Source organism: Pristiophorus japonicus, chromosome 12, assembly GCF_044704955.1.
Source record: "Pristiophorus japonicus isolate sPriJap1 chromosome 12, sPriJap1.hap1, whole genome shotgun sequence".
NCBI classification, from domain to species: Eukaryota; Metazoa; Chordata; class Chondrichthyes; family Pristiophoridae; genus Pristiophorus; species Pristiophorus japonicus.
Window position 1 is genome coordinate 188928218 of NC_091988.1, and position 72089 is coordinate 189000306.

At 44.5% G+C, this 72089-nt stretch overlaps 1 protein-coding gene across 2 annotated transcripts; it reads right to left on the bottom strand.

The window, feature by feature from the left end:
• Positions 1-11030: 11030 nt before the first annotated feature.
• On the bottom strand, positions 11031-47022 carry pigu (phosphatidylinositol glycan anchor biosynthesis, class U). Of its 2 annotated transcripts, none has more exons than XM_070896297.1 (12): positions 46842-47021; positions 36672-36736; positions 33785-33844; positions 33630-33692; positions 32359-32468; positions 29456-29556; positions 27928-28025; positions 25548-25702; positions 23955-24098; positions 22014-22138; positions 18851-18993; positions 11031-16280 (listed from the first exon to the last, which is right to left on the bottom strand). In XM_070896297.1, exons 1-12 carry the CDS (start codon positions 46969-46971, stop codon positions 16167-16169), a joined length of 1308 nt encoding a protein of 435 aa, XP_070752398.1. In that variant the 5' UTR covers positions 46972-47021; the 3' UTR covers positions 11031-16166. The 2 variants fall into 2 exon arrangements, 1 of the variants encoding a protein (XP_070752398.1); XR_011596119.1 differs by lacking the exon at positions 11031-16280 and adding an exon at positions 20943-21930 and having other exon boundaries at positions 18921-18993; positions 46842-47022.
• Between the last annotated feature and the right edge of the window lie 25067 nt (positions 47023-72089).

The following is a 72089-nucleotide window of genomic DNA, read 5'->3' on the forward strand; positions in this document are numbered from 1 at the left end:
GGTAAGGGTGGTGCGTAGCTGATCCCCACCATCCAGTAAGGTCCCCAGTCCATCTTCAGGCACTGCCCAGGGAGATGATCCCTGGCAGGGTTTGGTTTCAAAAGCAAAATACTGCGGATGCTGGAATCTGACATTAAAACAGAAAATGTTGGAAATACTCAGCAGGTCAAACAACATCTGTGGAGAGCGAAACAGAGTTAACGTTTCAGGTGATGAGCTTTCGTTGGAAGGCGAGGCATTGGTTCCAGTTGGTCAAGGAGGGGAGGATCAATGAAGGTTTCATTCTCCTGATTACTATTGGGTGATCCCCTCCTGAAATAGCTCTGGAGAGGGTGAATTTTGCTCAATTCCATATGCCCCAGATACTCAAAGATCCCCTCAGCATTTACAATTGAGCCTCTATCATGAACAATGGATCTTCAGCCAAGACACTTGAGGACAGTTGATGTCCCTCGAACTTGGAGGATCTTCAGGAGGAGGGGGAGGTCGCGGGAGGAGCAAATTAACAGAACAATTAAAATTAAAAGTTTTAGTAACAAGACAAGCCTGCTTGATACAAAAGCATCTTGTGTACATACAATAATCAACCCACCTACCTGCTTTCTCACTGTAGGCTCATGTGGCATGCATCTCTGGCGTGTGATGTCTGTGAGCACCTCGCCCCACTTGAAATGCTGGATTGTGGAATCATTCTATCGATCTCCAATCACTGCTCGATTCAGAACTGGACCGAATTGGCTTTTTGAGTCTATTTACTGCATCCATTTCAATGCCCTTTCCTGGTGATTTATTGCCAGTGTCTTACGCAGTGTCTGATGAAATTATTCCACCAGACTTCGCTTCTTGCGTTCAACGCGACCTAATTTATAACTTCACCACAGTGGAAACAATTTTCCAGTTTGCTTCGTGATCTTAAAAACCCTCAAATAGGATGCCTGCCTCAAGAATTTCTGTTCCAAAAGAAGCAAACTCAAATTTCTTAAGCTTTCCAAATATTTTAAATTCCCGATGCCTGGAGAATTACCTTTGTTGCTCATCTGCGTACACTCTCCAGGTTGAAATCCGGCTTTGTAAATGGGAACAGAAGCAATGCTAGCCTTGTGCACAGAGCAGAGAGACATTGGTGAGCTTAATAGGCGCTGCTCTGTTAGCCTCTGGGTTAGAAGTGTTACTGACCTTAAGCTGTTGACAGATTCTAGTGCACTGCTGTTACCTCTGCTCATCCTTTGCTTTTACTTTACAAAGAAAATGATTGTGGTTGCCAGTTCGAGCTGATCAATTTAAGGAAGGTGGGTGAGGTGGCGGGGAGGCAGAGGGATTCATGTTGCAATATTTTTAGTTAAGTTCTACAGCTCCTGGGTTTGTGCAAGGCACACTCCTTCCTTTGCCCCGCAACCTTTTTAGGTGACAATAGCAAAATGCCGGGGATGCTGAGATAAAGAGAGAAAATGCAGGAAAATACCCAGCAGGTCAGGCAGCATCTGTGAAGAGAGAGAAACAGAGTTAACGTTTCAGGTCGATGACATTTCGTCAGAACTGGCAGAAATTAAGGGATCGAACAGTTCGTAAGCGAGTACAGAGCCACGGTGGGGGGGGGGGGGGGGGGGGGAAAGGTTGGGGAGGAAAGAACAAAAGGGAAGTCCTTTAGGTTGATTGTCAGCCGATGAAAGTATTGTCTGATATCGACAAGTTGCAAAAAAGAAATAAACAATAATGTTTAACTGCTGGTAAAAAAGATAGAACGACTTGCATTTATATAGCGCCTTTCACAACCATCGGACATCTCAAAGCGCTTCACAGCCAATGAAGTACTTTTTAAAAAGTGCAGTCACTGTATGTAGGAAACACGGCAGCCAATTTGCGCACAGCAAGATCCCACAAACAGCAATGTGATAATGACCAGGTAATCTGTTTTTAGTGATGTTGATTGAGGGATAAAAATGGTCAGGACACCAGGGAGATCGCCCCTGCTCTTCTTCGAAGTAGTGTCATGGGATCTTTTACATCCATCTGAGAGAGCAGACGGGGCCTCGGTTTAACATCTCATCCGAAAGACGGCACCTCTGACAGTGCAGCACTCCCTCAGCACTGCACTGGAGTGTCAGGCTAGATTTTTGTGCTCAAGTCTCTGGTGTGGGACTTGAACCCACAACCTTCTGACTCAGAGGTGAGGGTGCTAGCCACTGAGCCACAGCTGAAAAAAGTTTTTTTTCAAGTGTTGATGCAGTCTCTCCATTAAAACTCCCAGCCACAGTTTAATCACTGCTTTCCGATCCGTTTATACGATTGGTTTCAATTGGATGAAGTTTATCACATTGAGCAGTTTTTTTGCTAGTCTGTTCATTACAACCTGCTGAGCAGCGTAGCCTGTCCAGGGTATGGCATCTCAGCTGCTTTAAAGAAGTAACCTACACTGGAATGTGCTTGACATCTAATTAGATACTTTTGAAGTATAGTCACTGCCGTGCAGATAGACACATCAGTCAAATTTGCACACAGCTAGAACCCATGAACATTTGAGGTGAATAGCCAGTTGTTGATCCGTTGGTGGTGGTCTGCAGGAGGCACAGTGCGCAGGAATTTATTTTTGTTTTTCTTTGCATAGTGATCACAGAGGATCTTTTATATCAACCTGAACTAGTTTCACAGCCTGTCTGAAAAGGAGCGTGCTCTCCAAATTACACTGCAGTTTCAGTCTGGCATTGTACTTGAACCAACGACCACACTCCGAAGCAAGTGTGCCACCAACTGAGCCAAGCCCAGCGTGATTTGACACTTTGACATTTTCGCCTTCCAAAGCACCAAGGGCGCTAATTGCTCACGTCAGCATTGGCCCGGATTTTGTGGTGGGTAATGACGGAGAACAAACAGCGTTTGCCATCATTACCCCTCAGAAACTGACTGCAGCTTCAGGATGTAGCATGTGCGCATCTAAACGCGGAAATCCTGAAGTTGCGGTCAGTCATTCGCTGCTCCAACACTGGCTATGCTGTGATCGCCCCCCGCCCCCCCGCAACTGACAATCAGTGGAACTGACGAAATTTTGGGCTTTTCTGCGGTAATATCACTGTTAAATACCCCATTAAATGTTGAGCCTTGTTGGAATAGATGTAACTGGGGTTTTAACAGAGTATTGGATGCCAAACAAATGTTCTGGACCTGAAAAAGTACTTTTTATGTTTGTGAAGTGTCAAATTTCTCCATTATGATAAAAAATGAAAATTTTTTAAAAAAGTATCACTTTTTTTTTAAGTTTGTAGATCAGCTCCTACCTCATCCCCATGAGTGTCCCAATCTTTATTTCTCTCTCTAACATTTTTAAAAGTCCGGATAAAAGCAGCTTCTCCTTTCCTGTCTGAAAATTGTGCAATGTGATTGGCTACATGGACAGCTTGTTGACGCCACTGCATCGTCACACTCGGGAATTCCCACTACAGAGTGCTGAAATCACTTGAAAGTCGAAAAAGGCAAACTTCTCACCACAGAGATTACGAGGACTCTGTGGGCAGCTTTCTTCGAGGTCAGCGGCGAGCGCCTTTGTATTGCCGCTGACTGCAAATAACGGGCCATTTTAGTTTTTGTTTCTCTCAGTTGTACTGTGCTACACACAAAGCTATTTGCTTTGGTAGCAATTCAATTAAAACTACCATACAACCTCCTAGATAGATGGAGAATGTAGACAGAGGAATAGGGAAAGAATCACAAATACATACAAAGAGAGTGATAGAGAGAGAGACAGACAGAGAGAGATAATCAGAGATATACAGGACAGAGAGAAAGAAGACACACAGGGACAAGAGGGATAGAAAATAGGAATATGGCCAACCAGAGTTGGTAATCCTACCCTGCGTAGGTCCTTTACACCTAACAGTGAGGAAAATCCTTAATTCCATTGGCCTGGTTGGATTCAAATCCAGGTCCCTGAGGTAAAAGAAGTTGCTTATTTACTGCATCAGTTTTTTTTCTCCCAGTATCAGGATTACCAGTCAGAGAAGGCTGAGGGGTGACCTAATAGAGGTCTTTAAAATTATGAAAGGTTTTGAGAGGTACAGGGAGAATGTTTCCACTTGTGGGAAAGAGCAAAACTCAAGGCCATCAAAATAAGATAGTCACTAGGGAATTCAGAAGGAACTTCTTTACCCAGAGAGTGGTGAGAATGTGGAACTCGCTACCACAGGGAGTGGTTGAAGCAAATAGTGTAGATGCATTTAAGGAGAGGCTGGACAAACATATGAGGGAGAAGGGAATAGAGGGTTCTGCTGATAGAGTTAGATGAGGAAAGACGGGAGGAGGCTCGAGTGGTGCATGGGCTGAAATGAAAACAGAAAATGCTGGGAATCTCAGCAGGTCAGGCAGCATCTATGGAGAGAAACAGAGTTCACGTTTCGGGTCGATGACCCTTCATCAGAACTGGAAAAGTTTGAGATGTAACAGATTCTTAAGGAAATGCAGGGGCAGTGAAAGGGGGACGGGAGGGAAGAGCAAAAGGGAAGGTCTGTGATAGGGTGGAAGGCAGGAGAGATTAGAGAGACAAAAGGGCAAAAATGAGATGGTAATGGGACAAGTTAAGAAACAAAAGATGAGTCTAGATAGGGTGTGAATGGAGGATTCATCACCAGCTGCCGTGGGAAAGAGAAAAAAAAGTGTGGATGGGGGAGGGGTTAAAAAAGAAAGGAGGAAAGGGAAAAGAAAAAAAAATGGGCAGTGGTTAGGGTCTGAAATTGTTGAACTCGATGCTGAGTCCAGAAGGCTGTAAAGTGCCTAAACGAAAGATGAGGTGCTGTTCCTCGAGCTTGTGTTGAGCTTCATTGGAACAGTGTAAGAGGACGGAGAGATCAGAGTGGGAGCGGAGCAGAGAATTAAAGTGACAGGCGACCGGAAGCTCAGGGTCACACTTACGGACTGAACAAAGGTGTTCTGCAAAGCGGTCACCCAATCTGCGATTGGTCTCCCCAATGTAGAGGAGACAACATCGTGAGCAGTGACTACAGTATACTAACTTGAAAGAAGTTACAAGTAAATTGCTGTTTCACCTGGAAGGAGTGTTAGGGACCCTGGACAGTGGGAAGGGAGGAGGTAAAAGGGCAGGTGTTGCATCTCTTGCATTTGCATGGGAAGGTGCTGTGGGAAGGGGAAGGGGTGCTGGGGGTGACTGCGGAATGGACCAGGGTGTCACGGAGGGAGTGGTCCCTTTGGAATGCTGAGAGGGGAGGGGAGGAGACGATGTGATTTGTGGTGGGATCATGCTGGAGGTGGTGGAAATGACGGAGGATGATCTGTTAAATGTGGAGGTTTGTGGAGTGAAAGGTGAGAACAAGGGGAACCCTGTCGTGGTTCTGGGAGGGAGGGGAAGGGGTGAGAGCAGAAGTGCAGGAAATAGAATGGACACGGTCAAGGGCCATGTTAACCATGGTGGAGGGGAATCCTTGGTTGAGGAAAAATGGAAACATATCAGAGGTGGAAGGTGGCATTGTCAGAACAGATTCGATGGAGATAGAGAAATTTGGAGAATGGAATGGAGTCCTTACAGGATGCGGGGTGGGAGGAAGTGTAGTCCAGGTAGCTGTGTGAGTCAGTAGGTTTATAGTGAATGTTTATCAATAGACTATCCCCAGAAATGGAGAGACAGAAGTCGAGAAGGGGAAGGAAAGAGTCAGAGATGGACTGCTAGGGCTGAATAGCCTGTTTCTGTGCAATCCTATGTAATCCTGTGTAGCTCCAGACTCCACTATTCCAACACTCTCCTAGCCAACCTCACATCTTACATCCTCCATAAACCTCTGCTGCGCGTGTCCTAACTCGCACCAAGTCCTGTTCACCCAACATTCCTGTGTACGCTGATCTACATTGGCTCCTGGTCCCCGAGTGCCTAGATCTTAAAATTCTCATCCTCGTGTTCAAATCCCTCCATGGTCTCGCCCCTTGCTATCTCTGTAATCTCCGCCAGCCCCACAACCTATTGAGATGTCTGTGTTGCTCCAATTCTGGCCTCTTATGCATCTCTGGTTTCTTTCATTCCACCATTGACGGCCATGCCTTCAGCCGTCTAGACTCTAAGTTCTGTAATCCCTTCCCTAAAACTCTCCGCCTCACTTTCCTCCTTAAAACTTATCTCTTTGACCAAACTTTTGATCACCTGTTCTAATATCTCTCTGTGGCTCTGTGTCAAAATTTGTCTGATAACACTCTTGTGAACCGCCTTGGAGCGTTTTACTACATTAAAAGCGCTTTATAAATGCAAGTTGTTTTGAAGTTCAGTCACTGTTATATGGCAGCTAATTTGTTCTCAGTAAGATCCTCTCAATCATCTTCATCATAGGCAGTCCCTTGGAATCGAGGAAGACTTGCTTCCACTCTTAACATGAGTTCTTAGGTGGCTGTACAGTTCAATAAGAGAAACACTGGGCTGGACTTTCCACTTCACATCACCCATCTAAGGCCCATCTATCGCCCATTTTGAGCAAAAAGTGGAAACGGCCCAAAACATAGCCGGAAAAATAGGCCCCTAAGTTTCCACTTTGATCGCCCAAATGATCGCCCACACAAGGCCCATCCCAAGTTTCGGCACCTAACATGCACTTCGCTGGGCCGATGCAAGGCCCAAAAGAGTGCTCAAAAATAGTTGCTTTTTCAGCGCCTTAGAGAGGGAAATGGGCACTACGGATGCCATTTTTAGCTTCTGAGGAAGGGTAGAGAATTAGTTCTGAGTTATTTAGAGAGTAAAATTGAAGCAAATTGTACTCAGAAATTTGGGACAGGGAATATAAATAGGTATTATCAACTTATTTATGCTAAATAGATCTCATATATTGGAATTATTTAGTAAATAGCTTTTACATAGTGAAGTCATTTAATGATATTGTTGGAATAGGCAGGGGAGGACACGGGCGAGGACATAGGGGAGCTTAATCAGCATGGCGATCTAGCACCGGTACCACCACACCCTTCCCGAAGACCAGTAGCCAGTGGCAGTTACACGGCCGCTAAACTTTTGCGTCAGCAGCTCATTACTGAACACTTCGCATGAACTATTATTGTTGATATTCAAACGTTCAAATACAGTTACGTTTAAACAAAAGTTTCATTTCCGTGGGGAAACAGAATAAATAAACAAATATACATAAAAAACTATATGTTGTAAAACTTATGTAAGTAAGAGAGAAGGTACAAAAGTTGTAGAAATTTTTTTTTATTAAGAAACAAATTTTTTTTAAGAACTAATGGACAACACCCTCCCTCCAACCCCCCACACCAACCCACCCTTCCCTCAAAATCCCCAAAACGTTAGAAGAAGAAATTGAACATTTTAAAGAACAAGTGGCCATTTAAGTAATGATAACAAGTGACCATTTTAGTCATTATAACAAGTGACCATTTCAGAAAGAATGGAAAGTGAACAGTTAAGTAATGATAACAAGTGAACATTTAACTATTGAATACAAGTGGCCAATTTAGTCACAATAAAGAGAGAATAATAAAGTGATAGTAACCTGCGGCCACGTTTCCCTCCAGATCCTGTCCCACCCTGTATTCGCAGCCCACCCGCCTTTTTGGTCTCCGCAGACCGACACCAAGATGTCGTACCTGAAGGAAATTTTTTTGCAGGGCTACGGGGAAAGTGCGGGAGAGTGGAACTAGCTGAAGTGCTCTTACAGAGAGCCGACACGGGCTCAACGGGCCAAATAGCCTCCTTCTGTGCTGCAATTGTTCTATAATTCTACTGCTCAACCTGAGAAGGGGAACTGCCAGGAGGGGAGTTAATCAGCATCCCTCCCAGGCCTGCATAGTTATTCTAGCCCTTTTTCATATGATCCATCCAGCATCTCCCCTACACTTGCAAGCCTCTTCATCAGCCTTTGAAGCATGATTGTTTAGGAAGAGGCATCAAAGCAAATAGCAGTAATGCAGCATATTGCAAAACCTGACAACGTCAGCTCTCTGCTAGTAGAAGGCAGTAATGAAAGAAAGACTTGCATTTATGTAGCGCCTTTCACAACCGCCAGATGTCCAAAGCATTTTACGGCCAATGTAATACTTTTGAAGTATAGTCACTGTTGTAATGTAGGAAACATTGCAGCTAATTTGCACTCAGCAAGCTCCCACAAACAGCAATGTGCTATGACCAGATAATCTGTTTTTGTTATGTTGATTGAGGATTAAATATTGGCCTGGACACCAGGGAAAACTCCCATGTTCTTTCTCGAAATAGTGCCCTGGGATTTTTTGTGTCCACCTGAGAGGGCAGATGGGGCCTCAGTTTAACGTCTCAAACAAAAGGCAGCACCTCCGACAGTGCAGCACTCCCTCTGCACTGCAGTGTCAGCCTAAATTTTTTTTGCTCAAGTCCCTGGAGTGGGACTTGAACCTACAACCTTCTGGCTCAGAGGTGAGAGTGCTACCAACTGAGCCACAGCTGACACATAATGGTTGAAACCATTGCCCAATTTAGGAGATTCCTGATACATGATCCTTCTGTTCCTGCATGATCAACGTGGGGTGTCACTTCACAAGGCTATACTTTCCTAATTGCTCTGCTCACAATCCAGTCCATGATCCAGGGTATTTCAGAATTGGCTGCGTTCTCTGTGTCATTCCCATTTTAGAGTATATGCTGTCAAAGTGAGCACAACAGAGGTCAGCTTCATTGGGTGCAGTAACCCAAATTCAGTGTGGCTAGTCAGACACATTACTATCAATTTACCCCCAGTTATATACATGACCCAGAGATGATGGTGACTTGAGCCTTATGCCCAAACACCAAGGCAGTGCAAATCCTTGTGTAGCTGGTGCATCTTTGGAGGGTTACTTCTGCAAGCAATCCCTGTTTCTACCCAATTCCTCACCTAATCCACAGCTGGAAGAATGCTTCTTCGGCAACATGATACTTGGTGCCCTTAAGCCTGAGGAAATGAGTTTGTCCACTCTTGCGATGAGGATAGATTTTCACGGAAGAAGTGAGTTACAAGGAGCCTTCCTGTAATATTTCACTGCAATGTATCTATGACATTTGAGAAACATCTCAACACAGTAAACTTGTGTGAGAGATAGAAAGTACACTGCATGTTTAAAGACATTTAATGGAACTTGGATTTTAAATACATGGATCCTAATCTAGACTGATGAGGGAAAAAATGTGGCCAGATGGAGACTAGATTACATATACATTTTTCCAAAGGAAGGTCACTGGATGTGACTGAAGTTCTACAAAGGTCTGCAGTCCCAAGTGACTTACCCCCATAAATGGAAGATTGTCTTATTTGAATGTAGAAACATTTGGCAACTTTTTGAACCCAGTGTTAGCATTACATACACCCAGATCTAGTATACGCTAGAGGGATGTTCACTTAAAACTTAACTGTGCAAGAGTATGGTGTACTGCATTTCCATTATCCTTATTGCCTGAGTACACCAGACAATTTAGAGCCAATTAGCACTAATTGATAAAAAGAGAAAATGCTGGAATTACTCAGTAGGTCAGGCAGTACCTGTGGAGAGAGAAACAGAATTAACGTTTCACGTCGATGACCTTCCATCAGAACTGGACGAAGTTAAGAGATTTAACAGTTTATAAGCAAGTACACAGCCAGGGTGGAAAAAAGAGGGGAAGAAAGAACAAAATGCAAGCTTTGTGATAGGGTGGAATGATTAAATGACAAAAGGGATAAAGGTGCAATGCAAGAGGGTGGTAATGAGACAAGTAAAGAAACAAAGGATGGGTCTAGAGGAGCTGAGTATTGAAATCAATGTTCAGTCCAGAAGGTTGAAAAGTTGCTAATCGAAAGATGAGGTGCTCTTCCTCGAGCTTCCGTTGAACTTCATTGGAACAGTGTAGGAGGCTGAGGATAGAGAGGTTACAGTGGGACGGAGAATTAAAATAACAAGCGACCGGAAGCTCAGGGTCACGCTGAATGGAGATGTTCAGCGAAGAAATCACCCAATTTGCATTCGGTCTCTTCAATATAGAGACCGCATCATGAGCAGCAAACACTGCATTGAAAGTACAAGTAGATCACCTGATGGGAATGTTTGGGGCGCTGGATAGTGAGAAGGGAAGAGATGAAAAGGCAGATGTTGCATCTCCTTCACTTCCACAGGAAGGGGAGTGGGCGTTGGGGGTGATAGAAGAGTGGGCCAGGGTGTCACGGAAGGAATTATTTCTTTGGAATGCTGAAAGGGGAAGGGAAGGGAATAGGTGTTTGGTGGTGGCATCACGCTGGGGAGGGCCAAAATGGTGGAGGATGATCCACTGAAAATGGAGGATGGTGGGGTGGAAGGTGAGGATTGAGGGGGGGGGGCAGGGGGAAGTTATTATGTATCTGGCATGAAGAGGGAAGATGTGGGGGCAGAAGTGCAGGAAATGGGATGAATATAGTTGAGGGCCCTGTCAACCACAGTGGAGCAGAATCCTCGGTTGTGGAAAAAGAGATCGGAAGCATTGGTATGGAAGGCAGCATAGTCAGAACAGATGCAATGGAGATGGAGAAACTGGGAGAACAGAAGAGTCCCTACAGGAAGAGGGATGAGAAGATGTATAATCAAAATATTTGTGGGTGTCAGTGGGCTTATATAGATATTGGTTGACAGCCTGTCCCCAGAAATGGAGATAGAGGAGTTGAGGAAGGGAAGAGTCATAGATGGACCAGGGAGGAGTGGAAATTGGAAGCAAGTTTGATGCAATTTTATGGTTCGGGGTGAGAGCAAGATACAGTCCTCATTGTACCAGAAAGAGAGGTGATGGGGAGGACCTGAGTAAGACTGGAACAAGGAATGTTCCATGTATACCAAGCAAAGGCAGGTATAACTAGGACCCATATGGTTTCCCATAGCGACACCTTTATTTGGAGGAAGTGAATGAAGTCAAAGTTTGATTAAGGGCAGTTTTGAGCTATGAACTCAGAAAACTGCCTAAATTAATTCTATGTAGGACCATTACAACTGGCAGGAGACTTTAGTCCCAACTGTTTAGTCTGGAATTGAAAATGCACAATTAGAAGCCAAAATCCAACAGCCCAGTAAACAACACTCAGAGATCCCATTAACACAGCTTTATTTATACAACGGACAGATTATTTATTATCTGTGTAACTTCCAGTCGTGTTACCAAAAAAGTAACAATGTGCTCCAGTGCATTCAAACCTTTTCAACTGCTATATCCCTTTAAGAATGCCTGTTAAATCTTACCACTGGAATATTGCAGCCACTCCAAGAACTTGTGTCCCTAATGCATTGTTTAGGGAAGGGAGGAATTAGAAGGGGGAAATTCTTAAATTGAACAAAAAATAAATCTGATCCCTGTCTATTTTGGGGGGACAGGCCAACAAGTATCTATCTCTCACCCATATCCCTCCCCATCCAATAGCTGGCACTTTTACATCCCAACCCTGTAACTTAGTGTATTTTTGGTGTAGCAGTAAGTGCATATTCATTGAGAACAGTTTCCACTGGCAAGAGGGTCGGTAACCAGAGGACACAGGTTTAAGGTAAATTGGCAAAAGAGGCAGCGAGGGAGGAGGAGAATTTTTTTATGCCGTGTGTTATGATGATCTGGAATGCACTGCCTGAAAGGGCGGTGAAAGCAGATTCAACAGTAACATTCAAAAGGGAATTGGATAAATACTTGATGGGGTGAAAATTGCAGGGCTATGGGGGAAAAGAGCAAGGGAGTGGCACTAACTGGATAGCTCTTTCAAAGAGCCGGCACGGGCATGATTGGCCTCCTTCTGAGCTGTAAGATTCTGTGAATATTATTTTGTTTGTTATGTATTTTGAATTCTGAAAGTGGCTCAGCACTCAGTTAATTGTTTTGACGCCACCGTCACAGGCGGCTTTGACCATACAGATACAGAAAGAAAATCTGAAAGCTAGGCTGTATTTCCCCCCCCCCTCCCAAATATAAACTGAAACCATCAATTCAACCCAACACCTTTTGCATATCTACCATTGTACAGTGTATCACATCAAGATAACATGTTAGGATAAAGCATAAAAATCATTTTTGCTGTCATTTGAGCTCAATTTTCAGTAGTCATGAACTGCAGCAAATGTACTGCAGGGACTGAATTTACAAATTTCAGAAAGTATTTTAACATGTACACAAAGAACTTCACTTGACAAATAAAATGATCTGCAGACACAAAGTAGGTGATTTTTTGCACAATTATTTATGACACACTATTTTATCTCCTGCTCATGTAAAAATTACGATGAAACCTTAAAAGGACCCGCTCTCCTTAATATTAGTGTTGATGGCAGTATCACCAATGCTGTGATCACTGTATCAAATATGGGTGCAGGTGTCGGGGGTGGAGTCCAGAGGACGCAGACGCAGAAAAAACAGTGCAAATAGCCATAGTGACCAAGGATAGTTCTCTTTAAATAGTTTATTTTCAAGCCGAGCAGTATTCCTTTTTTGAATCTTGGCGGAATGAGCCGACTAAAGCTGTGCATTTGTAGAATAGCGGTTCACTAGCACAGTGGTCATTCCAGAGGGTCTAGAGGGAGCAACAGGATCCAATACAAAAACAAATTACTCTGGTAGAACAACCGCACAATATTAAAAGTCACCATTCCTTTAAGTGGAGCTCAATCCGCTGAGTGCTCTACCTGCAACTAGAGGCTATCTTTATATTGCTGGAAGCACCATTGAGTAGCCCCATCTCGCCTCCCCTTTAAAAAAAAAAGATTGTACCTACATTCTCCCAGTCCCCATTGAAGGGCCAACAAAATATCCCACACTCTGCACTGCCTCCAAATGTCACTCTCAAGACCCAGGAGAAATCAGAGCCCCTACACACAATGAAAAGCAAGAACTCATTTCCTTTATGTTATAATGTGCAGCCAGCAGAGTACCAAAGCACCTGCTGGGCATAGAACACTTATCAAAATAAATGGCCTTGATCACCAGCGGCATAATTAAAGGCCCGTTATGGTTCCATCAACTGCAAATCACTAGCGCTCGAGTAACAGGCAGAAAGCCTCAGATTGCTTTCTCTCCAGAAAATAAGCCCCACCCCCCTCCAATTGGCTCTCCCTCTTTCCTAAAGGCACTGACCCCTGTAGAAGAGAGTCTCCTCTGGCAACATAAGCCTGTGGGTACCTTGTACAGGTGGCCATCATGTGAGCATTGACATTTAGTGCCTTGGCCTTTAGCACCTCAGCTCGACACCCACCTCCACCCCCCTTGCAGCAGGGATCACTGGACAGAGATCAGGCGCAAGAACCCTGGCTGGGTTTCCCTCCACCTTTCTCTCTCCCCCACGGTTATCGAGGGCTCCACTAGCATCTCTATCACTGTTATTTAAAGTGCAGACCAAGGTGTGGACCTGGGACCCTGAACTGTAAAGCTCACTACACCAGGTAGTACATTCACTCACTGAGTCACTGGGGCACCCAGCCCGAGAAATCTATTATTCAACCCTGCGCGCTCTCAGCAGAAACGTTATTCCCCTCTCGTTTTGGTTAAGGGATGACGAAGATTTACCTCATCAGCAGGTGCCGCAGACACAAGCATCCGAGGGCCAAAATCTTTGGTTGCTTCATCCTCAGCATTGCAAGTTAAAACAGTTACCCCCTTCAATTTCTGCTTTGTAACTTATCGCATGCAGGTCTTTCAAATGAAAAGAGACAGCACCATAAGCGAAGAACTGAATTAAGAAGAAAAGCAGCTCTCAAAACAGTCTGCAAACAGACAACTCAGACTTACATCAGTTGTGGTAGAGAACCTGCTTCACAGGGCATCACTGAAGCGTGAATGCTTGCTTTTTGGTTCAATGCTTTACAGAAAGGGTCTTCAAAAGTGAAGGCTATGCAGAAATAAAACCGAACCACATGTGACAGCGAGAAATAATTTACACTCACAGTACTTGCTGTTGGGAGTTACCTTCTCTGTTAAAGCAATTAAGTTGCAGTAAATTGTGAATGACAAAATAAATCACCCCCAGTGCTTACACAGAGCTGTACTGTGACTGGGTGATGCATTGGGCTGCACCATTGCTGTCATCTCTAGGCCCAGTGCTAATCGGTGAAAACTAGCTGTCGAGTACCAGTAATTGTTTGCCACCGACTCTCCCTATATCTGTTACCTCCTCCAGCCCTACATCCCTTGGAGAACTCTGCATTGCTCCGTCTCTGTCCTCATCTATTCCCCCACTTCCTTCGCTCCACCACTGGCGGTCATGTCTTCAGCCTTGTAGGCCCTAAACTCTGGAAACCCCTCCCCAAACTATTACGCCCCTCTCCTTTTAAGACGCTGCCTAAAACCTACTCCTGTGACCAAGCTTCTGGTCAACTGTCCTAATGTCTCCTTCTTTGGCTCGGTGTCAATTTTAGTCTGATTAGGCTCCCGTGGAGTGCCTTCGGATACTTTACTATGTTAAAGGTGCTATATAAATGCAAGTTCTTGTTATTCAAGACCTGGATGAGATGGTCCCATCATCATTTCACTGGGGGCTCTTACACCCAGATAAAAGATTAATTTCATCCTAATAGTATGGGTTAGATTCAAATCCACATGTGAAAGGGTAGTATCCTAAACCACTCTATACCATCCAGTCCCCTTTACAATAAACAATTATTCATTAAAATTATGTATAAAATTATGAGGGGCTTAGAGGGAGTGGGTAGGAAGGCCCTATTTCCCTTAGCAGAGAGGTCAATAACCAGGGGGCATAGATTTAAAGTAATTGATAGAAGTGTTAAAGGGGAGCGGAGAAGAAACTTTTACATCCAGAGGGTGATGGGGGTCTGGAGCCCGCTTCCTGAAAGGGTGGTAGAGGCAGAAACCCTTACCACAATTAAAACGTTCTTGAAGTGTCGTAACCTACAGGGCTATGGACCAAGATCTGGAAAGTGGGATCAGACACGATGGGCCAAATGGCCTCCTTCTGCGCTGTAAATTTATATGATTACACAAAATCAAATGCAAAGGTCTATTGCAGAAAGGGGCTACTGGTGAGTATACTAAATGTCAGGAATTTACTTTGATAAGGCCAGCAAAATATGCGGTTCTAGTGTATAGCCTCCCAGCATTACATTCCTTGGGAATGTAATTGAGCTCCACTTATCATATGCCGCGGCTGAACAGAAAGACTCTCCTTATAACATGGGTGGAGGAAGTGAGAGGTAGAGCAGATTACACAATGAAGTGCATAATACAGTCCATACCTATTTGAACTTAATTATTGAGAGCGAGTGCAATGCCTGCCATTTGCTATATTGCCTTCATGACCAAAGGATTTTGTTCATTAGAATGAGGTGCATGCTTATACAGTGGGGAAAAAAACATTCCACAACGCAGAATAATGTAAACTGAACATTTCAGAAGCCAAAGGCTTTGATTAGCTTTATCAACAGAATCTTACAATTATTTTGGGGTGTATAGCAGAGTGTTAGAACAGAGGTTTATAAGGAAAAGGATGCAGTGTACATTCAGTTAATGATTTAGACTTGACAATAATATTTTTTAGCCCATTTATCACACACTTCAACCTCCCACCTATTTTTAGATTTCAGGCAGCAGGATCAGCTCCACTTCTCAGAAGTATGTTCAAGTCTCCCGAGTCAGATGAATAGCAGACACAGGCCACACGAGCCCATCTGAAAGGAAAGCCTTTAGTCCGACACTAAAGACAGGTACTGCTGAGCCCCTGTGGTAGCAGAGTTGGGAGTCGTTGGAATATACCTCACACTAGAATACAGCTGGTAAGAGAAAGCCATCTGGAGTTAACCAGCATTCCACAGGAGCCCACACCTTTAGCCGCCCACCACCCAGCTAAGGGCTGCAGAGGGAAGAGAGAAACAGGAGCATATATGAACATTGAGCCACGAGCATCTGAAATCCCAGGCTAGTACAGCTCCTGTGCAATATGACTCGTACCATCCAGAAACCAGAAAAAAAAATTAAGGCCTAACTTTAAAAAAAAAAACTTAAGAGTTCTAAAACTTTTCAAGTTGACAGTACTTTGAACTTAAACTCTTATCCTCCGGGTGCTTCGAGCTCCGTAAAAAACAAATACATTTAAGTGATTGAATCCTGCAATCCATAGCTGTACCACAGTAAGAGACACTGTATATCAGTTAAAGATGTCCTTTGCAACAGTACCTCCTTACAAAATAAAACAGGGGCGTGTTGGGATTTGAATTTTAACACATGGCAGTAATTGGTCCCTTTATTTCAGAACGATATGGGCCTCTTTTCCATCCTTGGATTTCAAATGAAGTCCCGTGACGAGATGATACTCTCTCCGAATGTAGGCATAGAAGTAATCAGAAATCAACAGGATCTGTGGAGGAATACTGGACATTACCAGTCATCGCACCAATGTTAAATAAGGATGGCTCAAACCATCTTGCTAACAAACTAAACTGTAGCATGTGCATATGGCCTAGCTAAGGCCTCCCGCAATTATTTTCGAATCACTCTATGGCCTCGCCCCTCCCTATCTCTAATCCCCCACCGCGAGATATCTGCGCTCTTCTAATTCTGCCCTCTTGAGCATCCCTGATTATAATCGTTCAACCATTGGTGGCTGTGCCTTCTGTTGCCTAGGCCCCAAGCTCTGGAACTTCTTCCCTAAACCTCTCCATCTCTCTTTCCTCCTTTAAGACGCTCCTTAAAACCTACCTCTTTGAACAAGCTTTTGGTTATCTGCGCTAATTTCTACTTATGCGGCTTGGTGTCAAAATTTTTTATCTCATAATACTCCTGTGAAGTGCTTTGGGATGTTTCTCCACATTAAAGGCTCTATATAAATACAACAACAATTACTTTTATTTATATAGTGCTTTTAACACAGTAAAACATCTTAAGGCGCTTCACAGCAGTGTTATAATACAAAACAAATAAATTTGACACTGAGCCACATAAGAATAAATTCCGGCAGATGACCAAAAGCTTGGTCAAAGTGGTAGGTTTTAAGGAGCGTCTTAAAAGAGGAAAGAGAGGTAGAGAGGCGAAGTGGTTTAGGGAGGGAGTTCCAGAGCTTAGGGCCCAAGCAGCGGAAGGCACGGTCACCGATATAAGTTGTTGTTGTTGATGGTTATGCAAGTGTTCAGAATGTGCCTTACTAACCAAAGCCTGTGACCGTTATTACCCGTTGATTATTAAAATAAATTGGACGTCCTGGGGTGCTGCTCATGTCAGGTTAGGGGGATACATTGTTTAATAAGGTGAGGAGCATTATACCATGTAATGCACAATATGTTACAGTGCAGCTGTATCCAACAAGATGCAATTGTTATGCCCTTATCAGATCAAATAGAGGATATAGGGGTTCTCCCAGTGTCATGGCCAATATTTATCCCTCAATCAACATAACAAAAAACAGATTATCTGGTCATTATCACATTGCTGTTTGTGGGAGCTTGCTGTGTGAAAATTGGCTGCCGGGTTTCCTATATTACAACAGTGACTACACTTCAAAAGTACTTAATTGACTGTAAAGCGCTTTGGGACATCCTGAGGTCGTGGAAGGCGCTATATAAATGCAAGTTTTTTCTTACTATTATACTTTGTGGCCTTGCTTCACTTTAACAACAGAGATGCGGCGGCACTTTAACAGCAGAACAATACATTCTGTGTAACATGGTCCTGATAAAGTAGCGAATCATTTGACTTGTCCAGCTACACATGGGAGCTCCACTAATATACTGATGTACCATTTTAGGTGCATCTTACAGGCCTCAACTGTTTGCTCCTGAGGGATGGGGAGGGAGGGAAAGATTACTTTGCCATTGTTAAGCAGAGAAAAATTAGGGTCATGTCTGTATATAGAAACATAGAAAATAGGTGCAGGAGTAGGCCATTCGGCCCTTCAAGCCTGCACCACCATTCAATATGATCATGGCTGATCATGCAACTTCAGTACCCCATTCCTGCTTTCTCTCCATACCCCTTGATCCCTTAGCCATTAGGGCCACATCCAACTCCCTTTTGAATATATCTAACGAACTGGCCTCAACAACTTTCTGTGGTAGAGAATTCCACAGGTTCACAATTCTCTGTGAAGAAGTTTCTCCTCATCTCGGTCCTAAATGGCTTACACCTTTTCCTTAGACTTTGACCCCTGGTTCTGGACTTCCCCAATATCGGGAACATTCTTTCCGCATCTAACCTGTCCAATCCCATCAGAATTTTATATGCTTGCGTAGAGGTATACACAAGCACAGACCTTTGGGGTTTAAGGAGTAAATTCTTTTAAAGGGGGACTCCATTCCACCCCATCATGTCAAGTGCTAAAAGTGCTGATAGACTGGAAAGCTGGGGCTGTTCTCCTTGGAGCAGAGATTTGATAGAGGTGTTCAAAACCATGGGTCTGGTCAGAGTAGATAGAGAGAAACTGTACCCACTGGCAGAAGGGTCGAAAACCAGAGGACACAGATTTAAGGTGATTGGCAAAAGAACCAAAGGCGACATGAGGAAAAACTTTTTTACGCAGCGAGTGGTTAGGATCTGGAATGCACTGCCTGAAAGGGTGGTGGAGGCAGACTCAATTTTTTCTTTCAAAAGGGAATTGGATAAGTATCTGAAGGAAAACAAAATTGCAGGGAAGTGGGACTAGCTGAGAGTTGGCATGGGCTCGACGGGCCGAATGGCCTTCTTCCGTGCTGTAACCATTCTATGATTCTAAGGTACACTTAGTGGCTTCTCATAGACACCTTGTGCCTCATTTTATGATTTAGAATTGCTGATTAGAGGCAACCTGATGGAGATTGTGTGCGCAACTTCCCCTCCTTTGACCTCCAGCTATGGGGAATTGTACCTACAACCAACTGCCCCCATTCAGGTGGACTTCTGCTCTAACATTAGTCCACATAGGTACAGACACTCTGACAGGATAACTAGTACACAAACCTGTCCAACATTGAAAGCCAAGGTAATGGCATAGTAGAAGTTGGAATTCGCACTTCCAGCATAAATCCAAAGATGCCACAGAACGGGGAACAGCACCGATGAAGAGATCAGCATGCAGGTCACCACAAAGATGTTCCGAAGGACTGAAAAACATAAACAAATTAATTTGGCCACTTTAGTCCGGCACATTTTTGGTATCTTCCGAGACCACGCTTTGGCGCAAAGGGGATGGCTAGGACCACCTTCACCTAGCCATCACCAGTAGAAGAGGCATATTCTCGGCTGGATTTTTCCTTTGCAAACAGTGTGGGAAGCAAAAGAGAACGTGCTAGGTTTGCATTGGGCTTCAGTTGAGTTCAAGAATTGAACAGGTGTCCTAACTCTGTAGCACAAACCTGTTGGAGCACTAAGAGAGCAGTATGCCACATTTATTGATCAGCAAACTACCTGCTTTTCTCTGGTGGCTTAGTAAGCAAGATTCTGTCTTGATGCAGTAGATGGCCAGAGGGGCCCAGGTTCAAGGAGTGATGAGCCTGCAAGTGGCTTGGTGCAGGAAGAGAAGACAGCAAAACTATTATTGCTCTTCACAGCAGATCCTGAAGTTATATTGTGGGGGTATTGGGTCTACAAAGTAGTCGACAAATGAGGAAGAGAAAAGGGACTGAAAAGGGCAAGTCAAGTGCCCATCTCCAGAGGGTGTTAGAAAGGAAAATCAATGATCATTGGTACTGCAGTGATGTACTATCCCCAGTTGTCTCTGCTGCTGGCAAGTAACACCAATTCAAACATCTTCAGTCCTATCTGACTATTATATTTTATCATTTCCTCATATAATATCACATTAGTTGAACAGCAGTAAGGAAAATTCTAAAACATAAACAGAAAATGCTGGAAATACTCAGCAGGTCAGGCAGCGCCTGCGGAGAGAGAAACTGAGTTAACATTTCAGGTCGATGACCTTTCGTCAGAACTGGAAAAGGTTAGAGATGTAACAGGTTTTAAGCAAGTTCAGGGGCAGGGAAAGGGGGGAGGGGGGAGGGGAGGAAAGAACAAAAGAGGAAGGTCTATGAAGGGGTGGATGGCAGGAGAGATTAAATGACAAAAGGGATGATAGCGCAAGGTGAAAGGAGATGGCAATGGGGCAAGTTAAGAAACAAAAGATGGGTCTAGAGGAGGTGTAAATGAGAATATCAGGAAAATTCAAAAATGGTTTCAATAAAAAGACTATATTATACGACCAAACATTCAGCATTGAGTTTGTAACTAATTTAATCTTGAATTCCTAAACAATTTAGGATTGAATTATTGCATTGAATGTATTTAGAAAAAATTAATACAGGGGGATAGGGCAGAGTGATGCGACTGAAGTAGATTTAAAAAAGTTAAGGAACTAGCATCAGCCCAAGACTGATGGGCCAAATGGCCATCTTCTGTGCTGCAATTTCCATGGTTCGACATCACCAAGATCCTGTACAGATTGCAATACCTGGTGATCACAGGCCGAATTTGAAAATAAATTAAATCGCATTGTAGGCCAGCGATGGCTCAGTATGTACGTGCACTGTCCAATGTGGTACTGAGCCATACAAGGGCAGGAAGATCCCAGTGCTGACCCCTGATATCTGCCAGGGTGGCAGTATAGGCATTTTGTTCATTCTTGGGATGTGGGTGTCACTGGCAAGGTCGACATATATTGCTCATCCCTAGTTGCCCTGAGAAGGCGGTGGTGGGCCAACTGAGTGGCTTGCTAGGCCACTTCAGAGGGCAGTTAAGAGTCAACCATGTTGGTGTGGGACTGGAGTCACATATAGGCCGGACTGGGTAAGGACATTAGCAAACCATTTAGGTTTTTATGACAATCTGACAGCTTCATAGTCATTTCATGTACTTCATTGGTTGCAAAGCACTTTGAGGCGTCCGGTGGACGTGAAAGGCGCTATATAATTTTTTTTTTAAATTAATACTAGCTCTTATTAAAAACTATACTGAAATTCTCAAACTGCCACGATGGGGATTTGAACTAGCATTCTGTGGATTATTAATTCCAGACCTCTGAATTTACTAGTCCAGTAACATAACTACACTACCGTACCCCCATTCAGTTGACAGTTGTCTGGAGTGCCCAAGGATGAGGGATGGCACGAGTAACCTCTTCTGGAAGGTGTGGGCATCAGCTGAGGAGGGGCGCAAACTCCACTGTAATGTTTTCCAAGGCCAAACAGCCTGTCAATTCATCATTAATGGTCGAGCAGAAAAATATGCTTACATGGGTAAGCTATTGCAGGGCTGCTACCACTGATGCCATCATCATCATAGGCAGTCCCTCGAAAAGTGAGTTTTCAGGTGGCTGAACAGTCCAATACAGGAATTACAGTCTCTGTCACAGGTGGGACAGACAGTCATCGAAGGAAAGGGTGGGTGGGGAGTCTGGTTTGCCGCACGCTCCTTCCGCTGCCTGCGCTTGCTTCGTATGCTCTCAGCGATGAGACTCGAGGTGCTCAGCACGCTCCCGGATGCTCTTCCTCCACTTAGGGCAGGATGTTATCAAGGAGGCTTTGAGGGTATCCTTGAAACGTTTCTTCTGCCCATCTGGGGATCGCTTGCCGTGTAGGAGTTCCAAGTGGAGGGCTTGCTTTGGGAGTCTTGTGTCGGGCATGTGGACGATGTGGCCCGCCCAATGGAGCTGGTTGAGTGTGGTCAGTGCTTCGATGCTGGGGATGTTGGCCTGATCGAGAACACTGACGTTGGTGCGTCTATCCTCCCAGGGGATTTGCAGGATCTTGTGAAGACAGCGTTGGTGGTATTTCTCCAGCGATTTGATGTGTCCACGTCTCTGAGCCATATAGGAGGGCAGGTATCACTACAGCCCTGTTGACCATAAGCTTGGTGCCAGATTTGAGATCCTGATCTTCCTCAGGCGACCGAAGGCTGTGCTGGCACACTGGACGCGGTGTTGGATCTCGTCGTCGATGTCTGCCCTTGCTGATAGTCGGCTCCCGAGGTATGGAAAGTGGTCCACGTTGTCCAGGGCCGTGCCGTGGATGTTGATGACCGGGCAGTCCCCAGCAGAGGGCCTGCTCCTTCAGCGAAAGAAGAGAACATTAAATAAAAATATAAAGTCATATTGTTAGTGCCAGATACATGCCATCAACGTTGTACTTACATCTGTAAAGGTGGCTCCACATGGGCAGGAAGGCCATATACAACGCAACATCCCCTACGGTAGGGTAAGACTTAAAAATTGCAATGATTGCAATCTGAATGAACATGAAAAACATGGGATGATCTCTGCAAAAGGAATAAAGAGTAGCATCATATCAATCGCGACCAAGTTATTAAAAAAGAAAACTGCTGATTGGCCAACAAATAGCCAAGCTTACAACTTGCATGCTGTACACGGAACATAAACTGCTCAGTAGCTAATAGCATGTGTCACCAATCTGGCAGCTAATTGATCTATTATTAACATTCAATGCTGTATACTGAAGAACCCTTAATTTACAACAAGGTTTTACTAGGCTGTTCTCAGCTTTCCATATTAAGTGGTCCTTTCATCAGTAGAACAAATATATGAGGAGCATGGAGGTTTGGGACTAGGTCATCAGCAGAACCATTCATTTTGTGCAATACACAACATAAAAATTAGGAGCAGTGAGTAGGCCAGACGACCCCTCGAGCCTGCTCGGCCACAATAAAGTCATGGCTGATCTTCGACCTCAACACCACTTTCCTGTCCGATCTCCTTATCCCTTGATTCCCCTCGGGTCCAAAAATAACTATCTCAGCCTTGAATACACCCAACGACTCGGCATCCACAGTTCTTTGGGGTAGAGTACTCCAAAGATTCACAACCCTCTGAGTGAAGAAATTTCTCCTCATCTCAGTCCAATATGGTCGACACCCTTATCCTGAGACTATGCCCTATAGTTCTATACTCTCCAGCCAGGGGAAACAGCCTCTCAGCATCTACCCTATCAATCCCCCTCAGAATCTTACAGACATAGAATAGGATATCTGGGTAGTCAGCTTTACTGGGCCAGGAACATATCGATACGGGAATTTGCAGAGGATTGAAGTATAGTCTGAAGTCAGACTCCACTGCTGCATTGAAAGGGTGCTGAATGTCAGAAGTCCCCTCATTTGAATGACTTGCAGGGGACTCATCAGATGCATGGCAGGACGCTAGTGCACACCAACACGCTTTTGCACCTGCATTTTCCAAACTGCACTTTACAATGTTCAGGAGCAAATATATTCAAAGTAATAACACTTTGGACATCTTCTAGTGTAAAATCAACAGGTTAAAAACGCAAGATTTACACTCTTGAATCTTAAATTAGGCTCTATCAATCACTCAGCAGAATTTACTTGTGAGTAGCTAAGGCACACAGACCAGGAAGGTCCTAGGTTCGTAGCACTCTTGCCTGAGTCAGAAGGTTGTGGGTTCAAGTCCCACTCCAGGGACTTGAGCGCAAAAATCTCGGCTGACACTCCAGTGCAGAGCTGAGGGAGTGCTGTACTGTCGGCGATGCCGTGATTCTGATGAGATGTTAAACCGTGACCCCGTCTGCCCTCTCAGGCAGACGCCAAAGATCCCGTGGTGCTATTTCGAAGAAGAGCAGGGGAGTTATCCATTTATCCCTCGGTCAACATCACTAAAAAACAGATTATCTGGTCATTAGCATATTGCTGTTTGTGGGAGCATGCTGTGCGCAAATCGGCTGCCGCGTTTCCTACATTACAACAATGACTACACTTCCAAAAGAATATTTAATTGGCTGTAAAGTGCTTTGGCACGTCCTGAGGTCGTGAAAGATGCTATATAAATGCAAGTCTTTCTTTCTTTCGAGGTTCAATCGCTGGTCTGCAGTGAGTTAGTTGATCTTAGCGGAGGACGGGGCAGTGACATACAAATGTGGTTGGGGGCGGGAGTGTCTGGTTGCCTGCTCCCGATAGCCATGTAGTAACCTAATGGAAAGCCTGTGGGGGCTATTGGGCAAGGAGAGGACTTGGCTCAGCTGTAATGCTCCCACAGCTGAAAAAAATTAAATGGACATAAAAGTAGCGATGGCATTGTAAAAGCTGATTAAAAAAAACTATTCACCTTAATCTCACTGACAATGGAAGAGTGTAGAAGAACACGTTGATTTGAAACACGCACACAAAAAACAGGCGAAAGTGCTCAAACATCTCAGCAAAGAAGTACCAGAAAAGACCGATGTTTGGCGTAAGATCTGGAACAGAAAGACTGGAAAACAAAGGGTTTAAGTTAAAAAAGAAAAGTGTGTTTCACAAATTCTGTACCATGCAATACACATTTTGGAGTCTTTTAACATTCGCTTAACGGGAATAGATTATAGGAAGGCTGGAACAAGGCATACCTCTTCAGCCTCTTTAGCTCACTTTAGCATAATGCCATGTATATGATCTATTAAGATAATTTTGTCTTACAATGTGTAGGGTTTCTTGATTATCTAGGCCTCATGCACACCATCGCTCCAATTTGCATGCAGCTGAGATTTTAATGTTTATCAATGAAATTGCTCAACCGAGTCTACGATTACATATTTAATTGAGTTGAAGCTCATAATCTAGACCAATACTTCAGTACAGTACTGAGGGAGTGCTGTATTGACGGAGGTGCTATCCTTCAGTTGAGACAAAGTCTGTCTGCTTGTTCAAGTGGAACATGAAAGATCGCATGGCCCTATTCAAGGAGGAACAGGGAGTTCTCTCCTTGTCCTGGTCAACATTTCTCCCTCAGCCAATAACATCAAAAACAGATTATTTAGTAATTTATTCACATGCTGTTTGTGGAATTTTGTCCTGTACAAATTGGCTGCTTTGTTTACCAATATTATAACAGTGACTATACTGCAAATGTAATTAATTGGCTGTGATTAGTGTTGGGACATCCTGCGGAAGTGATAAAGCACCAAATGAATGTAGTTCTTTCATTGCTTGAAGTATGAAAATATATAATGAAGAGCCAACTCATTCCATTTTAATGAGTACTTTGAGGACAGGAATGCTTTCAGTAATGTAAAGAAGATTAAGGATTTAAAGGTTATTCCAAGAATACTAAGGATTTAAAAAAACATTTGGCACATTTTCTTCAAAACCAACCTTTTTGATCGATTTCCCTTTCTCCTATTCTTTGACCTACAGCATACAAGTTAATGCACTGCATGGCGTTACACTACTACTGACCATTGTGTCCTCGGAATAGGAAAGGGAAAGTTAACCAGAATTACTGCTGCTGATTGATATGCAGTAGCATAGGAGGCGAGGTGGAGTGAGTGAGTACGTACATCTCAGGTGAGGATACGGAGGTGCCCTTAATAGAATTGCCTGTATTGTCCTCGCTCAACTATGTGGAATAGCCACGTGGATGAAGCCATCAGACATTAAAAGGGAGATTTTTTTTTTGGGGGGGGGGGGGGGGGATGGAGTTTAGAAAAATTCCACTTATCTTTGCACAGATTAGACAACTGTAAAGGTGCATAGAGATCTGCAAAGAGTTTTTGGTTCTTAAAAGCATTAATCTGAAACGAAGTGTCATGCTGTTCCATTTCCCTTTCACCTTTCGACACCAGCTGTCACCCTCCTCTTTGAAAAAGGCTCGAAACTTGGACAGCAAGTCATTATTTGAAAACTCAGTTGACATTTGTTTAGATAATTTTGAGTGAAAACTCACATGAAGCCATAGGTAGAGGGAACGAAACTCCACGAACTCAGCAAGAAAAACGACAAGCACAAGCTGACCAGCAGGCAACCCAAAAACATGACTGCATACTTGAGAAAATACACATAGAAAGCACCACAGTGCAGGTTCACCGAGACATGGTCTTTCTGTGGCAAGATTGGAACAAAAAACATGAATATACTTTGGTGCATTTCAAATCATTCCTTATTTGCTCTTTTTCTCTAAACTGTTCATAAGAAAAAAAATGTGATGGACATTTAGGAACAGGAGTAGGCCGTTCAGCCCCTCGAGCTTGTTCCGGCATTCAATGAGATCGTAGTAGACCTTTGACCTAACTCAATATAGACCCCTTAATGTCTTTGGTTAACAAAAAGCTATCAATCTCCGATTTAAAATTAACAATTGATCCAGCATCAATTGCAATTTGAGGAAGAGTTCCAAACTTCCACCATCTTTTTCTTAATTTCACTCCTGAAAGGTCTGGTTCTATTTTGTAGACTATGCCCCACCCGAGTCCTAGAATCCCCAACGAGCGAAAATAGTTTCTCTCTGTTCCCCTTAATATCTTGAAAACTTCGATCAGATCACCCCTTAAACTTCTAAATTTTAGCAAATACGAGCTTCATTTGTGTAATCTCTCCTCGTAACTTAACCCTTGAAATCCTTTGGACAAAGCAGTTTCCTACTACGGAGCATCCGCTGGACCCCTGGCTCAGGTATAGCAGTTAGATACAGAATAAAGCTCCCTTTAGTCTGCCCAGAAACATGCCACAACCTCATCCTCAGAAAAGTATCACCCACTGCATCAGCTAACAGTATAACAGTGTGACAGTTACATCCCGCACATCAGCCACCAGGACTGTCAATTTAGCATGGAGGTTGGGAATAGGTGTGATCTCGCCATCCCCGAACCCTCCTACATTTTGGAAACTCAATGGCCCAACATCCTGAAGCACCAAGGCAGTGTCATGGTGCTACCTAGGGGCAAGTATTTTCAATGCAAAGCACTCACTCCTCTTTATTTCCAGCAAAACCTACATTTAAAAGGTCTCTTGAACTCTGCAGTCAAGACACCCATGTCAATACAGACGAAGCTTCAGTGGTGTCACCCACTGGGACATTTGCTTAAAGATGTAAAAGCCCCTGTTAGTTAATGACACTATCACTGGCTAGCATCAACATGTATTCAGTCGCCTACGGAATCTTTTATTTGTCCACCTAAAGCTCATTGCCTTCCCATATTGTACTTCAGCCCTGAAGGCAAAATGGACTGAGTTGTGAGGTCCCACCCCTCCCAACTACCAAAGCAAATACTCCACTTTCAGCCTACTCATCGGACAAGTCTTAGTTTGTCAGCCAGCACCACTCCCACTGACCTCGGCCTCCTACACTGTTCCAATGAAGCTCACGCAAGCTCAAGGAACAGCACCTCATCTTTCGATTAGGCACTTTGCAGCCTGCCGCACTCAACAATTTCAGGTCATAACCTCTGCCCCAATTTTTTCAGATGGCAGCAGTTGCTGATTCGGATATTCCCATTTACACCTCCTCTAGACCCATCTTTTGTTTCTTTACTTGTCCATTACCATCTACTTTCACCTTGCGCCATCATCCCTTTTGTCATTTAATCTCTCCTGCCTTCCACCCTCTCTCAGACCTGTTTTTTTCTTCCCCTCTGTACTAGCTTAAAACATGTTACATCTCTCACTTTTTCCAATTCTTTCGAAAGGTCATTAACCTGAAACATTAACCCTGCTTCTCTCTCCACAGATGCTGCCTGACCGGCTGAGTATTTTCTGTTTTTTTATTCCAAGCACTAGCTTTATGGTCACTGTGTAAAAAACAAAACAATTCACTTGCTTCTGTTCTTCAATAATTTAAACACCATTTAATGCTTTACTTGTTCTTACTTCCCAACTACAGCAAGGGATGGTGCCTACCTGGAAGATAAGAGGAGAGCCCCACAGGCACTGGCAGTTCTCTGGTACTCACACAAGTGACCTTACTTCATGGTTGAGCCTGGAGAGTGTGCGCGCTGGGGCAGGCGATTTGATTTATGGGAGGAAGACCCAGTCAAGTCCATCCTGTCCTTGGCTAACTCAGCAGTTGAGACATTAAACTTGCGACTATCTTGATCTGCATGGCGCAGAACCACACTGCAGTGCAATTACCCACTATGGTGGTTTTAATAAAGAATTTCATAGAATCTGAATAATACAGCGCAGAAGAAAGCCCTTCGGCCTATGGAGTTTGCATCGTCTCTTTCAAAGAACAGACCAGTTAGTCGCTCTCCCCCCACCATGTCCCCGCAATTTTGTCAGAACTGAATTCCTCTCTCTAATAACATACAGTCGTAATTAAAAATAATCACCTGTGCAAGGTACAGTAACGCTGGGGCAAACAATGCGATTGGATACAAGGACTGATATGTAGCCAAGGCCAAGAATATTGCACTAATAAAGGCACTTCCTGAAAACAGGCAAAGAGGAAAACATGTCAATTCAAATCAAGGAACATTAAACACACCAGACAAGCCTTATAATGACGGCTTAAGGAACAATATACGACGTGCAAGGAGAAAAGACAAGTCAGCGTTTTGGGTGCAGTCTTTCAAAGGGCTCGGAGCGAAAGTTTGCACCTGAAATGTTGTCGACACAAGCTGCTAGCTGAGCTGCTACCCAGTTGCAGCATTTTCTGTCTTTGTTTCAGAGTATCTATTTTTCTTTTCATTATATGAAGTGTGTTCCAGTAATGGAACTTTTTATATCAAAGTACAGCTACGTTATCTTCAAATATTTTTCTCATGCCAACTTTCCCACCTCCCCTTTTGAAAGTACTTACTTCTTCCTAAGCTATGGGTCCCATGGGCAATGGCTATCCTCCGGAAGCCCACCCAGCTGACCATTCTTCATGTGCGAGCCTAAACAGCAAGCGCTGGCCGGCTATTTGACCGCGGAGGGCATCACAGTTGAGCTCGATCCTACCTCAGCTGGTGTCCACGCACAGACACATCCAGCAGATGTACTAAACTTATGACTTTTACTTCCTCCAGATAGTCAAGTTTGATCGCCTTCTCGGTGCTCCACCAGGGCCGTTGCCAAATCCAGCGGGACCGATCCGAGGACCTCGCTAAACCATCCAATCGGTAGTAGCGACGGGCGGTGTGTACAAAGGGCAGGGACTTGATCAATGTGAACTTATGACCCGCACTTACTAGGACTTCCTCGTTCATGGGAAATAATTGCAATTCCTAATCCCCATCATGAATGGGGTTCAACGGGTTACCCATGGCATGAAGACCAATTGTTGCACCAGCAGAGATGAGGCAAGTCAGCAGGGACGTTGAATTGAACCAGGAACCCTCTGCGCCGTGTAGCTTAGTGCTACACTTGGTAGCACCTTTACCCACCACCCCCTCAGGAGTGGCTCTCTTCCTATATTTCATTGAGTGAGCCGAGACCAGTCTTTCTCTGCGGCAGGGAAGTGGACCTGAGCCAAGAGCGTATAAAATGGCGGAGCAGACTCGAGGGGCCATATGGCCTACTTCTGCTCCTATTTCTTATGTTCTTATATTCTAACTTAAAACACAGAATCAAACGCGGCCTCTTCCTTCGTCTTTGCAACTTCCTTTCACAGACTGAAGCAAAAATATCGCAAGTGTTTGTCTGAGTTTTATTCTGCTGTTGTTGCTCCACCTTACTGGGACGTTAGGCGATGTTTCAGAGTGTCTCTAGCCCCAAATCTCCCGATTTTTCTGGTGTGCACGCGCAGAACGACGGACAAACCTCATGCAACTGACTCATGCGTCAGATCGATCACCGAGAACAGGCTGACGCTTGGCACGTGAAACGAACGTGACATACCACATGCTTGGCAACAAAGAATTACACGAGCCTCACCTTTCACAGTGGCCAAAACAAAAATTGCAATGATTGCATTGTTGATGGCACAAGTAGATTTTGCCACGCAGGTGAGCACGCTGAATGGATTCAGGAGATAGCTGGAACAGAACAGAAAGCTCTCTTTATGCATCTAATTTTACAACAATTGCAAGGGACAGAGCCCATCACAACTGTCTATCGGTGATGTGCAGAGAGCAAGACGACAGACGTGATGAATATGACTTTTATATGAATGAATCAAAGATGCTACAAATTTAATTTCTTAATCCTTATTGATTAAGCAGTGACCATTGGTTGTTAGTTTATCTGTTGATATGAAGCTGATCTAAAAATCAGTCCAAAAGAAATAAAGACTTGCATTCATATAGCGCCTTTCATCACCTCAGGATGTCCCAAAGTGTTTTATAGCTAATAAAGTGTAGTCACTGTTGTAATGTAGGAAATGCAACAGCCAAGAAAGAACCATTTGCTGAAATACTCAAAGTGATTCTCTGTATATTAGCAGGGCACACTAAGAATTTTATCTGGCCAGGTAAAAACATTCTCTGGGATGTAGGTTCACCTATGGCAGCAGTTAGAAACTGCAAAATAGCCAAAATTAACTGGAGTTTAAGAAAAAGGTAAATGATACCTCAAAAATGTAACAGGCTCCTTACCTGTTCAGTTGTGATTTTTGATGGAATATATGATACTTCAGCTAAATCAGCTGCAACTGTGACAGATGCTTGGCATGCGTGCAATCCTTCAAATTGTGTGATGGACGCACTGAAGAATTATTTGTATAGACTATGCACCTTGATGTCATACTGAGCTAGATTAAAGCACTAATAACAAATTCATGATTAATATTGTGTCAGCTGTGGCTCAGTGGGTAGCACACTCGCCTGAGTCAGTGGGTTGTGGGTTCAAGATTCCAGGGACAAAATTTTTGAGCACATAAATCTAGGCTGACACTCCCAGTGCAGTGCTGAGGGAGAGCTGCACTGTCAGGGGTGCCGCCTTTCAGATGAGACGTTAAACCGAGGCCCCGTCTGCTCTCTCAGGTGGACATGAAAGATCCCATGGCACTATTTTGAAGAAGAGCAAGGGAGTTATCCCAGTGTCCTGGCCAATATTTATCCCTCAATCAACATAACAAAAACCGATTATCTGGTCATTATCACATTGCTGTGCGCAAATTGGCTGCCACATTCCCACATTACAACAGTGACGACACTCCAAAAGTACTTCATTGACTGTAAAGCGCTTTGAGACGGATGGTGGTCGTGAAAAGCACTATATAAATGCAAGTTTTTCTTTCTTTCTGTAACATTTCTATTTTGGACCTATATTGTAGCTCACTATCATGAACACCATCAAGTTAGCTATCAACTGTGCTAAGAAAACTGCTGCAGTTCTATTACAATTGTACGCTTTACCAAAGACTTATATTTCACTACACCATTTGACCTACTTTCAACGAACATTTTTAAAACAAAACACCAGATGGTTCAGGAAAAAAATCTCTTCTAGACCCACTAATCGGACGAACAATGTTTTTGAACTGGCATTCTTAGGATGGGTTTATTTTTTGAACATGTGGGTGAGGGGTTATGCACAGAAAGACAACCAGGCCTTGCACAGTTCTGTAAACCCACTGGTTACAGAAAGCTGTTTCAATTTAACATGATACGAGCAAATGACTTTGGGAACTTGGTCCTGAGCAATTTCCTCCTTTGTTTCTCCAAAAGATACTGAAACGTGCCAAGATAGGGTCCCTCAGGCTTTGGCCATCCTTCACACAAATGGCCATTCTTCATGATGTGCATGGTGAAACAGTGAAGCCATTCAGCCATATGGAGCATCACAGGCAAGCCAAATCCTGTCCTCGGTCAACAGATTTATTTTCCTGCTATTGGTTAGTGACTGGCTGCAACAGCTTCCCAGTTTGTGTGGCTTAGTTCCACACGTACTTAAAACACGCACAGCCGCGCTCCCCCCTCCAGTTATCAGTCTTTCCAATGTGGAAAATCTCCATTTTCGCACCACCAGATTCACTGTCCCCTCACGCACTACTGTGGCTCAATTGGTAGCACTCACGCCAGATGGTTGTGGGTTCAAGTCCCACTCCAGAGCCCAGAGCACAAAAATCTAGGCTGACACTTCAGGGCAGTACTGAGGGCGCGCTGCACAGTCGGAGGTGCCGTCTTTTGAATGAGACGTTAAACCAAGGTCCGGTCTGCACTGTCGGAGGCAATGTTCCCTCTAATTTGCAGTCGAAGTGCGCAGTTCCTTTAAATGCGCTGTGTGGCCACGTATGCGCCGTATCTTCGGGCGACAGCCGCTGCTAAGTGGCCTGCGCGGGACCTCCAGATTGGTGTGTGGCCGCGCACCTTCGGGGAAACATTGTGCGGATGAGATGTTAAACCGAGGTGCCCTCTCAGGTGGACGTAAAAGTTCCCATGGCACTATTGCGAAGAGGAGCAAGGGAGTTCTCCCCGGTGTCCTGGCAAATATTTATCCCTCAACCAAGATGACTTAAAACAAAAACTATTACCTAGTCATTGTCAGATTGCTGTTTGTGGGAGCTTGCTGCGCGCAAACTGGCTGCTGGGTTTCCTACATTACAACAGTGAGTACACTTCAAAAATACTTCACTGGCTGTGTAGTGCATTGGGATGTCCGGAGGTCATGAAAGGCGCTATAGAAATGTAAGTATTTCTCCACCAGCCCCCCACACTGTGTGCCTTCCTTCAGCTTCTGTGCTGCCAAGGGTCATGACTCACCATCTGGTGCCAAGTAGGGTGCCAATGCCAACTGGGCTAGAGTGTAACCCAGTCTATGTCACGCTATACAAACATACTGTGCCACATGGCACAGATATCACAGTACTGATAATGACAATGTGCTTTCTTACTTACAACAGTGCTACCTTAAGAGGAATATGATACATTTCTTTAGGAGTCCTGACCAGCGTGATGACATCGGGAGCATATCTCTGGCATTCAAAAGAATGCCGCTGTTTTCTAAACTGAGAAACAAAAATTAAATTGAAAAAAATGCAATGCCAAGTTTATGATTCAATTCTACACATTTAATTTAGAATGCTTTTAAATTCAATTCTCACCCAAGCAGTGGGGCTTAAATCTCCTCACTCCCCTTCTGAATTGTGGAACTGTCAAATATTATGACATTATGCTCTGTAACTGTAGCACCTCTAGCGCACCATCGAATTAATGGGTTTTTGCTTCTCCTCTCCTCAATTTTCCCACCTCTTCTCCTGAAAGTACTGACTCATGCTGCAGCAGAATTCCACAGAAGTCCACTGCCCTCTGGTACTTTGCCAAAGTGGCTATTCTTCACGGGTGTGCACCTTGCCAAGCTATTTGATCACATAGGGCATCATAGCTGAGCCCAACCCTAATCTCATTCAATATACTCATCCACATGCACTTCCCAGCAGAAATCACTAGACAACGATCGGGAACTGGTCGATTTCTTCTCCCTTGCCCAAAATGGGACCCTTGTAGTACCCAAGGCACCATCCTGGTTGAAATCATCACAGCCCTGGGATGTTAAAGGTCTGTATGATTTTAGTGTCATGCTGCATATTACATTCATGCTGTAAACCATTGGGGCCTTGTGTTTTTTTTTAAAACATTGATTTTAACAGATATGTAAAGTGCTTTCAAATCCCTCTGACAAAAATAGGATTTGATTATCTAAGTACTATCACTTTGCAAAATAAACTCGTGCAACCCAGTACTCATCTCACCCCCCCGACTACGCATCTATTTATCATCATTAATTTACCAGGCAATGCTCTTGCTTAGATCAGCATTTCTATAAATTGAAGATAGAAACTGTTAATTGGCAATCTGGGTATCATAATTTATTAATAATTCATTCACTAAAAAAAAAGAGAAAAATGTGCAAAAAAAGATTGACTTCTTAAAACAAAAAGTGTAGCTGGTCTTTCCAAAGCTTTTGAGCATACAAAATGGATAATAATGAACGACTTTGTGCTTAGATTAGGAATCTATGCTACATTGTGAATAGGTTCTGGGGGAAATATATGCAACGGTTGTGAATGGGGTGGGTTTTGGTCTCTAAGCACTACAAGTAATACTGGCGTGTCAACACGAGGGGCTTGCATAGTTACAATACTGCATATTAATTACAATATACTTACCACAACTTTGTTGTAATCATCGGCAACAATATACAGTGCAACTGCAGTTATAACATCCACGGTCTGTGGAAACAAAATGGACTTGGTGTCAAAAAATCCACATCAAAGGTATTTAAAAGGGACATAAACAGGCAACATTCAATAACATTACTTACCATAAAGACAAACTCGGCATAATCAATAAGGAAATGAAAGAGGTATATAATAAGTGGTGTCTGTAAAATAAAACAGTTAATAAAAATACAAGTTAATATGCAAGATAGATTTTTACCAAACAAACAACAGCAGCAACAGTATTTATAGGAATATTTCAGCGGAACAGTGGACCCCATTTTTCCTAGTGTTCTTACATTAGGGCAACAGAATGAAAAACTTGACTTGGACAAGGATGACTTCTTCAGGGCAGGTCCTGGTCATGCAAACATTCCTACTGCAGTTGAAATGGTATAAAAGTGAGTTCACATTTACTCGAATATCACATCCCGGGGCCCACGTGACTCGAAATGTGCTTTTACACTGGCACCCGTTTAGTTTGGATTATGGGAGACGAGCAGCGGGACACCTGCTCCGCGCGCTTATACTTTTAAATCCGCCTCTCCCATCCCAGTACCAGGCTCATGGGCACGGAATGGGACAGAGCAAGTCTGCCTCAAAGGAGCAAGCTCCCACGATAAACTTCAGGAGACACATGGTTCCTCAGATGTCCATTTCCCTCTGGCACCTCAGGCAAGTAGCCATTATTAATGCGCGAGCCTCCGCACCAGGTGTCAGCATTTACTGACCACTGGCATCAATCCTCTATCGTCATTTAACATCTGCAAACTCACTCTTTCCAGCAGGGAAAGCAAGAAAGAAAGGCTTGCATTTATATAGTGCCTTTCACGATCACCGGACGTCCTAAAGCACTTTTAGCCAATTAAGTTTACATTTATTAAAGTACTTTACTTTAGTAAATGTGAACTCCCTTTTATACCATTTCAACTGTAGTAATCACTGTTGTAAATGTAGGAAACGCGGCAGTCAATTACACACAGCAAATTCCCACAAACAGCAATCTGATAATCAGATAATATGTTTTTTTTAGGTGTTGATTGAGGGATAACTATTGGCTAGAACATCAGGAAAAACTCTCCTGCTTTTCTTCAAAATAGTAACATGCGATCTTTTACTTTTTATGTCCACCTGAAACAGCAGACTTAACAGATTTAACAGATTTAACGTCTCATCCAAAAGACAGCACCTCCGACAGCGCAGCACTCCCTCAGTACTGCCCTGGAGTGTCAGCCTAGATTTCTGTGCTCAGGTCTCTGGAGTGGGACACGAACCCACAGATCTTCGGATAGCAAACAGGGCCAGGGCGCTGGCTGATTGTCGCTCTCTCTCACAGCCCAAGAATGTAAAGTTATTTGCAACCTCTACTGCTGCCTTGGCTGCAATCAGCAAACTCAGCACAGACTGGCATTGAGCTGGATAGCTCCATGTGTATATGGCTCCGCTCAATACTGGGCAGTGCAATAATCAGTGAACTGGACTACTAGGGCAGTTCCAAAAAAAGTACAAATAAAAGCACAAAGATTTCATTGTACTTGCATTATACTGACCGCCCCAATCTCTCAGGTGGACGCAAAAGATCCCTGGTGTCCTGGACAATATTCATCCCTCAATCATCATCACTAAACAGATTATTTGGTCATTATCTCATTGCTGTTTGTGGGATCTTGCTCTGCACAATTGGCTGTCGCATTTCCTACATTACAACAGTGACTACGCTTCAAAAAGTACTTCATTGGCTGTAAAGCGCTTTGGGACGTCCGGTGGTCGTGAAAATCGCTGTACAAATGCAAGTCAGTCTTTCTTTCAGTACCTGTGCAACACAGTCAGGTTCATTTATCATATAAGCCAGTGCTCAAAAATAAACCCACAAGAGCACTAAAAGGACCATTTGTGGCTCAGTGGGTAGCACTCTGCCTCAGAGTCAGAAGGTTGCGGGTTCAAGCCCCACTCCAGAGACACATAATCTATGCAGTACTGAAGGAGTGCTGCACTGTCGGAGGTGCTGTCTTTCAGATGAGACGTTAAACCGGGGCCCCGTCTGCTCTCTCAGATGGATGTGAAAGATCCTGTGGCACTATTTCGAAGAAGAGCAGGGGAATTATCCCTGGTGTCCTGGCCAACATTAATTTCTCAACCAGCACCTAAAACAGATGATCTGGTCAGTTACTTCTTTGCTGATTGTGGGAGCTTGCTGTGTGCCAATTGGTTGCCGTGCTTCCTATATTACAACAGTGACTACACTTCAAAAGTAGTAATTTGACTGCAGGGTGCAGAGGAGGTTTGCCAGAACGGTACCAGAGATGAGGTAATTTAGTTACGTAGAGAGTCTAGAGAAGCTGGTATTGTTTTCCTTAGAGCAAAGAAGGTTAAGGGGAGATTTAATAGAGGCATTCAAAATAATGATAGAGTAAAAGTCATCGACCTGAAACGCTCACTCTGTTTCTCTCTCCACAGGTGCTGCCTGACCCGCTGAGTATTTCCAGAATTTTATGTTTTTATTTCTTAAAATGTACTTCATTGGCTGTAAAGCACTTTGGGATATCCGGAGGTAGTGAAAGGCGCTATTTAAATGCACATTTTTTCTTTCTTTGGTCCTCAGTAAAATACACTGTACTACTGATACACTGAACACTAAAAACTGACTTTCCAATACATTATGTATACACGTCAGTTTTGCCAAATTGGTAGGAAGCCTGCATGGAAACTGTGCTATGAACAGGAAGAAGCACAGCGTCATGTGCACACTGGTGCATCAGAAGACACTCACTAGATCACTGCAGAGCCACACTCCCACTGTTCCACTCCCAGTTACTGGGTTAGCTAGCATCTTCATCATAGGCAGTTCCTCGAAATCGAAGAAGACCAGCTAGCAACAGTTTCATGTCATACCATTACCCAAAGGTCCACCATCAGCATAGGCGGTCCCTCGTATCGAGGATCAATACCCAAGGGTGGCCAGCAATACACAACCGACAATATCATACTTACTTCATGAAACACATTTCCAGAATATGGGGACACTCCTAGATCCAGCAAAGAAAGCCCTTCCACAACTGAAACAGAAGGAAACAAACATTGCTTAACCCAGCCGCAAAAATACAGAACCAGAGATGGAAACGTTTGATCTTCAGCAACTTTGAAGAGACGCCCCCCAGATAAGCTCATTAAAAATTTATAATAGCCTGGGACAACGTTCCCTTTAAATTATTTTTGTATGCTGTACCTTTCAGTTTGCTGCATGGCCGCACATGCGCAGGGTCGGAGAGGGAACGGCGTGTGAGCAGCCTGCGCAGTACCTTCCCGATTATCTCGCACAACTTAGAGCGAACACTGGCCTGGGCCATTTCCTCGGTTCCTAAATTTTCAGAAACCTCCCATCAAGGTGCATTACTTCTGGATCAAGAAAAGCAGGGTTTTATTTGCATGCAGAGAAGTCACAAAGGAGCAGGAAAGCACCAGTAACTGGGCAGAGTTTCCACGGACAGCTCTGCTCAATGCAAACACACAACTGCAGCTTGAATGAGAACTTTTCACATTTTCTGTACTTCTCAAATTCAATTTGAGAAAGGATGTCAAGGCCTTGGAGAGGGCACAGAGGAGATTTACCAGACGGGTGCCAGGGATGAGGGAATCCAGTTATGCAGAGGGCCTAGAGAAGCTGGGATTGTTCTCCTTAGAGCAGAGATGGTTAAGAGGAGTTTATATAGAGGTGTTCAAAATTATGCGGGGTTTTGTTCAAGTAAATATGGAGAAACAGTTGCCATTGGCAGGAGGGGCAGTAACCAGGGGGCACAGATTTTAAATAATTGACAAAACAACCAGATGGGAGATCAGAATTTTTTTTAAACTCAGCATATTATAACCTGGAACGAGCTGCCTGAAAAGATGGTGGAAGCAGATTCAATAGTAACTTTCAAAAGAGAATTGGATACATATATACATACACACATAAACTGGAAAAAATGACACGGCTATGTGGAAAGAGCAGGGCAGTGTGACTAAAGATAGCTCTTTCAAAGAGCTGACACAGCCACAATGGGCCAATTTGCCTCTTTCTGTTCTGTATGATTCTATAAATTATTGCCTGAATGAAATTACATACACATATATACACACGAATCTGCACACATACACAAGACATCTATACACACAGACACACATATATATATTTTATATAATATATATTATACAGACACACACACACACACACACAAAACATATATTCTTCTTAGGCAGTCTCACGGAGTCGAGGATGACTTGCTTCCACACGAATATGAGTTCTCAGGTGACTGATGAGTCCAATGTGGGACAGTTTGTCACAGGTGGGGCAGACGGTGGTTGGAGGGACGGGTGGGTGGGGTGTTTGGGATGTCGTGCGCGCCTTCCGCTGTTTGTCCTTGGCTTCCGCGTGCTCCCGGCGAAGAGATTTGAGGTGTTTGGTGCCTTCCCAGATGCTTCTTCTTCATTTTGAGCGGTCTTGGGCCGGGGATTCCCAGGTGTCGGTGGGGATGTTACACTGGCGTAAAAATAAAAAGGGGAAGGTGGCTCAACCGTGGCTATCTAGGGAAATCAGGGATAGTATTAAAGCCAAGGAAGTGGCATACAAATTGGCCAGAAATAGCAGCGAACCTGGGGACTGGGAGAAATTTAGAACTCAGCAGAGGAGGACAAAGGGTTTGATTAGGACAGGGAAAATGGAGTACGAGAAGAAGCTTGCAGGGAACATTAAGGCGGATTGCAAAAGTTTCTATAGGTATGTAAAGAGAAAAAGGTTGGTGAAGACAAACGTAGGTCCCCTGCAGTCAGAATCAGGGGAAGTCATAACGGGGAACAAAGAAATGGCGGATCAATTGAACAAGTACTTTGGTTCGGTATTCACTAAGGAGGATACAAACAACCTTCCGGATATAAAAGGGGTCAGAGGGTCTAGTAAGGAAGAGGAACTGAGGGAAATCTTTATTAGTCGGGAAATTGTGTTGGGGAAATTGATGGGATTGAAGGCAGATAAATCCCCAGGGCCTGATGGCCTGCATCCTAGAGTACTTAAGGAGGTGGCCTTGGAAATAGCGGATGCATTGACAGTCATTTTCCAACATTCCATTGACTCTGGATCAGTTCCTATGGAGTGGAGGGTAGCCAATGTAACCCCACTTTTTAAAAAAGGAGGGAGAGAGAAAACAGGGAATTATAGACCGGTCAGCCTGACCTCAGTAGTGGGTAAAATGATGGAATCAATTATTAAGGATGTCATAGCAGTGCATCTGGAAAATGGTGACATGATAGGTCCAAGTCAGCATGGATTTGTGAAAGGGAAATCATGCTTGACAAATCTTCTGGAATTTTTTGAGGATGTTTCCAGTAAAGTGGACAAAGGAGAACCAGTTGATGTGGTATATTTGGACTTTCAGAAGGCTTTCGACAAGGTCCCACACAAGAGATTAATGTGCAAAGTTAAAGCACATGGGATTGGGGGTAGTGTGCTGACGTGGATTGAGAACTGGTTGTCAGACAGGAAGCAAAGAGTAGGAGTAAACGGGTACTTTTCAGAATGGCAGGCAGTGACTAGTGGAGTGCCGCAAGGTTCTGTGCTGGGGCCCCAGCTGTTTACATTGTACATTAATGATTTAGACGAGGGGATTAAATGCAGTATCTCCAAATTTGCGGATGATACTAAGTTGGGTGGCAGTGTGAGCTGCGAGGAGGATGCTATTAGGCTGCAGAGTGACTTGGATAGGTTAGGTGAGTGGGCAAATGCATGGCAGATGAAGTATAATGTGGATAAATGTGAGGTTATCCACTTTGGTGGTAAAAACAGAGAGACAGACTATTATCTGAATGGTGACAGATTAGGAAAAGGGAAGGTGCAACGAGACCTGGGTGTCATGGTACATCAGTCATTGAAGGTTGGCATGCAGGTACAGCAGGCGGTTAAGAAAGCAAATGGCATGTTGGCCTTCATAGCGAGGGGATTTGAATACAGGGGCAGGGAGGTGTTGCTACAGTTGTACAGGGCCTTGGTGAGGCCACACCTGGAGTATTGTGTACAGTTTTGGTCTCCTAACTTGAGGAAGGACATTCTTGCTATTGAGGGAGTGCAGCGAAGGTTCACCAGACTGATTCCCGGGATGGCGGGACTGACCTATCAAGAAAGATTGGATCAATTGGGCTTGTATTCACTGGAGTTCAGAAGAATGAGAGGGGACCTCATAGAAACGTTTAAAATTCTGACGGGTTTAGACAGGTTAGATGCAGAAAGAATGTTCCCAATGTTGGGGAAGTCCAGAACCAGGGGTCACAGTCTGAGGATAAGGGGTAAGCCATTTAGGACCGAGATGAGGAGAAACTTCTTCACCCAGAGAGTGGTGAACCTGTGGAATTCTCTACCACAGAAAGTAGTTGAGGCCAATTCACTAAATATATTCAAAAGGGAGTTAGATGAAGTCCTTACTACTCGGGGGATCAAGGGTTATGGCGAGAAAGCAGGAAGGGGGTACTGAAGTTTCATGTTCAGCCATGAACTCATTGAATGGCGGTGCAGGCTAGAAGGGCTGAATGGCCTGCTCCTGCACCTATTTTCTATGTTTCTATGTTTCTATGTTTATCAAGGAGGCTTTGAGGGTGTCCTTGAAATGTTTCCTCTGCCCAACTGGGGTTCACTTACCGTGTAGGAGTTCAGAGTAGAGCGCTTACTTAGGGAGTCTCATGTTGGGCATGTGGACCATATACACACACACATATATATCTATATATACACACACACGCACGTATATATCTATACACACACATATATATCTATAATACTCACACACGTATATATCTATATACACACACACGTATATATCTACACACACGTATATATTTATATGCACACATATATCTATAATACACACACACGTATATATCTATATACACACACACATACATATATATCTATATGCACACGTATATATTTACACACACGTATATATCTATATGCACATATATGTATATATCTACACACACATATATATCTACACGCACAAATATCTATAAGCACGCGTATACATCTACATGCACACGTATATATCCACAATAACACGTATATATCTATACACACACGCGCGTATATATCTGCGCACACACACGTATATATCCACACACACGTATATATCTATACATACACACATATATATCTACACGCACACGTATATATCTATACACACGTATATATCTATACACACGTATATATCTACAATATACACACGTATATATCTAATACACACACACACACACGTGTATATATATATATATATATACACACTTATATATCTACGCGCACACACATATATATCTACACACACACACACACGTATATATCTACGCGCACACACATATATATCTACACACACACACACGTATATATCTACGCACACACCCACGTATATATATATACACACACACACCCCTGTATATATACACACGCGCGCGCGCACACAGACATATATATGTCTATATACACACGCACACGTATATATCTATAATACATGCACACGTATATATCTATACACACACACACATACGTATATATCTATGCACACAGAAGTATATATCTATACATGCACACACGTGCATATATCTATACACGCGCGCGTATATATCCACACGCACGCGTATATATCTATACACGCACACCCACATATATATCTATAATACACACACACGTATACATCTATAATACACGCAGTATATATCTATAATACACACGTATATATCTACACACACACGTATATATCTACACATACACGTATATATCTACACACACACACACGTATATATCTACACACACACACATATATATCTACACACACATGTAGATATCTATGTACACACACATGTAGATATCTATATACACACACACACACGTAGATAACCCTTAATTCCCTTATTGGTTAAAAATCTATCTATCTGTGACTTGAATACATTCAATGAGCTAGCCTCAACTGCTTCCTTGGGCAGAGAATTCCACAGATTCACAACCCTCTGGGAGAAGAAATTCCTTCTCAACTCGGTTTTAAATTGGCTCCCCAGTATTTTGAGGCTGTGCCTCCTAGTTCTAGTCTCCCCGACCAGTGGAAACAACCTCTCTGCCTCTATCTTGTCTATCCCTTTCATTATTTTAAATGTTTCTATAAGATCACCCCTCATCCTTCTGAACTCCAACGAGTAAAGACCCAGTCTATCATCATAAGGTAACCCCCTCATCTCCGGAATCAGCCTAGTGAATCGTCTCTGTACCCCCTCCAAAGCTTGTATATCCTTCCTTAAGTAAGGTGACCAAAACTGCACGCAGTACTCCAGGTGCGGCCTCACCAATACCCTATACAGTTGCAGCAGGACCTCCCTGCTTTTGTACTCCATCCCTCTCGCAATGAAGGCCAACATTCCATTTGCCTTCCTGATTACCTGCTGCACCTGCAAACTAACTTTTTGAGTTTCATGCACAAGGACCCCCAGGTCCCTCTGCACCGCAGCATGTTGTAATTTCTCCCCATTCAAATAATATTCCCTTTTACTGTTTTTTTTCCCCAAGGTGGATGACCTCACACTTTCCGACATTGTATTCCATCTGCCAAACCTTAGCCCATTCGCTTAACCTACCTAAATCTCTTTGCAGCCTCTCTGTGTCCTCTACACAACCCGCTTTCCCACTAATCTTAGTGTCATTTGAAAATTTTGTTACACTACACTCTGTCCCCTCTTCCACACATCTATATATACACATATATATACACAAACACACATCTATATATACACACATACACACACACACATCTATATATACACACACACCTATATACACACACACACACCTATATATACACACACACCTATATATACACACACATCTATATATACACACACAATATACACACATATACACACACACACACACAATATACACACATACACACACACACAAAATACACACATATACACACACACACACACAATATACACACATATACACACACACACAATATACACACACACAATATACACACATATACACACACACAATCTATATATATATACACACACACGCACTCTATATATACACACACGCACAATATATACATACATATACACACACACACACAATCTATATATATACACACACATATATACACACACACACCTATATATATATACACATATATATATATACACACACACACGCACACCTATATACACACACACCTATATACAAATACACACACACACACATCTATATATACACACATATATACACACACACATCTATATATACACACATATACACACACACACATCTATATATACACACATATACACACACACATCTATATATACACACATCTATACACACAATCTATACACACACATATATCTATATATGTACACACACATATACACACACGCATATATGTACACACGCATATCTATATATGTACACACATATACACACATCTATATATGTACACACACATATCTATATATGTGCATACACATACACACATCTATATATGTACGCACACATATACACACACACACAATCTATATATACACATATATATACACACACATCTATATATACGCACATATACACATACACAATATATATATATACACACACACACAATCTATATATACACACACGCACATCTATATACACACATATACACACACACACATCTATATATACACACACACATCTATATATACACACACATATACACACAATCTATATATACACACATATACACACACACATCTATATATACACACAATCTATATACACACATATACACACACAATCTATATATACACACACACATATATATACACACACACATATATATATATACACACACACATATACACACACGCACACCTATATACACACATCCATATACACACACACACACACACACACGTGTAGAGGACACAGAGAGGCTGCAAAAAGATTTAGATAGGTTAAGCGAATGGGCTAAGGTTTGGCAGATGGAATACAATGTCGGAAAGTGTGAGGTCATCCACCTTGTGAAAAAAAACAGTAAAAGGGAATATTATTTGAATGGGGAGAAATTACAACATGCTGCGGTGCAGAGGGACCTGGGGATCCTTGTGCATGAAACTCTTTTAGGTTTTTTTTTTTGAAACTCTTTTAAAAGTTAGTTTGCAGGTGCAGCAGGTAATCAGGAAGGCGAATGGAATGTTGGCCTTCATTGCGAGAGGGATGGAGTACAAAAGCAGGGAGGTCCTGCTGCAACTGTACAGGGTATTGGTGAGGCCGCACCTGGAGTACTGCGTGCAGTTTTGGTCACCTTACTTAAGGAAGGATATACTAGATTTGGAGGGGGTAAAGAGACGATTCACTAGGCTGATTCCGGAGATGAGGGGGTTACCTTATGATGATAGATTGAGTAGACTGGGTCTTTACTCGTTGGAGTTCAGAAGGATGAGGGGTGATCTTATAGAAACATTTAAAATAATGAAAGGGATAGACAAGATAGAGGCAGAGAGGTTGTTTCCACTGGTCGGGGAGACTAGAACTTGGGGGCACAGCCTCAAAATACTGGGGAGCCAATTTAAAACCGAGTTGAGAGGGTTGTGAATCTGTGGAATTCTCTGCCCAAGGAAGCAGTTGAGGCTAGCTCATTGAATGTATTCAAGTCACAGATAGATAGATTTTTAACCAATAACGGAATTAAGGGTTATGGGGAGCGGGCGGGTAAGTGGAGCTGAGTCCACGGCCAGATCAGCCATGATCTTGTTGAATGGCGGAGCAGGCTCGAGGGGCTAGATGGCCTACTCCTGTTCCTAATTCTTATGTTCTTATGTATATACACACATACACATCCATATATACACACACACACACACACATCCATATATACACACACACACACATCCACATATACACACACACACACATCCACATACACACACACATCCACATATACACACACACATCCATCCACATATACACACACACATCCATCCACATATACACACACACACATCCATCCACATATACACACACACATCCATCCACATATACACACATCCATCCATATATACACACATACACACACACATCCATATATACACACACACACATCCATATATACACACATATACACACACACATCCATATATACACACACACATCCATATATACACACATATACACACACGCACATCCATATATACACACACACACATCCATATATACACACACACACATCCATCCATATATACACACACACACATCCATCCATATACACATCCATCCATATACACACACACATCCATATACACACACACACACATCCATATATACACACACACACACATCCACATATACACACACATACATCCACATACACACACACCCACATATACACACACACATCCATCCACATATACACACACACATCCATCCACATATACACACATACATCCATCCACATATACACACATACATCCATATATACACACATACATCCATATATACACACATACACACACACATCCATATATACACACATACACACACACATCCATATATACACACATATACACACACACACATCCATATAGACACACATCCATATATACACACATATACACACACGCACATCCATATATACACACACACACATCCATCCATATACACACACACATCCATATACACACACACATCCATATATACACACACACACACACACAATCATATATACACACACACACAATCTATACATACACACACACACAATCTATACATACACACACACACAATCTATACATACACACACACACAATCTATACATATACACACACACACAATCTATACATATACACACACACACAATCTATACATATACACACACAATCTATATATATATACACACATACACAATCTATATATACACACAATCTATATATACACACACATACACACACACACACACAATCTATATATACACACACATACACACACAATCTATATACACACACACACACACACAATCTATATATACACACACATACACACACACACAATCTATATATATACACACACACACAATCTATATATACACACACACACACAATCTATATATACACACACACACAATCTATATATACACACACACACACAATCTATATATACACACACACACACACAATCTATATATACACACACACACACACACACACAATCTATATATACACACACACACACACACAATCTATATATACACACACACACACACACAATCTATATATACACACACACACACACACACAATCTATATACACACACACACAATCTATATATACACACACACACACACAATCTATATATATACACACACACACACACAATCTATATATATACACACACACACACACACAATCTATATATATACACACACACACACACACAAATCTATATATATACACACACACACAAATCTATATATATATACACACACACACACACAATCTATATATATACACACAATCTATATATACACACACACACACACAATCTATATATATACACACATATACACACACACACACAATCTATATATATACACACATATACACACACACACACACAATCTATATATATACACACATATACACACACACACACACACACAATCTATATATATATACACACATATACACACACACACACTCTATATATATATATACACACACACATACACACACACACACACACACACACAATCTATATATATACACACACATACACACACACACACACACAATCTATATATATACACACACATACACACACACAATCTATATATATACACACACACATACACACACACACACAATCTATATATATACACACACAATCTATATATATACACACATATATACACACACACAATCTATATATATACACACACAATCTATATATATACACACATATATACACACACACAATCTATATATACACACACATATACATTAAAATATAAGAATGATGCAGGCTGACTGTAAGCCCAGTGAGGGTAAGCCCAGAGCATGTCCCGACCCACACTGACAGAGGGGGAGAGCTGCAGGGGGCGTGTAATGGTTGATGGACACAGATACCTCGCTTCCAGGAGTTCAGGGGCGACACCACCTCCACTCGCTCCGAGATGAACTCTGCCAGCGACGAGCGGAACAGCACCGCCCTGACAGTCACTGCCACAACCAGCGCCAGCACCAGGGAAGCGGCCATTGTCCCAACCACCGACCCGGTGGGTGGGAGAGGGAAACGGAAGGGACGTCTGGCGCGGTGCACCTCGGGTGGCGTAGTCCCGCGAATCGCCGTGCCGCTACTTGGCCTACAACTACCGCGATGCACCGCGCTCCGCTGCTGCTTGGCCTACAAAGACCGCGATGCACCGCGCTCCGCTGCTGCTTGGCCTACAAAGACCGCGATGCACCGCGCTCCGCCATTGCTTGGCCTACAAGGGCCGTGATGCACCGCGCTCCGCTGCTGCTTGGCCTACAAAGACCGTGATGTATCGCGCGCACCATGACGCCCGCTGATAGAAACAGCGACGGTGTCCGCAAAAGGGTTTTCCTCCATGCAATGCACAAATGGCAAAACTTTAAATTGCAATGTTTTTTTGCAGATCTGTTTGAGCGGAAATATTTCAATACTTCACGGAAAAACAATTATGTCCCGAGATATTAACAAAACAATTTGTCCATGCACAGTAAATTATTGAAACACAGCTAAATTACATTTTACATGATAAATAATTGTAATGACTGCACTGTTCGCAACGTTGGTGTCATATTTGACACTGAGTTGAGCTTCAGACTACGTCTCCGCGCCATCACTAAGACTGCCTAGTTCCACCCCCGGAACATCGCCTGCCTCAGCTCATAGATGGTGGGTGGAGAAAACACAGGAGATCCAGCAGCTGGCCGACAGCCATGACGTGCGCGGATTCTTCGCCGCAGTTAAGTCCACCCACGGCCCAAGCACCCAAGGCCCCACCCCACTGCTGGCCAAGAGTGGAGAGACACTCATTGAGGACACCAAGGCAGTCAGGGCCCGCTGGAAAGGGCACTTCGACGATCTCCTTAACCGAGACTCTTGCCTTTGGCACAAGTGTCCTCGACTCCATCCCGCCATATCTCAGCAAAACCCCAGCTCTGCACGAGGTAGAAAAGGCCATCCATCAGCTCAAGAACAACAAGGAATCAGGAGCAGATGGAATCCCCGCTGAGGTGCTAAAGTATGGCGGAGAAGCACTATTGGCACGAATGCATTTCCTCATCTCTCTTATCTGGAAGGAGGAGAGCATGCTGGGAGATCTCAGAGATGCTGTAATTGTGACCATCTTCAAAAAAGGAGACAAGTCCGACTGCGGCAACTACAGAGAAATCTCCCTGCTGTTGGCCACTGGGAAAGTCATCGGAAGAATCCTCCTCAACAGTCTTCTCCCTGTGGCTGAAGAGCTGCTCCCAGAGTCACAATGCAGATTCCGTCCACGAAGGGGTACAACAGACATGATCTTCACCGTGCGACAACTACAAGAGAAATGCAGGGAACAGCACCAACCCTTGTACATGGCCTTCTTTGACCTCACCAAGGCCTTTGACACTGCCAACTGCGAGGGTCTATGGAGTGTCCTCCTCCATTTCGTCTGCCCCCAAAGGTTTGGCACCATCCTCTGCCTGCTCCACGACGACATGTAAGCTGTGATCCTGACCAACGGATCCACTACAGATCCAATCCATGTCCGGACCGGGGTCAAGCAGGGCTGCGTCAACGCTCTTCTCGATTTTCCTTGCTGCAATGCTCCATTTCAGTCTCAACAAGTTCCCGGAGTGGAACTAAACTATAGAACCAATGGGAATCTGTTCAACCTTCGTCGCCTCCAGGCTAGATCCAAGGTCGTCCCATTGAAGTGGGGCTTGTGAGCCCCACTGTAATTAAAGGGTTAGAACAGGGCTGTTGGAAATGAACTAGTGAACTAATAGGTTTTTGCAGTGGTCAGCTCTTTAATTAACATGTTGACTTTACAAGAACTTACCGAGGTAGGAACTACAGGGGGCCTAGGAGGGTAGAAAAGTAGAACAAAGGACCAGACATCAGACATGACTCCTGAACAGGATCTTGCCATCTGGCGAGGGCAAGGGTCTTATTCAGCTGTGAAAGCGGTACCTTAATGTTACGTGAGCTAGGCAGAAAACAGAGGCAAGTGGCGTGGACCAATCGCGGCCTTTAAACGAATCAAATTGTGCCAACGGAGACTACACAAGGGGAAACATGTATTTTAAATCTATAAAAGGCTGTTGAAAATTACTATCAGCGGAACAGAATCTTGGCTACCCCCAGAGCAAGACCTTTTCCCCACCAGTGCGAATAAAGACTTCTTGAATTTTCGAACGCAGACCTAATGTCGAGTATTTATTTCAAATACTCCACTTCACCATCCTCTGTCATTGACCTACAGTACGCGGACGACGCTTGCGTCTGCGCACATTCAGAGGCTGAACTCCAAGCCATCGTCAGCATCATCGAGGGGTACGAAAGCATGGGCCTTACACTAAACATCCGTAAGATAAAGGTCCTCTACCAACCTGACCTAGCCACACAACACTGCCCCCCCCGGTCATCAAAATCCACGGCGCAGCCCTGGACAACGTGGACCATTTTCCATACCTCGGGAGCTTACTATCAGTAAGGGCAGACATCGATCCAGTGTGCCAGTGCAGCCTTTGGTCGCCTGAGGAAGAGAGTTTTTGAAGACCAGGACCTCAAATCGGGCACCAAGCTTATGGTTTACAGGGCAAAAGTGATACCTGCCCTCCTATATGGCTCAGAGATGTGGGCCATATACAGTAGACACCGCAAAGCGCTGGAGAAGTACCACCAACGCTGCCTCCACAAGATGCTGCAAATCCACTCGGAGGATAGAAGCACCAACATCATTGTTCTCGCTCAGGCCAACATCCCCAGTATTGAAGCACTGACCACACTCGACCAGCTCACATCATCTGCATGCCCGCAGGTCACATCATCTGCATGCCCGACACGAGACTCCCAAATCAAGCACTCTACTCGGAACTCCTACACGGCAAGTGAGCCCCAGGTGGGCAGAGGAAATGCTTCAAGGGCACCCTCAAAGCCTCCTTGATAAAGTGCAACATCCCCACCGGCACCTGGGAATCCCTGGCCCAAGACCGCCCTAAGTGGAGGAAGAGCATCTGGGAGGGCGCTGAGCACCTCGAGTCTTGTCGCCGAGACCATGCAGAAATCAAGCGCAGACAGCGGAAGGAATGTGCGGCAAACCATACTCCCCACCCACCCTCTCCTTCAACGACTGCCTGTCCCACCTGTGACAGGGACTGTAATTCCTGTATTGGACTGTACAGTCATCAGAGAACTCACTTATAGAGTGGAAGCAAGTTTTCCTCGATTTCAAGGGATTGCCTAAGATGATGATTTGACCCTGAGTTGAGCTTCAGATCATGTCTCTGCGCCATCACTAAGACCGCCTATTTCCACCCCCAGAACATCGCCTGCCTCAGGTTATCTGCTGCTGAACTCTTCATTCATGCCTTTGTTACTTCCAGACTTGACTATTCAAACACACTGAACATAAGAACATAAGAAATAGGAACAGGAGTAGGCCATTTGGCCCCTCGAGCCTGCTCCACCATTCAATAAGATCATGGCTGATCTGATCTTGGCCTCAAACCCAACTCCCTGCCCGCTCCCCATAACACTTAACTCCCTTATCATTCAAAAATCTGTCTTATCTCCACCTTAAATATATTCAATAACCCAGCCTCCACAGCTCTCTGGGGTAGAGAATTCCAAAGATTCACAACCCTCTGAAAGAAGAAATTCCTCTTCATTTCTGTCTTAAATGGGCGGCCCCTTATTCTGAAACTATGCCCCCTAGTTCTCGATTCCCCCATGAGGGGAAACATTCTCTCTGCACCTATCCTGTTAAGCCCCTTCAGAATCTTACGCTTCACCTCTCATTCTTCTAATGAGTATAGGCCCAACCTTCTCAACCTTTTGTTCATATGACAACTCCTTCATCTCAGGAATCAACCTCATGAACCTTCTCTGAACTGCCTCCAATGCAAGTATATCCTTCCTTAAATAAGGAGACCAAAACTGTATGCAGTACTCTAGGTGTGGTCTTACCAATGCCCTGTACAGTTGGAGCAGGACTTCCCTGCTTTTATACTCCATTCGCCCTTGCAATAAAGGCCAACATTTCATTTGCCTTCCTGATTACTTGCTGTACCTGCATGCTAATGTTTTGCATTTCATGTACAAGAACCCCCAGATCTCTCTGTACTGCAGCATTTTGTAATCTCTCCCCATTTAAACAGTAATTTGCTTTTTTATTTTTCCTACCGAAGTGGATTTTCCCACATTATGCTCCATCTGCCAAATTTTTGCCCTCTCACTGAGCCTATCTATATCCCTTTGTAGATTCTTTACAGCCTCCTCACAACTTGCATTCCCACCTATCTTTGTATCATCAGCAAATTTGGCTACATTACACTCGATCCCTTCATCCAAGTCATTAATATAAAATGCAAATAGTTGAGGCCACAGCACTGATCCCTGTGGCACCCCACTAGTTACAGTTTGCCAATTTATCCTGACTCTCTGTTTTCTGTTAGTTAGCCAATCCTCTATCCACGTTAATATATTACCCCCAACCCCGTGAGCTCTTATCTTGTACAGTAACCTTTTATGTGGCACCTTATCGAATGCTTTCTGGAAATTCAAATACACAACATCTACTGGTTCCCCTTTATCCATCCTGATTGTTACATCCTCAAAGAGCTCCAACAAATTTGTCAAACATGATTTCCCTTTCATAAAACCTTGACCGCATTCTGATTTTTCAAATGTCCTGCTACTGCTTCCTTAATAATGGACTCCAGCATTTTCCCAACAACAGATGTTAGGCTAACTGGTCTATAGTTTCTTGGCCTTTATTGTAAAGGGGATGGAGTATAAAAGCGGGGAAGTCTTACTACAGCTATATAAGGTATTGATGAGGCCACACCTGGAATACTGTGTGTAGTTTTGGTTTCCATATTTACGAAAGGTTATGCTTTGGAGGCAGTTCAGAGAAGGTTCATAAGAACATAAGAATTAGGAACAGGAGTAGGCCATCTAGCCCCTCGAGCCTGCTCCGCCACTCAACAAGATCATGGCTGATCTGGCCGTGGACTCAGCTCCACTTACCCGCCCGCTCCCCATAACCCTTAATTCCCTTATTGGTTAAAAATCTATCTATCTGTGATTTGAATACATTCAATGAGCTAGCCTCAACTGCTTCCCTGGGCAGAGAATTCCACAGATTCACAACCCTCTGGGAGAAGAAATTCCTTCTCAACTCGGTTTTAAATTGGCTCCCCCGTATTTTGAGGCTGTGCCCCCTAGTTCTAGTCTCCGCGACCAGTGGAAACAACCTCTCTGCCTCTATCTTGTCTATCCCTTTCATTATTTGAAATGTTTCTATAAGATCACCCCTCATCCTTCTGAACTCCAACGAGTAAAGACCCAGTCTACTCAATCTATCACCATAAGGTAACCTCCTCATCTCCGGAATCAGCCAAGTGAATCGTCTCTGTACCCCCTCCAAAGCTAGTATATCCTTCCTTAAGTAAGGTGACCAAACCTGCATGCAGTACTCCAGGTGCGGCCTCACCAATACCCTGTACAGTTGCAGCAGGACCTCCCTGCTTTTGCACTCCATCCCTCTCGCAATGAAGGCCAACATTCCATTCGCCTTCCTGATTATCTGCTGCACCTGCAAACTAACTTTTTGGGATTCATGCACAAGGACCCCCAGGTCCCTCTGCACCGCAGAATGTTGTAATTTCTCCCCATTCAAATAATATTCGCTTTTACTGTTTTCTTTTTCCAATGTGGATGACCTCACATTTTCCGACATTTTATTCCATCTGCCAAACCTTAGCCCATTCGCTTAACCTATCTAAATCTCTTTGCAGCCTCTCTGTGTCCTCTACACAACCCGCTTTCCCACTAATCTTTGTGTCATCTGCAAATTTTGTTACACTACACTCTGTCCCGTCTTCCACGTCATCTATGTATATTGTAAACAGTTGTGGTCCCAGCACCGATCCCTGTGGCACACCACTAATCATCGATTTCCAACCCGAAAAGGACTCTGCTTTCTGTTAGCCAGCCAATTCTCGATCCATGCTTATACATTTCCTCTGACTCCGCGTACCTTTATCTTCTGCAGTAACCTTTTGTGTGACACCTTATCGAATGCCTTTTGGAAATCTAAATACACCACATCCATCGGTACACCTCTATCCACCATGCTCGTTATATCCTCAAAGAATTCCAGTAAATTAGTTAAACATGATTTCCCCTTCATGAATCCATGTTGTGTCTGCTAGATTGCACTATTCCTATCTAGATATCCCGCTATTTCTTCCTTAATGATAGCTTCAAGCATTTTCCCCACTACAGATGTTAAACTAACCGGCCTATAGTTACCTGCCTTTTGTCTGCCCCCTTTTTAAAACAGAGGCGTTACATTAGCTGCTTTCCAATCCGCTGGTACCGCCCCAGAGTCCAGATAATTTTGGTAGATTATAACAGATGCATCTGCTATAACTTCCGCCATCTCTTTTAATACCCTGGGATGCATTTCATCAGGACCAGGGGACTTGTCTACCTTGAGATCCATTAGCCTGTCCAGCACTACCCCCCTAGTGATAGTGATTATCTCATCCCACATTCCCGTGACCAGCAATTTTTGGCATGGTTTTTGTGTCTTCCACTGTGACGACCGAAGCAAAATAATTGTTTAAAGTCTCAGCCATTTCCACATTTCCCATTATTAAATCCCCCTTCTCATCTTCTAAGGGACCAGCATTTACTTTAGTCACTCTTTTCCATTTTATATATCTGTAAAAGCTTTTACTATCTGTTTTTATGTTTTGCGCAAGTTTACTTTCGTAATCTATCTTTCCTTTATTGCTTTCTTAGTCATTCTTTGCTGTCGTTTAAAATTTTCCCAATCTTTTAGTTTCCCACTAACCTTGGCCACCTTATACGCATTGGTTTTTAATTTGATACTCTCCTTTATTTCCTTGGTTATCCACCGCTGGTTATTCCTTCTCTTACCGCCCTTCTTTTTCACTGGAATATATTTTTGTTGAGCACTATGAAAGAGCTCCTTAAAAGTCCTCCACTGTTCCTCAATTGTGCCACCGTTTAGTCTGTGTTCCCAGTCTACTTTAGCCAACTCTGCCCTCATCCCACTGTAGTCCCCTTTGTTTAAGCATAGTACGCTCGTTTGAGACAATACTTCCTCACCCTCAATCTTTATTACAAATTCAACCATACTGTGATCACTCATTCCGAGAGGATCTTTTACTAGGAGATCATTTATTATTCCTGTCTCATTACACAGGACCAGATCTAAGATAGCTTGCTCCCTTGTAGTTTCTGTAACATACTGTTCTAAGAAACAATCCCGTATGCATTCTATGAATTCCTCCTCAAGGCTACCTCGTGCGATTTGATTTGACCAATCGATATGTAGGTTAAAATCCCCCATGATTACTGCCATTCCTTTTTCACAGGCCTCCATTATTCCCTTGATTATTGTCCGCCTCACCGTGAAGTTATTATTTGGGGGCCCATAAACTACGCCCACCAGTGACTTTTCCCCCTTACTATCTCTAATCTCCACCCATAATGATTCAACATTTTGTTCATTAGAGCCAATATCGTCTCTCACAACTGCCCTGATATCATCCTTTATTAACAGAGCTACCCCACCTCTTTTCCCTTCTTGTCTATCTTTCCGAATCGTCAGATACCCCTGTATGTTTAATTCCCAGTCTTGGCCATCCTGCAACCACATTTCTGTAATGACCACCAAATCATACCCATTTGTAATGATTTGTTCACTAGGTTGATTCTGGAGATTAGGGGGTTGACTTATGAGGAAAGGTTGAGTAGGTTGGGCCTCTACTCATTGGAATTCAGAAGAATGAGAGGTGATCTTATCGAAACATATAAAATTATGAGGGGGCTTGACAATGTGGATGCAGAGAGAATGTTTCCACTGATGGGGGAGACTAGAACTAGAGGGTACGATCTTAGAATAAGGGGCTGCCCATTTAAAACTGAGATGAGGAGAAATTTCTTCCCTCAAAGGTTGTAAATCTGTGGAATTCGCTGCCTCAGAGAGCAGTGGAAGCTGGTACATTGAATAAATTTAAGACAGAAATAAACAGTTTCTTAAAAGATAAGGGGATAAGGGGTTACAGGGAGCAGACGGGAAAGTGGAGCTGAGTCCATGATTCGATCAGCCATGATCTTAGTGAATGGCAGAGCAGGCTCGAGGGGCCGTATGGCCTACTCCTGTTCCTATTTCTTATGTTCTTATGTTCTTAGTTTCCTGTTTGCTCTCTCCCACCTTTCTTAAATAGGGGCATTACATTTGCGGTTTTCCAGTCCGTTGGGACCTCTCCAGAATCCAGGGAATTTTGGTCGATGACAACTAAGCATCCACTATCTCTACTGCCACTCCTTTTAAGACCCTAGGATGCAGCCCATCAGGTCCAGGGGACTTGTCCACCTTTAGTCCCATTCATTTGCCTAGTACTTTATCTCTCGTGATAATGATTGTTTTAATTTCACCCCCCGCCCCGCTCCTCCCCCCCCCCGCCACTAGCTCCTCGATTATCAATTATTGGGATGTTTTTAGTGTCTTCTACCGTAAAGACCGATACAAAATATTTGTTCAAAGTCTCCGCCATTTCCCTGTTACCCATTGTTAATTCCCCATTATCATCTTCTAAGGGAACTACATTTACTTTAGCTACTTGCTTCCTTTTTATATACCTGTAGAAGCTCACTGTCGGTTTTTATTTATATTTCTTGTTAGTTTACTCTCATATGTTATCTTCTCCGCCTTTATCATGTTTTTAGTTGTCCTTTGCTGGTCTATAAAAATTTCCTAATCCTCTGGCTTGCCACTGTTCTTTGCAACTTTGTATGTATTTGTTTTCAATTTGATACCATCCTTTACTTCCTTAGTTAGCCAGGGATGGTTCATCCTTCTCTTAGAGACTTTGTTTCTCATTGGAATATATATTTGCTGAGATTTCCTTAAATGTTTGCCACTGCTTTTCTACAGCCTTATCCTTTAATATATTTTCCCAATCCACTTTAACCAACTCTGCCTTCATACCTTTGTAATTACCTTTATTTAAGTTCAGGACACTAGTTTGTGGCCTAGCTTTCTCACCCTCAAACTGAATTTGAAATTCCACCATGCTATGATCACTCTTCCCAAGAGGATCCTTCACTATGAGATCATTAATTAATCCAGACTCATTACACATTACATGATCTAGAATAGTTTGGTCACTGGTTGGTTCCACAATGTATTGTTCCAAGAAACCATCCAGCATACACACTATGAACTCTTCCTCAAGGCTATCTTGGCCAATTTGATTTGTCCAATCAATGGTTACTGCATGGAAGGCCATTCGGCCCATCAAGTCCATGCCAGCTCTCTGCAAGAACACCTCAGCTAGTCCCACTGCCCCGCCCTTTCCTCGGAGCCCTGTAATTTCTTTTCTTTCAGGTACCTATCTAACTCCCTTTTCAAAGCCGTGTTTCTACCTCCATCACCCTTTTGGGCAGTGCATTCCTGATCCTAACCACTCTCTGCGTAAAAAAAGCTTTTTCTCATGTCGCCTTTGATTCTTTTGCCAATCTGTATCCTCTGGTTCTTGACCTTTCCGCCAATGGGAACAGTTTCTCTCGATCTGTCCAGACCCTTCATGATTTTGAACACCTCTATTAAATCTCTGATTCCTCTCTGTTCTAAGGAGAATAACCCCAGCTTCTCCAGTCTGTCCATGTAACTGAAGTCCCACATTCTCGTAAATCATTTCTGCACCCTCTCTAAGGCCTGCACATCCTTCCGAAGGTATGGTAACCAGAATTGGACACAATACTCCAGTTGGGACCAAATCAGTGTTTTATAAAGGTTCATCATAATTTCCACGCTTTTGTACTCTATACCTCTATTCATGAAGCCCAGGATCCCGTAAGCTTTTTTAACTGCTTTCTCAACTCTTGGCTGGCCTCCCACATTCTACCCTAGGTAAACTTGAGGTCATCCAAAGTTCGGCTGCCTGTGTCCTAACTTGCACCAAGTCCCGCTCACCCATCACCCCTGTGCTCGCTGATCTACATTGGCTCGCGGTTAAGCAACAACTCGATTTTAAAATTCTCATCCTTTTCAAATCCCTCCATGACCTCACCCCTCCCTAACTCTGTAATCTCTTCCAGCCCCACAACCCCCTGAGATATCTGTACTTCTCTAACTCTGACCACTTGAGCATCCCTGATTATAATCACTCCTCCATTGGTGGCCATGCCTAAGCCCTATGGACTGAAATTCCTTCCCTAAATCTCTCTGCCTCTCTCTCCTCCTTTAAGACACTCCTTAAAACCTACCTCTCATCTGCCCTAATATCTCCTTATGTGGCTCGGTATTACAGTTTGTTTGCTAACACTCCTGTGAAGCGCCTTGGGACATTTTACGAATTGAAAGGCCCTATATGTATGCAAGTTGTTGCTGTTGACACCATGTCTTCAGTTCTCCATTCAAGTCTTTATTCTTTTACCCCTTTCCACATGCTTAATGGCCACCATGCACATTTCCTGCTTACTGAAGAGCATGTGAGGAGTGCTATTCAAATGTAAGTTGTTCTGAGACTAGAAGGGATGTAGACATGTCAATGATGTTGTGAAAATGTAGTTGTGTCACGAACTGCACACCATGGCATTGCTTGAATGTAACACCACAATGACAAACATGACACTTGGTCACTCCAGAACCAAGCACTTGACAGTCTCTACCCAAAAACTTTCCCCATTAAAATTCTCAATTGACTTTTATAAACTAGTATTACAACAACAACAACAACTTTTATTCATTAGCACCTTTAACATAGTAAAGCTCCCCAAGGCACTTTACTGGAGTATTATTAGACAATAAAAATTGACACCAAGCCACAAAAAGAGAAATTAAGGCAGAGGACCAAAAGCTTGGTCAAAAGGAGTGTCAAAGGAGGAGAGAGTCTTTCTGAGCTGCCCTAGGAAATTCCAGTCAGCGCACCACTTAAGTCTAATCCCCTGCCCGAGCCCTGAACTCGCATCTCTCTCCAGTTTCTCTCTGATCTCCCCTCTTGACCTCTCTACGCTCATCTTGTCCATGAGAGCTACTTCCTGCTTCTCTGACCCTATTCCCACTAAATTGCTCACCACCCAACTTCCTTTTCTGGCTCCCATGTTAACTGACATTGTTAACGGTTCTCTTTCCTCAGGTACTGTCCCCCTCTCCCTCAAATCTGCCGTCATCACCCCTCTCCTCAAAAAAGCAACCCTTGACCCCACTGTGCTTGCAAGCTACTGCCCCATCTCCAACTTCCTTTTCCTCTCCAAGGTCCTTGAATGTGTTGTCACCTCCCAAATCTGAGCCCAGCTTTCCCCCAACTCTTTATTTGAATTCCTTCAATCTGGTTTCCGCCCTGCCAAAGTATCAAACGGCTCTCATCAAAGTCACAAATGACATCCTTTGTGACTGTGACAAAGGTAAACTCTCTCTCCTCGTCCTTCTCGATCTGCCTGCGGCCTTTGACACGGTTGACCACTCCATCCTCCTCCAACGCCTCTCCACCATCGTCCAGCTGGGTGGGACTGCACTCGCCTGGTTCCATTCTTGTCTACCTAAACGTAGCCAGAAAATCATCTGCTCTGGCTTCTAATCCCATTCCTGCATCTTTACCTCTTGTGTCCCCCAAGGATCTAGCCTTGGCTCCCTCCTATTTCTCATCTCTCTGCTGCCCCTTGATGACATCAGATGAAAACAGGGAGTCAGTTTCCACATGTACGCTGATGACACCCAGCTCTACCTCACCATCACTTCGCTTGACACTTCCATGGTGTCTAAATTGTCAGACTGCTTTTATGACATCTAGTACTGGATGAGCAGAAATGTTCTCCAATTAAATATTGGGAAGACCGAAGTCATTAACTTTGGTCCCCGCCACAAACTGTGTTCAGTAGCAACTGACTCCATCCCTCTCCCCAGCATCAATCTGAGGCTGAACCAGACTGTTCGCAACCGAGGTGTCATATTTGACCCTGAAATGAGCTTCCGGCCACATATCCATGGCATAACTAAAACTGCCTAGTCCTACCTCCATAACAAAGCCCATCTCCGCCCCCTGCCTCAGCTCATCTGCTGCTCAAACCCTCATCCATGCCTTTGTTACCTCTAGACTTGACTACTCCAACGCTCTCCTGACTGGCCTCCCACATTCTACCTTACATAAAGTTAAGCTCATCCAAAACCTGGCAGCCCGTGTCCTAACTTGCACCAAGTCCCGCTCACCCATCACTCCTGTGCTCGCTGACCTACATTGGCTCCCAACTAAGCAACGTCTTAATTTCAAAATTCTCATCCTTGTTTACAAATCCCTCCATGGCCTCTCCCTATCTCTGTAATCTCCTTCAGCATCACAACACCATGAGATGTCTGCGCTCCTCAAATTCTGCCCTCTTGAGCATCCCTGATTATAATCGCTCAACCATTGATGGCCGTGCCTTCTGTTGCCTAGGCCACCAAACTCTGGAACTCCCTGCCTAAACCTCTCTACCTCTCTTTCCCCCTTTAAGAAGCTCCTTAAATCCTACCTCTTTGACCAAGCTTTTGGTCATCTGCTGTAATTTCTTCTTATGTGGCTCGGTGTCAAATTTATTTGTTTTAAAGAACATAAGAAATAGGAGCACGAGTAGGCCATACAGCCCCTCAAGCCTGCTCCGCTACTTAATACGATCATGGCTGATCCGATCATGGACTCAGGTCCACTTCCCTGTCCGCTCCCCATAACCCATAAGAACATGTCTTATAACACTCCTGTGAAGCGCCTTGGGACGTTTTACTACATTAAAGGCACTATATAAATACAAGTTGTTGTTGCTGTTGGCTGATGAGAGCAGATGTGAGTTGCATTACGGGCCTTTCTAATACTCCAAAATGCTTGAGGGAAAAATGTAATTGATCTCAGAGGGAATCAATGACCTTGCAGAGATAACCGGATAGCTAACCTGGGAGCTGAAGAGATGTACAACTCAATTCCTGTTGGACCCTTCCCGGGCCACCTCTGCCGTGTTGAAGTGACATGGTGCCGCTCGGATATTCCGACATTCTATGGCAACTGGCACCACAGAGACACCTGTGCACCAGACGCAATGCAGCCACCCTGAACACGCTAATCACCCCGCTCCCACAATTTGGGATGGGGCCCGGTTAGCAGCCCTTGGAGTTGGCTGACTTCGGCCCGGCCGTGCCCTGCCACACTTCCACTGGCAGAGCGAGACTATCTGGGAGTTCGGGCCCCTGCATTTTCAGAGCCAGCAATGCCCCCCTACAACCTGAAGGTGGCCTCGACACCACACTCTGAAGACTGACAAGAGAGTTTTGTTTCGTTCAGACTTCTGTGTGGTTTTTTGAAAGCCCCCTCTCACCTTGCTTGTTAATCCTAATTATTGCGATTGCAATTGTTCCAATGTTAAGAGAAGAGATTGGGGCCGAATTTGCTCCTTTCTGAAAGGCCCGTTAGCGGCTCCGGGGGGTGTTAAGGGGGCAGTAATGAGCTTGCGCCCGGGTGTGGCGGCCACAATGACCCACGCGGAATTGCCCGCCTGTTTTGCGGCGGTGCAACGGGTTAGCGCCCCGCTCATCTGCGCATGGACACGATGGCGTCATCACCGGGCGCATCGCCTCGTCACCGCCCCGGAACTTAAATTGCCCCGCGCCCCTCTACTTACCTCTTGCCGCTGCCAACGATTTCGAGTCGGGAAGCTGATGCGCTGGCAATATTTAAAGACATGTTGTTGGACAATTTGTCTTGTTGGCCAAACTTTTTTGCAGCTTGTAGTGCTTTTGGTTTTTGGATTTGAAACGGCTGTCACTGATTGTTGGGCCTGAGTTGACTTTGCCTGCCGTCGTTCCCCCTGGTTTAGTCAGGTCCATTTGAACAGTACAACATTGTTTGTGACTCACGGGGTCTGTGCTGACAGTGGTCCACCTCCTCCTCCGACTTCACCATCACAGGATGGTTCGGAGAAGACAACGGCGCCGTCAATTAGTCATGCAGAGGCATCGGGAAAGGGAAAGAGAAAGGCTCCCACTGGGAGAGGGAGCAGCACTGGGAGAGGCCCATAGAGAGGCCCATGGACCGAGGATCAGGGAGAGAACAAGGGAGAGGGACAGACACAGGAAGAGGCAAAGGGAACAACAGCAGCAGGTAGAGGCATGCCATCAACAGGATGCAGAGGGGCAGGAACTGATATGTCCTTACTGTACAGTATAAATGCACACGAGGCCCATACTTGAGAGAAGGTCACTCTGTGACCAGTTACCTTTATTACCAAGACCTCAAGTGATGAAGGTGGGTGGAACTTCCCCTTTTATACCTGAAAGTCCAGGTTAATGTGTCTCCCACAAGTTCACCCCTTGTGGTCAATGTTCTCAAGGTGTACAACTTAGGTCAACTTATACATGGGTTACAATGGTAGTTGAATACATGACAGGAACATCAGTAGGAACATGAAGAAGTAGATCAGGATGTGGGCAGACAAAGTCACAGACACAGAAGTGACAACAGAAGGCCATACCCTCCCAGGATCTTTCGACAACAGCTTTTACTTATTAACTTCAGCGATGAGCAGTGTATATGATGGCTGTGATTCAGGAAAGTTGTGGTCACAGAGCTGTGCCATCTGCTGCAGCCAGACCTTGAGCCTCAAAGAGTGAGGATGGCTCTCTCAGTGGCAGTGAAGGTGACCATCGCCCTCAATTTCGACACCAATGGAGGGCACCACGCCACAAACCATGAGCTCTTTCGAAACCCAAAATGACACCTCTCACTCAATGTGCAGTTGGTGTGTGACCTCATGGTAATACCCACTATCCTGGCAGCAGCCACGATGCCTTCATCCTGCGCCGGACCGGTGTGCCAGCTCTGTTCCAACCCCCAAATGAAGCTTGCGGCTGGCTCCTCAGAGACAAGGGCTACCCTCTGTGCACCTGGCTCATGATGCCCCTCCGCAGCCCCACCAATCCTGCCCAGCACTCTTACAATGACAGTCATGCCGCCACCAGGAGCATCATTGAGCAGACCATCGGCGTGCTCGAGCAACGGTTCCGCTGCCTTGACCACTCGAGAGGAGTCCTGCAGAACTTGCCTGACCGGGTGTCCCTCTTTGTCATCGTCTGCTGCATGCTTCACAACCTGGCAATTATGAGGGCACAGCCATTGCCAGAAGACATAGCCATTGCACCTCAGGAGGAGGAAGAGGAGGAGGAGGAGGAGGAACAGGACCAGGAGGAGGAGGAGGAGGAGGAGGACCAGGAGGAGGAGGAGGAGGAGGAGGAACAGGACCAGGAGGAGGAGGAGGAACAGGACCAGGAGGAGGAGGAGGAGGAGGAGGAACAGGACCAGGAGGAGGAGGAGGAGGAGGAGGAACAGGACCAGGAGGAGGAGGAGGAGGAGGACCAGGAGGAGGAGGAGGAGGAACAGGACCAGGAGGAGGAGGAGGAGGAGGAGGAGGAGGAACAGGACCAGGAGGAGGAGGAGGAGGAGGAGGAACAGGACCAGGAGGAGGAGGAGGAGGAGGAGGACCAGGAGGAGGAGGAGGAGGAGGAGGAACAGGACCAGGAGGAGGAGGAGGACCAGGAGGAGGAGGAGGAGGAACAGGACCAGGAGGAGGAGGAGGAGGAGGAGGAACAGGACCAGGAGGAGGAGGAGGAGGAGGAGGACCAGGAGGAGGAGGAGGAGGAACAGGACCAGGAGGAGGAGGAGGAGGAGGAGGAACAGGACCAGGAGGAGGAGGAGGAGGAGGAGGAACAGGACCAGGAGGAGGAGGAGGAGGAGGACCAGGAGGAGGAGGAGGAGGAACAGGACCAGGAGGAGGAGGAGGAGGAGGAGGAGGAGGAGGCGGACCAGGAGGAGGAGGAGGACCGGGAGGAGGAGGAGGAGCTGCAGGAGGAGACACAGCCGGCAGGCAGGATGCACTGATACCGTCCCGATCTGCATGGGAGGTCCAAGACTGTCTCATAAGATGTCGTTTCCAATAAAGTCCTCGCCACTTCCCACTTCCTTTGTGCCTCCCCATTACCACATCAATGAGCCCTTCATTCCACACCACACGCCCAACACTGAAATGAGAGACAAGACCAAACATTAAAGAAGCCAATCAACATTTAAATGGAAAAAAGTGCAACATCAACATAACATATATCATTCATTCTTATGCACTTCCTTATATCCCCTTTTACGTAATCCTAACCTACTACTACACTGCAGTATCTTCCCTGTGATTGCAGCATGGCTGGTGGAAGGCTGCTGTATTTAAGGACTAGAGACTACAGATGGCCCTCTAGGATGCCCTTGACCAGCTCTGAGCCTGGAAGGCCCGGCTGCAGACTGAAGCACCTCAGGCTGGGTGGCGCCAGTCTGGGCTGGCTGGGTGACAGCTGTGGATAGTTGCAATGACGGAGTGGCAGTGTCATCCTGAGAGAGGACAGCAGGTTCCTGCTCCACTGGCCCAGTGCCACTCCCCCGGGGCAGTGACTAAAATCACCATCTTTTCCAATGATGGCTGTCCCTGTTAAACATAATGAATTGCACAAGTCTTGATTTGTGTTGACCCCTTCTTGCCAATCAATATGCTGAGCTTTTTACAAGCGTTCTTTTGGTCTTTGAGTGAAAATTGCCACGTAACAAATTTGATGATGTTTTTCACCTCGGGCTCGGGCTCCAGCACTTTGGTAAATCACTATGACAAGTGGTTTAGTTTAACTGTGAAATCCACTACATCCGGTGCTCATGCTCATGCTTTGTGATGCTTGTAACTCAAGCACAAACCCGCTGGCAACACACTGTGGCAGAAACTCCTGTCTCTGTGGACAATGGAAATGACACCTCGAAAGAAGAAGGTTCTTCCTCTTGCTGAGAAGCTTAATGCAGTTTCAACTATTGTTGTTATTTTCTTCAGCCAACTCCAATTCTTAAGCATTGTAAGCTGTCGGCCTGCTTATAACTCCTGCTTATAGCTTCACGAAATCTCACTTCAAGGCTGTCTAGTTATCGCTCCACGTGGCCCCAAACGTTAGAGCCCTAGCTTTAAAACACCACTCCCCCGACCCCACCGCCCGATGGGAATATGGGAAATGCAAGAGATCAAAATTGCTTCAGTGTAATAAGAACATAAGAACATAAGAATTAGGAACAGGAGTAGGCCATCTAGCCCCTCAAGCCTGCTCCGCCATTCAACAAGGTCATGGCTGATCTGGCCGTGGACTCAGCTCCACTTACCCGCCCGCTCTCCATAACCCTTAATTCCCTTATTGGTTAAAAATTTATCTATCTGTGATTTGAATATATTCAATGAGCTAGCCTCAACTGCTTCCTTGGGCAGAGAATTCCACAGATTCACAACCCTTTGGGAGAAGAAATTCCTTCTCAACTCGGTTTTAAATTGGCTCCCCTGTATTTTGAGGCTAGTGCCCCCTAGTTCTAGTCTCCCCGATCAGTGGAAACAACCTCTCTGCCTCTATCTTGTCTATCCCTTTCATTATTTTAAATGTTTCGATAAGATCACCCCTCATCCTTCTGAACTCCAACGAGTAAAGACCTAGTCTACTCAATCTATCATCATAAGGTAACCCCCTCATCTCCGGAATCAGCCGAGTGAATTGTCTCTGTACCCTCTCCAAAGCTAGTATATCCTTCCTTAAGTAAGGTGACCAAAACTGCACGCAGTATTCCAGGTGCGGCCTCACCAATACCCTGTACAGTTGCAGCAGGACCTCCCTGCTTTTGTACTCCATCCCTCTCGCAATGAAGGCCAACATTCCATTCTCCTTCCTGATTACCTGCTGCGCCTGCAAACTAACTTTTTGGGATTCATGCACAAGGACCCCCAGGTCCCTCTGCACCGCAGCATGTTGTAATTTCTGCCCATTCAAATAATATTCCCTTTTACTGTTTTTTATCCTAAGGTGGATGACCTCACATTTTCCGACATTGTATTCCATCTGCCAAACCTTAGCCCATTCGCTTAACCTATCTAAATCTCTTTGCAGCCTCTCTGTGTCCTCTACACAACCCGCTTTCCCACTAATCTTTGTGTCATCTTCAAATTTTGTTACACTACACTCTGTCCCCTCTTACATAAGAACATAAGAACATAAGAATTAGGAACAGGAGTAGGCCATCTAGCCCCTCAAGCCTGCTCCGCCATTCAACAAGATCATGGCTGATCTGGCCGTGGACTCAACTCCACTTACCCGCCCGCTCCCCATAACCCTTAATTCCGTTATTGGTTAGAAATCTATCTATCTGTGACTTGAATACATTCAATGAGCCAGCCTCAACTGCTTCCTTGGGCAGAGAATTCTACAGATTCATAACCCTCTGGGAGAAGAAATTCCTTCTCAACTCGGTTTTAAATTGGCTCCCCCGTATTTTGAGGCTGTGCCCCCTAGTTCTAGTCTCCCCGACAAGTGGAAACAACCTCTCTGCCTCTATCTTGTCTATCCCTTTCATGATTTTAAATGTTTCTATAAGATCACCCCTCATCCTTCTGAACTCCAACGAGTAAAGACCCAGTCTACTCAATCTATCATCATAAGGTAACCCCCTCATCTCCGGAATCAGCCTAGTGAATCGACTCTGTACCCCCTCCAAAGCTAGTATGTCCTTCCTTAAGTAAGGTGACCAAAACTGCATGCAGTACTCCAGGTGCGGCCTCACCAATACCCTAAACAGTTGCAGAAGGACCTCCCTGCTTTTGTACTCCATTCCTCTCGCAATGAAGGCCAACATTCCATTCGCCTTCCTGATTACCTGCTGCACCTGCAAACTAACTTTTTGAGATAGAGTTTCAAGCTCTAAAAGAGTTTCATGCACAAGGACCCCCAGGTCCCTCTGCACCGCAGCATGTTGTAATTTCTCCCCATTCAAATAATATTCCCTTTTACTGTTTTTTTTCCCAAGGTGGATGACCTCACACTTTCCGACATTGTATTCCATCTGCCAAACCTTAGCCCATTCGCTTAACCTATCTAAATCTCTTTGCAGCCTCTCTGTGTCCTCTACACAACCCGCTTTCCCACTAATCTTTGTGTCATCTGCAAATTTTGTTACACTACGCTCAGTCCCCTCTTCCAGGTCATCTATGTATATTGTAAACAGTCGTGGTCCCAGCACCGATCCCTGTGGCACACCACTAACCACTGATTTCCAACCGGAAAAGGACCCATTTATCCCGACCCTCTGCTTTCTGTTCGCCAGCCAATTCTCGATCCATGCTAATACATTTCCTCTGACTCCGCGTAACTTTATCTTCTGCAGTAACCTTTTGTGTGGCACCTTATCGAATGCCTTTTGGAAATCTAAATACACCACATCCATCGGTACACCTCTATCCACCATGCTCGTTATATCCTCAAAGAATTCCAGTAAATTAGTTAAACATGATTTCCCCTTCATGAATCCATGTTGCATCTGCTTGATTGCACTATTCCTATCTAGATGTCCCGCTATTTCTTCCTTAATGATAGCTTCAAGCATTTTCCCCACTACAGATGTTAAACTAACCGGCCTAATAGTCACCACATCCACACTCAATGCACACCACTTACTATTTTTACCAGCACGCTTTGAGTAGTGTATTAAGGGCCCTCACCCAGGTAGGCCAAAGAAAAATGCAGAAGGCGGGGGTGATGATGTCATTCAGACCTGGACGCCATTTTAACACATTTTCAGCACGATTGGCATCTGGTGCCAGCCATTCTAACAATCATAGGCAGTCCCTTGGAATCGAGGAAGACTTGCTTCCGCTCTAAAAATGAGTCCTTAGGTGGCTGAACAGTCCAATACGAGAGCCACAGTCCTTGTCACAGGTGCGACAGATAGTCGTTGCGGGAAGGGGTGAGTGGGACTGGTTTGCCGCGCGCTCTTTCCGCTGCCTGCGCTTGATTTCTGCATGCTCTCGGCGATGAGACAACTACGGGAGCCGAGAAGCAGCAGGACCATAAAAGAAGGTTTGTAAAGGTTTCTTTGAGGGCTAGAAGGAGAAGAAGTGCTCCTGCTTCTCTGGGATCCACAAAGAAACCTAAGGCCTACCCCAACCAGGCTTTGCCGGGGACCGCTGGCGGCCTTGTGTCATGCTCGCCTGTTCCTGCCCGCTGGTCATTGATGCTGTGTCTGGGCAGGATCTGGGCCTAACTTATTTAAATGGGGCTCAGGAGTTTAAGTGGCCTGGGTCACATGTCGGCAAGCTGGGGAAAGCCTGATTCTCGCTCCACCGGCTCTGCACTCGCCCCGCGGGCTGAGGTCTCAGCCTCGAGGTGCCCTGCTGATCGCTCCACTTTCAAATGGCCTCATTAGAGCTATCTCTTTAATGCTATATGTTGGCTCGAATGTACTCTGAGACACGTATAAAATGCACAGACGCATGAATGTTAGCCACTTGTCACTAATGCAACAGAAAATAGTATAATTGAGCCTCGATGTCCCCTTTTGTGTGTGCACCATCAGTATGGATAAATGATCACCCATTTCTTAGTGTAAAAGTGGGATAGTGTATATTATTAAACACAATCTTCTAAATACCATGATTCTCTCCATTCTGTTTCTCATTCTGGATCATTGTCTCTCTCACTCTGTTTCTATCTCTGTTAATTGTTTGCTTTCTATCTCTCTCACTCAGCCGGTTTGTCTTTCTCTCTTTGCTTTTTTAATCTCTCCTTTTGCATCTCTGGTTTTGTCAGACATTTTCTCTCTTAGAAACATAGAAACATAGAAAATAGGTGCAGGAGTCGGCCATTTGGCCCTTCGAGCCCGCACCGCCATTCAATGAGTTCATGGCTGAACATGTAACTTCAGTACCCCATTCCTGCTTTCTCGCCATACCCCTTGATCCCCCAAGTAGTAAGGACTACATCTAACTCCTTTTTGAATATATTTAGTGAATTGGCCTCAACAACTTTCTGTGGTAGAGAATTTCACAGGTTCACCACTCTCTGGGTGAAGAAGTTTCTCCTCATCTTGGTCCTAAATGGCTTACCCCTTACCCTTAGACTGTGACCCCTGGTTCTGGACTTCCCCAACATTGGGAACATTCTTCCTGCATCTAACCTGTCTAAACCCATCAGAAATTTAAATGTTTCTATGAGATCCCCTCTCATTCTTCTGAACTCCAGTGAATACAAGCCCAGTTGATCCAATCTTTCTTGATATGTCAGTCCCGCCATCCCGAGAATCAGTCTGGTGAACCTTCGCTGCACTCCCTCAATAGCAAGAATGTCCTTCCTCAAGTTAGGAGACCAAAACTGTACACAATACTCCAGGTGTGGCCTCACCAAGGCCCTGTGCAACTGTAGTAACACCTCCCTGCCCCTGTACTCAAATCCCCTCGCTATGAAGGCCAACATGCCATTTGCTTTCTTAACCGCCTGCTGTACCTGCATGCCAACCTTCAATGACTGATATACCATGACACCCAGGTCTCGTTGCACCTCCCCTTTTCCTAATCTGTCACCATTCAGATAATAGTCTGTCTCTCTGTTTTTACCACCAAAGTGGATAACCTCATATTTATCCACATTATACTTCATCTGCCATGCATTTGCCCACTCACCTAACCTATCCAAGTCACTCTGCAGCCTCATAGCATCCTCCTTGCAGCTCACACTGCCACCCAACTTAGTGTCATCCGCAAATTTGGAGATACTACATTTAATCCCCTCATCTAAATCATTAATGTACAATGTAAACAGCTGGGGCCCCAGCACAGAACCTTGCGGTACCCCACTAGTCATTGCCTGCCATTCTGAAAAGTACCCATTTACTCCTACTCTTTGCTTCCTGTCTGACAACCAGTTCTCAATCCACGTCAGCACACTACCCCCAATCCCATGTGCTTTAACTTTGCACATTAATCTCTTGTGTGGGACCTTGTCGAAAGCCTTCTGAAAGTCCAAATACACCACATCAACTGGTTCTCCATTGTCCACTCTACTGGAAACATCCTCAAAAAGTTCCAAGCATGATTTCCCTTTCACAAATCCATGCTGACTTGGACCTATCATGTCACCTCTTTCCAAATGCGCTGATATGACATCCTTAATAATTGATTCCATCATTTTACCCACTACCAATGTCAGGCTGACTGGTCTATAATTCCCTGTTTTCTCTCTCCCTCCTTTTTTAAAAAGTGGGATTACATTGGCTACCCTCCACTCAATAGGAACTGATCCAGAGTCTATGGAATGTTGGAAAATGACTGTCAACGCATCTGCTATTTCCAAGGCCACCTCCTCAAGACCGTCAGGCCCTGGGGATTTATCGGCCTTCAATCCCATTAATTTCCCCAACACAATTTCCCGACTAATAAGGATTTCCCTCAGTTCCTCCTTCTTACTAGGCCCTCTGACCCCTTTTATATCCGGAAGGTTGTTTGTGTCCTTCTTAGTGAATACCAAACCAAAGTACTTGTTCAATTGGTCTGCCATTTCTTTGTTCCCTGTTATGACTTCCCCTGATTCTGACTGCAGGGGACCTACGTTTGTCTTTACTAACCTTTTTCTCTTTACATATCTAAAGAAACTTTTGCAGTCCGTCTTAATGTTCCCTGCAAGCTTCCTCTCGTACTCTATTTTCCCTGCCCTAATCAAATCCTTTGTCCTCCTCTGCTGAGTTCTAAATTTCTCCCAGTCCCCGGGTTCGCTGCTATTTATGGCCAATTTGTATGACACTTCCTTGGCTTTAATACTATCCCTGATTTCCCTAGATAGCCACGGTTGAGCCACCTTCCCTTTTTTATTTTTACGCCAGACAGGGATGTACAATTATTGTAGTTCATCCATGCGGTCTCTAAATGTCTGCTATTGCCCATCCACTGTCAACCCCTTAAGTATCATTTGCCAATCTATCCTAGCCAATTCACGCCTCATACCTTCAAAGTTACCCTTATTTAAGTTCTGGACCATGGTCTCCGAGTTAACTGTTTCATTCTCCACCCTAATGTAGAATGCCACCATATTACTCTTCCCCAAGGGGCCTCGCACAACGAGATTGCTAATTAATCCTCTCTCATTACACAACACCCAGTCTAAGATGGCCTCCCCCCTAGTTGGTTCCTCGACATATTGGTCTAGAAAACCATCCCTTATGCACTCCAGGAAATCCTCCTCCACCGTATTGCTTCCAGTTTGGTTAGCCCAATCTATATACATATTAAAGTCACCCATGATAACTGCTGCACCTTTATTGCATGCACCCCTAATTTCCTGTTTGATGCCCTCCCCAACATCACTACTATTGTTTGGAGGTCTGTACACAACTCCCACTAACGTTTTTTGCCCTTTGGTGTTCTGCAGCTCTACCCATATAGATTCCACATCATCCAAGCTAATGTCCTTCCTAACTATTGCATTAATCTCCTCTTTAACCAGCAATGCTACCCCACCTCCTTTTCCTTTTATTCTATCCTTCCTGAATGTTGAATACCCCATGGATGTTGAGTTCCCAGCCTTGATCATCCTGGAGCCACGTCTCTGTAATCCCAATCACACCATATCTATTAACATCTATTTGCACAGTTAATTCATCCACCTTATTACGGATACTCCTTGCATTAAGACACAAAGCCTTTAGGCTTGTTTTTTTAACACCCTTTGTCCTTTTAGAATTATGATGTAGTGTGGCCCTTTTTGTTTCTTGCCTTTGTTTACTCGGCCTTCCACTGTTGCTTTTTACCTTTCTACCATCTGTTTCTGACTCCATATTACTTCGCCCTATCTCGCTGCATTGGTTCCCATCCCCCAGCCATATTAGTTTAAACACTTCCGAACTGCATTAGCAAATGTTACCCCTAGGACATCAGTTCCAGTCCTGCCCAAGTGCAGACCGTCCCTTTTGTACAGGTCCCACTTCCCCCAGAACTGGTTCCAATGTCCCAGGAATTTGAATCCCTCCCTCTTGCACCACTGCTCAAGCCAACTATTTATTCTAACTATCCTGCTCCCTCTACTCTGATTAGCATGTGGCACTGGTAGCAATCCAGAGATTACTACCTTTGAGGTCCTACTTTTTAATTTAACTCCTAGCTCCCTAAATTCAGCTTGTAGGACCTCTTCCCGCTTCTTACCTATATCGTTGGTACCTGCATGTACCACGACAACTGGCTGTTCACCCTCCCTCTCTAGAATGCTCTGCAGCCGCTCCGAGACATCCTTGACCCTTGCACCAGGGAGGCAACATACCATCCTGGAGTCTCGGTTGCGGCCGCAGAAACTCCTATCTATTCCCCTTACAATAGAGTCCCCTATCACTATAGCTCTCCCACTCTTTTTCCCACCCTTCTGTGCAGCAGAGCCACCCACGGTGCCATGAACCTGGCTGCTGGTGCCTTCCCCTGGTAAGTCATCTCCCCCAACAGTATCCAAAACGGTATATCTGTTTTGGAGGGAGATGACCGCAGGGGACTCCTGCACTACCTTCCTGCTCTTGCCTTGTCTCTTGGTCACCCATTCACTGTCTGTCCTAACCCTTACCTGCGGTGTGACCAACTCACTAAATGTGCTATCCACAACATTCTCAGCATCGCGCATGCTCCAGAGTGAGTCCATCCGCAGCTCCAGTGCTGTCATGTGGTCTGTCAGGAGCTGCAGCTGGACACACTTCCCGCGCACATAGTAGTCAGGGACACTGGAAGCATCCCTGACTTCCCACATAGCACAGGAGGAGCGTGACACGGGTCCGAGCTCTCCTGCCATGACTTAACCCTTAAATTAATTTACTTACTAAAATTTAGTTAAGCACCAAACAGCTACTTATTGGTTGGCTGCCAATTAAACCAATCTAAAAGTCAGTCTAAAAGAGACTTATACTTACCAGTCGAACAGCCAACCACTTACCAGCTTGGCTGTGATGTCACCTCTCGATTTCGCACCCCTCTATCTTTGTCTGCAACTGGTTGGGCTGGTCTCTGGGCCTCCGTCTACTACTCTCGCACTCCTTATCAGCTGCTCTAGTGTCAGCGCTGGTAGGAAAAACAAGAGAAAACAGCACCTGCCACCCCCACTTGCCTGAACTCACCCACTTACCAAACTCACAAATGTCACTCTGTGCTCTGCACGACCTGCCTCTTTTTAAACTGTATCTAGGTCAGATGACTCACTACTGGTCAGTCGTTTACAGAACTGGTTT

Bases quoted from the DNA above. Each gene is read 5' to 3' on its own strand.
- pigu (XM_070896297.1), bottom strand. From the start codon at position 46,971: ATGGCCGCTTCCCTGGTGCTGGCGCTGGTTGTGGCAGTGACTGTCAGG. The intron at 32,469-33,629 runs GTAAGTATATTG...TTTGTTTCTCAG, and splicing joins ATGATTACAACAAAGTTGTG to TTTAGAAAACAGCGGCATTC. The intron at 25,703-27,927 runs GTGATTATTTTT...ATCTTGCCACAG, and splicing joins CGTTACTGTACCTTGCACAG to AAAGACCATGTCTCGGTGAA.